This window comes from Silene latifolia, chromosome Y, assembly GCF_048544455.1.
Source record: "Silene latifolia isolate original U9 population chromosome Y, ASM4854445v1, whole genome shotgun sequence".
In the NCBI taxonomy this organism is placed as follows: domain Eukaryota; kingdom Viridiplantae; phylum Streptophyta; class Magnoliopsida; order Caryophyllales; family Caryophyllaceae; genus Silene; species Silene latifolia.
In genome coordinates, this window is record NC_133538.1 from 32,351,175 (window position 1) to 32,423,263 (window position 72,089).

General features: G+C 38.3%; 3 protein-coding genes and 1 long non-coding RNA gene across 5 annotated transcripts; 1 reads left to right on the plus strand and 3 right to left on the minus strand.

The window, feature by feature from the left end:
* Positions 1-6,360: 6,360 nt before the first annotated feature.
* LOC141626564 (UDP-N-acetylglucosamine transferase subunit ALG14-like) lies at positions 6,361-25,084 on the minus strand. Its single transcript, XM_074440299.1, has 7 exons — positions 25,006-25,084; positions 24,421-24,536; positions 23,738-23,962; positions 23,082-23,221; positions 7,446-7,583; positions 7,246-7,305; positions 6,361-6,813 (listed from the first exon to the last, which is right to left on the minus strand). The coding sequence occupies exons 2-7, from the start codon at positions 24,446-24,448 to the stop codon at positions 6,637-6,639; spliced, it is 768 nt and encodes a 255-aa protein (XP_074296400.1). The 5' UTR covers positions 24,449-24,536; positions 25,006-25,084; the 3' UTR covers positions 6,361-6,636.
* Positions 25,085-25,120: 36 nt separating this feature from the next.
* On the minus strand, positions 25,121-25,912 carry LOC141627809 (uncharacterized). Its single transcript, XM_074441027.1, has one exon. It carries the CDS (start codon positions 25,910-25,912, stop codon positions 25,121-25,123), a length of 792 nt encoding a protein of 263 aa, XP_074297128.1.
* A 24,410-nt stretch (positions 25,913-50,322) lies between these two features.
* LOC141626555 (uncharacterized) lies at positions 50,323-54,413 on the minus strand. 2 transcript variants are annotated; one of them, XR_012536143.1, is made up of 3 exons: positions 52,530-54,413; positions 51,670-51,804; positions 50,323-50,646 (listed from the first exon to the last, which is right to left on the minus strand). It is a non-coding gene; the product is annotated as an uncharacterized LOC141626555 (long non-coding RNA). The 2 variants fall into 2 exon arrangements; XR_012536144.1 differs by lacking the exon at positions 51,670-51,804.
* An 8,943-nt stretch (positions 54,414-63,356) lies between these two features.
* On the plus strand, positions 63,357-65,470 carry LOC141627810 (protein FAR-RED IMPAIRED RESPONSE 1-like). The gene is made up of 3 exons (XM_074441028.1): positions 63,357-64,185; positions 64,313-64,492; positions 65,049-65,470. The coding sequence occupies exons 1-3, from the start codon at positions 63,357-63,359 to the stop codon at positions 65,468-65,470; spliced, it is 1,431 nt and encodes a 476-aa protein (XP_074297129.1).
* The last annotated feature ends 6,619 nt before the right edge of the window (positions 65,471-72,089 follow it).

Genomic DNA, 72,089 nt, shown 5'->3' on the forward strand with positions numbered 1-72,089 from the left:
GGGATTGGGACGTCAGGGGCTGGTACTTCGGGTGGTGGTGATGATGAGGTGATGCTGGAGCAGCAGCAGCAGGGGGAGTGATACTCCTCGTTCTCATATTTGTTGATAGTAGTTGATGTTAGATGGTAACGTTGTTGTTAGACTTTGGTAGTTATTTCCTTTTATCTTTCAGACTTAATCGGATTTGTACGATTGGCCCTAAGGCCGGAATTGCTACTCTAACTTTTGCAGGATTATTGAGAGTCGGGACATCACCCCTACTCAGTTTATGTGTCAATCGTGTGTTATATGTTAGCTTATGACAGGTTTCATAAGGAATTTAACCTGTAGGTACTCGATAGAGTACCCCGTACTCTATCGAGTAGCTGCGGGAAAGTGGGATAAAAGTTTCGATTTGTAGGCCACTCGATCGAGTAGCCAGGGCACTCGATCGAGTAGCAGGGCACTCGATCGAGTACCGTTACTTACTCGATCGAGTGTCACTGTTATAGGAGGTTTTTGAAAAATAAAAGTGTTCAATTGTTTTATAATTACAAGTCCAATGTTTAAAGTTGCTACAACTGCATAGTAACGCCTTTGAGCCGTTAATTTCATACATTACAAGTCTTGATTGGAATTTTATAAACATAATTGTTATAATTGGTGATGAGGTAGTAATTTTTTTTTTTTTGTTGCGATTAGTGAAGCGGTAATCCCTTCTCGTTACTTTTATATGACATACGCCTCATTACGATCCACTTATCAGAGTTGTAACTTCGCCTATAATTGTGCATATCATTTTAACATGTGTTGTCAACGGTAACTAGTTATTCCGGTGGAGTGTGTATGATTTTAATTTGACGAGAGCACAATTAGTGAGTAATGTCCATAATAATGTGTTTCCGTTCATGTTTGGTTGCCCATAATAAGTAATACGTGTTGGTATTTCGGTGGTGAACTTCGGGGACGAAGTTCCTTTTTAGAGGGAAAGAGTAATGTCGCGAAATAAAAAGGTTGTTTTCGTATAGTGCCTTGCTTGTTTATAATATTGCTAATGGTTGTTTATAAGGCGGTTGGTGTCATGTAAAAAAAAAAAAAAAAAAAAAAAAAATAATAATAATAAATAAAAATAAAATAATAGTAGTAAATAAATTTGTTGTTGAATTATAATGACTTGTTTTCCTTGCGATTGTATCTGAATCGTGTTGCCAAGTAACGTGGTGGCATTAGTTGTACCACATGAAAGTTGATGTGAGACATGTTCTAGATGGATGGTTAAACGGTAATTAGTGTATGTCGGAAGTTCGTGAGCGGCGATTCGCACTGCGCGTCGGGTGCTTTGAGTGTATATAATATAACAAAGGACTGTGATAAACTTGCATGATAGTGACAAGGGTCGGCAGGTTTAATTGTGGACGGTGATGATGATGACATGGGGGGGGGGAACGGTGTTTACAAGGGGTGATAACCTAATCGGGAAGACGGGTGAGATGGGGTTGGTTCCGCGCCATAAGCGGGAGAGGTGAGTTGAACTTCGGGGACGAAGTTCTTTTTAAGGGGGGGAAGACTGTAATACCCGCCCTTTTAGGGACCCCTTTGACCAGCGTTGACTATCCTTGGGGGCGGGAGTAACCTTAGGGAAGTATGCCAAACCATCTTGGGGTGCGCTTTAAGAGTGGTACTCGATAGAGTAGAGGCTACTCGATCGAGTAGCTAGGGCACTCGATCGAGTAGGGGGTTACTCGATCGAGTATGTTGGGTACTCGATCGAGTGCCTGGTTTTCAGCGGGGGTTTTATATCGCGTTTTGTTAAATCCGCAAATCACTTTCATTACTTTCCTCCTATCCTTCAGCCGCCTCCTTCCCTTCCCTTCACCTCAAAACTCCATGAAAGCCCTTGTGAAGATCCTTGTGCCTTAGAAGAGCGTCCTTTGAGTCGGGTAGCGGTCTTTTGACCTTGTCTCTCCCTAATAGGTATGTCACAATCATCGTCCGTGCCTTTGTCTCGTTAGTTAGGGTTTGCCTGTTGTAATGGATGTTTGTGTGGTGCTAATAGGCTTTGCTTGTGCGCTGGATACTTTGTTTGTCGGCATGGATTGGTTGCGGATGCGTAAAGGTAGGTTCGCCTACTCAGTAGCTGTAGATCGTCTAGTGTGTCGGTCGTTGTGATAGTATTGTGGTTGTTTGACATAGTAATTGTGTTGTGTTGTGATTGTGTTTGTGATCGTTGTGATGGTTCTCGAGATGCGTTCTCGGCTGAGTGGGGTCGCTTGCGGGAGTGACTTCACGCCCTAGTTTCGCCCTTCGTGGAACCCGCCACGAAAGGGGATGTGCACATTAATGATACAGGGTTATCGCTCGTACGATGAGCGGGGCTTAGGTGGGAACGGCTGCGGTCCCCCACTGGCAGGGCTGGTCCAGTGGACAGCCAGTGACAGGTTCGGTTGGATTGTCGAGGTTGTGGTAGAGGCTAGTGTCATTGGTTGTATTGTTGTTTGTGGTTGTTATTGTCTTATCTTGTCTCGGTACTGACCTTGTGTGGTTGTTTGTTTGTTATGTGTCTGCCGTGATCCCTTATGGTGAGCAGCCGGTCTTGGCAGGTGTTGGTGTCGTTGATAGCTGAGGTCCGGGCAGGGATGAGTCTTCACGAGATACGGTGGTCATAACGAGTAGTCTTGGAGTTGTACCTTTATGTTGTATTTTGGTTTAAATCACTTGTAATCCAACTTAATAGTTCTTTTATTGACATTTGATATTTACTTACCTCGGGCAACCGAGATGGTAACGCCCTTATATGCTAGGGAAGGCCTAGCTAAGGCTCCTCTGAATATCGGGGTGTTACAGGTGGACATTCTGGAAATTTGATAGATTGAATAATTGATGATGATGATGATGTATTTTGTGTAGGTAGTACTGTAGTAGACTAGTAGTATGTCTTTGAGGGAATCAAACTAAGGGTGTTTTAGTCATTTTATAGTTTATTAGTCGGGATTTAAGTAAAATGTTGATCGGGAATGAAATACGGTGGTAGATCGGATATATACGTTTTAATGTAGATGGTAACTTGTAATAAACCGAATACAGGGTGGTACGTTGTAAAATACGATAAATACTAGGTGGTTATTGACAATTTTCACTAATAGTTATTCAACAATCAAACTCTTAACCAAATTATCTAAAGTTCAACCCAATACATGACACATGAATTGCATATTTCCACCATTCAGCTACTTCTTTGATGAAATTGCATTTGTGGGTTCGACATTCAGATACACACAACACCTATGAATCAATGATCTTCTAATTTTGAATCATAAATCAATGCTAAATCAGTCTAACATAAGATGATGTGATTTAGAACTTGTAATATCTTGGTTTTATCTTTCTATGAAATGTCATCATCAAATAGTAGTAACAATTCAATAATAAGAAATAAAATCGTGACAATCGTGAAAATAGTCTCTTTGATACCACGATGTAACACTCTCATTCGTTCAAGGTCTTAAAACGATGTTAACCAAGTGTGTTACTAAATTTGGCAAAATTGACCCGATTCGAATGACCCGACCTGAACCCTAACCGACACTCGAACTCTAACCCGAACTTGACCCTAACTTGAACTGGCCCGGCCCGAATAATGTTATTGTTGTAAAGTGATTATTATATGTCCACAAATAACTTGATAATAACAATTGACCCGAAAATAACCCGACCTGAAGTCTACAAACGCGAAACGACCCTATAAGAAATTAACCCGGCCCGAACTCGACTCGATTGACCCGTTTGCCAGGTCTACGTGTTACCCTCATTGACCATCATTTACTTATTTTGACGTTTAGCTACTCAACCCGACGTGTCTCACTTCGACTTGTTAATTAATTAAATTCCGTCGCCCTTCATTCATTTTAAATCATCTTATGTTGGACTCGGTTTCTAAGTTTCGTACTCAAGTTATGTACAACTTAATTTAATTTAATTAAACTTATTTAGTTTGGTTCAATTCAATTTAGTTAAGCTTAACATAATTCACCTTCCTTATTTAAATACCACTTGCAAAGAATAAAAAACGTAAACAAATCCTCGACATAAAGGGAGCACAAGAATACAAGATAGATTATACTTTACCAATTTTATCATCTTAATTTATAATATAACATGGTCCATAGAAATGTTTGTTTCAACCACTTAAATACGCAAATAGACATTTATATTCAAACTAAAACAATTTTTTTTTTTAAAAAAAATGTATTTATATTCAAATTCAAACTAAAACAAATTTAAAAAAAAAATAAAAAAAAACGTAGTTATGCAGGCTCGAACCAAAGAATTCCTTACCCACAAATTCTCATTATAGACGGACACTATCCGTCTATATGTATAGACGGATACCATTTTCCCTCACAAAATACCCATTTACCATAAAGTGGGAAGCATATGGGGGGTGCCCCACCTTATCTCCCTACCCATTTTATTAGAGGTCTTTACCCGTCTGTTCGCTCCACCCGTCTATACCAAGACCTATTGTTCCTTACCCACCATTAGACAAAGAAACCAACCTACCAAAGCCTTGAGTTGGTTTCTATTTGGAATCTGGAATTATTTATACTAATAACAAATCTTGGTCAATGATAAGAAAATTTGTTCCACTCAAAGCACCTATATTTATGGGATTTTTCTTATAATTATAATTATCATTATTGTTACAATTATTTAATAATGTCAAATTTCTAAACTACCCTTTATTACTATTTAGTTTGAATTTCAAATTTAAAAGGAGGGAAAGCAAAATAACTAATAAATTTACAAAAATAACCCCGGTGGCGCTCAAATTGAGCGTCACTGGGTGGCGCCATCTCATTTTCCATGTAAATAAGAGTAAATATAAGAAGTTAGATTTAGGATGATGTTAATGAGTCTTAATGTTACTAGATAAGTTAGGACTTAAAACCTATATATAAAGGTCAATAGTCATGTTGGATAAAGTGTGAGAGTGTTTGCTTAATATCCCGACTTAAGCATAGTTGAAAATCTTAGCTAGTAGCTAAGTGTTGGAGAATTGATTGTATTATTGTTAAGGTTTAAGAATAATAATACAAGTTGGATTGTGGGTTAATCCAATAACAAAATATTGTGTCTTTACATTTTATATTATTTGTACCAAAAACTCCAACAATATCCGTATCCCAAAAATTTGGACCTCTATCTTTAACTGCACCTTCGTTCTGATCAATCGACTATAATTATAAAAAATACTTAATAACATTATCAAAGCCCTTCGAGATCCAACCTTTGTAGGAGCTCAACTGTTTGCAACAATGGTATTGCGACGGTGGTGGTGGTGGTGGCGGTGGTGGTGAGACGGTGATAACTGGTGATATTTGTGGCTCGACCTCTCAAAAGCCACCCGTTAATTGATTGGACGACATGTTTAACTTATTTCGCGATTTATGGCGTGTCGTAGGTCGGTTAATAAAAGGTGGCTCGAACACTTTTGTCAACCCCTAAGTCGTCATCTACGTGCCAATACGGTTGTTTTTTTTACAGTAATTAGAGTCAAATCGTAATCCAGTTCAAAAATCGTCTCCACTTTCAGTATCCCGTCTCGTTCCAAGACGGAATATTCTGGAATTCGTAAAAGATATTTTTGTTAGTCTTAGAGTACGAGTCATATACCCGAACTATAACTAATAAGATAAAAAGTCTATCTCTTCTCCACATAATCCGCATCTACGCGCTTTCTTGTGTCAAAGAAAACTACAAACAAAGTAACTTAGTAATTTACTGATTTATGCGCCACTTAGAGAGGGGCGCAGAGAGTGGTGTGTCACTTCTAAGAGCGCCACTTCTAAGTGGTGTAGTCATTGTTTTTTTTTTCTAAGTGGTGTAGTCATTGTTGTTGCATGTTTTTGCCCGTTTCTTCCCTATTTTGTTGTAAATAGAGACATCGGGTCTACATAATTCGACACACCGGAGTTCATTTTCCTCCAGTTCTCTTCTTCCTCTTTGTATTCTAGATCTTATTACTACTCATCGACACCTACGTGCTTGATTAATCCACAACGTGAGCCCAATTTCTATCGTGGTACTAAGGAGCCATGCATGTAGGAATTTGTATTGCTTAGGAAGTCATAAAACACATGAGGAGATTGTAAACGGTTGAGATTCAACGAAGGAGTCAGGGTGGTGGGAGGGGGATAGGGAGGTAGGAGAGGGTGAGGGTGAGAGTGAAGTAGGTGAGGATTGTTTTTTTTTTTTTTTTTTAGGATGAGGAAAGGAAGGGTTGTGGGATATGGAACAAACATAGATGGCAGTATTAAAAGCAACTCGCCATCTTAATAATTTTAAAACGGAGATAACGTTTTAAAATGACGCAGGTTATTAGAATGGGTTTAAATCCTGTCTGCATAGAAAGAAATGCTCTTGTAGCTCCCTTTACACCAAAAAAAGGTAATTTCTACACAATTGGTGGTAAATGCGTTTTTTGGTACAAAATTTTTTTGGAGAAATGTTGCTTTAGTATACTTGCCAATTAGGACCGACCTTGAACAGGATCAGTTCTATAACTACATTTGTAATTTGTATAATCGGAAAACCTCGTCGATCTACTCCTGGTAAGGCTTGCAGCAACATCAAACCAAACCAGCTATTACATGCTATTTACATCAGACAACCAACATAGATGGATCTAGGATACATCCTTTGAAGTTGAGGCCATTGTACGTAAACTTGATCCGCTATCCTTGGTTTGTAAAGCAGCAACCCACTAAAAGAAAGCCGTTTTACTCTTGCTATGCTCTCCACATAAAAGATCGATGACCATCTTATCCCTAATACCTGCACAGGCAATTATAGTTTTACCCCAATGAGTCGTTAACATTTAGCATCAAATACATCAATGCAATAGGCTAAGTCACATTTTAATAAAGAGCTAAAAGACTATATTACTCGGACTTTGTTGAAAGTAGATTTGGCAAAATTGATCAACCGAATTGACCCACCCATGAAATGACTGAATAATAACATAACTGAAACATACCTAAATGATCCAGCCTAAAATGACCCAACCCAAACACACTTAATCCAGGTCTAGTTGGAAGGATAAGACACGCATATGCGTAAAATTTTCTAATATTATCTGCCTTTAAGAGTGTTGATATGTCATACTCATAATCTTACCTGAGTATCGACTGTTGAGTATCAAGTGTTCGACACGTGTATGCAAGCTAATGTGAAGAGGCAGAGTAATACAGTTGATAGGTAACTGACCTTAAAGATGAAGGCAATTCCGCATAAGGGAATGCAAGTCCCAGGGCCGTTGCAGAGGACCTGCAAGTAGTGGAATATAACATTAAGAAAACTCATCGTGAACCTAATCTTTTTGGTAATTGCAGAATTATGCGATGTCACTTCCTTTGTCACATCTTGTTTTGATCGATAGGCCAAAAGAAAGGAAAGAGAACCAATACCACTTGAGGTCTGATTTTAATCATCAGCCACACTGCATGAACTATCGCAATCAACGTTGTAAGAACAGACGTTATGTACGACTGTCCAACTTCTCGACTTCGATAAATTTGCATATATTGTGCATTACTAATTTCCATCTGCACCAAAACCAGAATACATAGAAGTCTAATGACAATGAACCAAGGAAATCAAGAAATTTTGATAGTAGTGTTTTGTGTCGGTCTAAGAGGGTGATTTCATCACCCTCATGTCTTTTAATATGGGTCTTTAGGGATGTTTATCCTAATAATTGATAATTGGTTATGATTAGGTAACTTGTCCATTTTACCTCGGTTTTATACTTGATTTTGATGCACGGAACCCGAGGGTCGAGGAGAACCTTTCCACGGTCAAGACATGGCGCAAGCACCTCGCATATGACCAAATATCTAGCTAGGAGAAGTAAAGAGTGAAGATGAGAAGAATTGAGATCACTTGAAGAGGTCAAGAAGCAAGGAATTAAGAATTACAAATGCAAGCTTAGGCGCAGCCTGCGCAAACGAGGAGCGCAGCTGCGCCCGATTGCGCAGGCAAGAGTAACTTTGGCGCAGCCTGTGCAACTCTGTTTTACGGGGCTTTCTAATCCGCATTTGGGCTTCTTAAGTGAGGATATTTTTAGGTTTCCGTGAAGCCATATATATACCTAAGATTTGAAGACCTCAGGAACATCATCTAATATCATATAATCTCATACACTCTCATCATTTAGGGTTTGGAATCTTGTAACATTTTAGAAGACTTTTTCTACAAAAGTTGTAATCTTTCTTTGTTATTTGGGTTTTATGAAGACTATGAAAGGCAAATCTTCCACTACTTGGTGTAATCCATTTCAAGCTTTCATCTTTATCATTGTATTGACTCTCTAATCTCTACTCTTTCATTTATTTCAATTTCTATGTTTGATTGTCATGATGAATGTTTTGTTGTGAGAAGTAATTACCCTTGCCTTTATAACACTCATCTATTGCTTGAATGTTGCAAAGTTTCTTACTTTTGTGATGTTTTGTTGAAGCAACTCATATTGTTGTTATCTTGGTTTAAAGTATCAACCTTTGTGAGTATAAATTGAATATGTCACTGGGTTTGTTGGCTTAGACATACTCTTGTGATATTCCATTTACTTTCCTCTTGGTTTTGTTCTTCATGCTCTTGGCTACAATTCATACATGGTTTAATGTTAGAATTCGTAGTTTAAGTAGGATTATCATTATTGGCTTAGATAGTGGTAATCATTTGCTTGAGGTTTGTTGTTGGGTAAATGAATTTAGAGAGAAAAGGTGGAACTTGTAGGATTATACCAAGTTTCCTCTCATATTATTGTTGTTTGCATACCAAGTGTTTGTTACTTTGTTTCATAAGAAAAATCATATCTTTTTCATCTTGTGACTTGTTTCCTCCATGTCAATTCTCCTCTTATGTGTTTTCAATTGTTGTCCATTGTTAATATTCATAGTTTGTGCCTAGTCTTGTGTTTTGTTCATTCATTGTCATTAGTTTAATTCAAGCTTTAGTTTTAATCCCTTCTCTTGGGTTCGACCCTTTACTTCCACTTTACTATTGTTTTAGTTTAAAGTTAGTAGAGTAAAGTTTAGGTTATAAATTGTTAATTTGGTAGGTTAATTCTAGTATTTAGCGACCTAGTCTTTTGTCTTACCAAATTTTGACGCCGTTGCCGGGGAAGGGCAACATAGCTTAAAGCTTGAGTTTTGAATTTATGTTTAATTGTTTTTATATCATTCTTGTTGTTAGAAGTAAGTGGTAGTTCTAATCCATTTTGTTTGTGTAAAGGTTTATGCCTAGTTCCCAACAAGGTGGTGAGTTCACTCCCATTGAAGAAGACGCTTTTGGAGCATATTCTTGGTTATTCACCAACCCTTGGTATCAACGACCTCCAAGGGGAGGACAAGTTGAAGAAGAAAACTTCGAACCCCTCTCGGTTGATCTAATAGAAGTAGAATACCCACAAATGGTGAATGATACTAGAACATTAGGGAGCTCCGGGCAAGGAATTATGACACCCAACCTCTTTGCATAGCCTACCCACCCATGGGGGCTAATGCAAATTTTGAATTAAAAGGCTACTTCATCCACAACCTTCCAAAGTTCCATGGACATGCGGGAGATGACCCAAATCGCCATCTTTCCGAATTTCATATGATGTGTGAAGGGGCAATTCCCAATGGTGTCACGGAGGATCAATTTAAGTTGAGAGCCTTCCCATTTTCACTACAAGATGCGGTAAAAGATTGGTTGTTTTACCTTCAACCGAGTACAATCCGTACTTGGAAGGACATGAAAGCGGCTTTTCTTGAGAAATACTACCCCGACTCAAGACATAACCATGCAAAGAAAGTCATCACTTCTCCGGAGCAAGATGCAAGATGCAAGTGAGAGCTTGTATGAGTTATTGGGAGATATTCAAGAAATTGGTTGCTCAATGTCCCTACCATGGTCTTAGTGGTGTTTGTGATGGTCTTACCCAACAATATCAAATCATGGTAAATTCCGCTACGGGTGGTGGGGTTGACAACTATTCCGTGGCGGAGGCAAATGAGATCATAGAAAGGTTGGCCGCTAGCACATGAAACTATGGAAGAAGCCGGGGATCCAAGACTATTAACTCCATTGAGACACCTTCTTCTTCCAACAACAAGCTTGAGAAAACCGTGGATGAGCTTACAAGAATGGTATCTCAACTAGTGGGAAACAATCAAGGAGGAGCACAAGGGTCTAACTTGGAGTGCAACTATTGTCAAGGTCCACACCCAATGGAGACTTGCCCCATCATGGAAGAACAAGGGATAAGCAAGGAGAATGTGAGTGCCATGATGCATGGTCAATATAACTCTAGGAACCCCAATAGGAGAGGGTATTACAAGTATGATCCGAGCGGCAATACTTACAACATTGGGTCAAGAGACAACCCCAACCTTTCTTGGGGAGGGGATACCTCAAGAAGCTTTCAAAATGGCCAATTCAATCACTCGAGGAACTCCAACTCACAAGGTCAAAGCACAAATTATCAAAGAAACAACAATCTTCAACAAGCAAAAGGAGGATCCTTCCAATTTGGTAACCAAGGTAACCACAAAAATTTTCAAGGGAGAGGCTCCTCCTCTCAAGGAGATGAAAATTTATCTACCAAGGAGATGTTAAAGATGCTTATGAAAGGGCAAACCGAGACAATCAAGAGGTTTGACAAGATGGATGCGGATAAAATCTCAAGTGATGCAAGGGTGAAGAATCTTGAGATCCAACTTGGCCAACTTGCACAAGAAATGGCCAAGAACAATCAAAGGAACTCCAACTCAATCCTATCTACAACATTCCCTCCAAAGGAAAATGCTAGTGCAATGACATTGAGGAAGGGGAGAACTCTAGAATCTCCTCCAAAGAAGAAGAGAAAAGCAAAGTCACATGAAAGGGTCATTAACATTGAAGAGCAAATTGAAAAAGAGCTTGTGATCGAAAAAGAGAAAGGGACACCCTCAAGGGCTAATGGGGAAGAAGAGGTGAATCCTTTGAGCAAGGACAAAGGAAAGAAAGAAAGCACCAACACCAAAGATCAAATTGAGGAGATCGAAAGAGAGTATGTTAAACCGGAGGTACCATTTCCTAGTGCCCTCACAAATCCCAAGAAGTAGAAGTTTGATAAAGACTCCGACCTTTATGAAACTTTTAAGAAATGTGAGGTCAACATCCCTCTTTTTACTATCATTAAATCCGTCCCTAGATATGTTTCTCAAAGAACTTTGCAACCCTAAACGGAAGCCAAGGAAAGGAATTGAAAGAGTCACGGTTAGTAGGCAGTAGGCATGTCTCGGCAATTTTCAAACGAAATCTTCCTAAAAAGTGTGATGATTCGGTCAATTGGAGGCAAAACTTTTGTTAGAGCTATGCTAGACTCGGGGTCTTCTATAAATGTTATGCCTTACTCCGTTTATGAGACCTTAGAATTGCCTCTCTTGTCTAAGACCAATGTTGTGATCCAATTAGCGGACCGTTCTACGATTCACCCCAAAGGCCTCGTAGAAGATGTGCTAGTAGAGGTTGACAAGTTCATGTTTCCGACTGACTTTTATGTTTTAGACATGGAACCGGACTCTAAGGCTACACCCCTTTTGCTAGGGAGACCTTTCATGAGAACCTCTAAAACAAAGCTTGACATGTACGATGGAAATTTAACCATGGAATTTGAAGGAAAAATCGTGAGGTACAATGTGTATGAGGCAATGAAAAAGACCGATGATTTGAGCTTTTGTTACTTTCTTGATGTAATTGAACCATTGGCAAATCGAGCTTACAAATTGTGTCATAGGGACCCACTTGAAGTGGCCCTCACTAACAATGTCGAGAAGGAAGGTTTGCGGTTTTTGTTGTCTCATGATGTGCAGGAAAGTATAGAAGCATTATAGAAGCATTGGAGGAAGAAGAACCATTAGAGGAAGCTAAGGAGGAAGAAGAAATAAAAGAAATTGAGGAGCAAATGCCGAGCAAGTGCGCAGCCTCCGCACGCAACCACAGAGCGCAGCGCCTGCGCAACTCAACTCACTAGCGCTAGCGCAGCCTGTGCAGCTTCCAGCTCCGTGGAGGCTTGTTTTTCTTCTTCTCCTTATGATTACCAATCCAAATTCCTTCCCCTAGAGGCCTCCCTTGAAAGACTGCTCCCCTCCATTATAAAACCACCCACACCCAATCTAAAACCACTTCCCGACCACTTGAAGTATATTTTTCTTGGGGAAAACAACACCCTACCCCTCATAATCTCAAACCAACTTGAGGGTGACCAAGAGAAGAGATTGGTGGACGTATTGCAAAAATACAAGGGAGTTTTTGGGTGGAGCATTGCGGATCTTAAGGGGATAAGCCCAAGTGTATGCATGCACAAGATCCGGTTGGAGGGAGAAGCAAAGCCGGTTAGGCAACCACAAAGGAGATTGAACCCGCCAATGATGGAAGTAGTGAAAGAAGAGATAATCAAGCTACTCCAAATGGGAATCATCTATCCCATTAGCGATTCTCAATGGGTAAGCCCTACTCACTGTGTACCGAAAAAGGGTGGGGTAACGGTAATCGAAGGCAAAGAAGGAGCTTTAATTCCCACTCGAATTCAAACCGGGTGGAGAGTTTGCATCGATTATCGCCGCCTAAATGCCGTGACATTTAAAGATCACTTCCCCTTGCCCTTTCTAGATCAAATGCTAGAGAGGCTAGGGGGAAAAAAATTCTATTGTTTTTTGGACGGGTACTCCGGGTATTTTCAAATCCCCATAAACCCGGAGGATCAATCCAAAACAACATTTACTTGCCCTTTTAGTACTTATGCTTACCGCCGCATGCCCTTTGGATTGTGCAATGCCCCCGGCACATTCCAACGGTGCATGATGAGCATGTTTTCGGACTATGTGGAGCGTATCTTGGAAGTCTTCATGGATGACTTCACCATCCATGGGGACTCATTTGATTCGTGTCTAGACCACCTTGCTATGGTCCTATCACGGTGCAGAGACTCTCACCTAGGGATGGCAGTGGGTCGGGGACCCGACCCAGACCCTGAGGGTCGGACCCTAATGGGTCGGGTATGGGTCTCATTTTTTCAGACCCAATGGGTATGGGTCGGGTATGGGTCTTAAGAAAATATTTCGGGTCCGGGTCCGGGTCTAAGTTATGAGACCCATACCCGACCCTTAGACCCTTTATTAAAGAAAAAAAAATCAAAATCACAACTTTTCTGAATTCATACTAGCAGACTGTAGAAACCCAACTAAAGTCTTTTTCTCTTCCCTCATCCCATAAAGTGATAAAACCCAACCAAACTCTTCTGGCAATACCACCACTCCACCACAAACACAAGAAAACCACCACCACAGCACTGATACGCGACTCTGATACGCGACTGACAACCACCTCTCTAATAGGCGGCGACCGACAACCACCATTAACGGCAGATTAATAAACTCATAATGTTAAAGTAGTATGAATTTATTTTTTTAATATTATAGACCCCATAGCTGTTAATCTTGTTACTAAAGTGTCTGAAACTCGGACCCGCGAGTAGACCCAGACCCTACCCTTACCCATAGGGTCCGGATATGGGTCCTCAAATTTAAGACCCTTGCGGGTCTAGGTCGGGTACGGGTCCAAAGGGAAAATCTCGGGTCCGGGTCCGGGTGGACCCTACCCATACCCTACCCATTGCCATCCCTACTCTCACCTCATTTTAAATTCTGAAAAGTGTCACTTAATGGTGAGTAGCGGGATCGTGTTAGGACATATAGTGTCGCGAAGAGGGATTGAGGTGGATACGGCTAAGGTGGATGTGATTAAAACCTTGTCGTATCCATCTAATACTCGAGACGTGAGGTCGTTCTTGGGACACGCGGGCTTTTAGCGAAGATTTATTAAAGACTTTTCCAAGATTGCTTACCCCTTGTTCATCAAATCCCACCATGGTACCTTGGCAACAACAAATGTTTCAATATTGTGAGGATACCCGGGGGACGTTGGAAACAATTAGTGGGAGGGTTGAGAGCTCCCATACTTGGCAACAACAATATGGGCCAAGGTTGGAGAGCTTGGAACAATTTCAAAATGCCTTTAAGGAGCACAAGAGGTTGGGGGATGAGGCCGAATTGGCCCAAATGCGAATGCTAGAGGGGATAGTAAGGCAAGAGGAGTCTTTCACTTGGCAACAACAACAAGCCAAGCTTTGGGCGGATAACCAAGCTATGTGGCAACTCTGGCAAGCTCAAAATGAGTGGAGGGAACAAGCAAGTCGACAATTTGGGGTGCAAAATGAAAGGCACCACCAATACATTGAAAATTCCTACCACGACGCCCGAGCACAAGAGGATTCCTTTGGCCTTATTCGAGGCCTTTTTGACATGTCCCTACATCAAAATGAACCCCAATACCAACCCACATAAATGAACAAGAAGTGAATGAAGCCTATGAGAGGGCAAAGAAAGAAAGAGAGAAGAGAAAGAAGAAGAGGAAACCGAGGGGCATATGAGCAAGGTGAAGGCTCGGGTCCCTCCAACAACAATTTTTGAAGAAGTTTGGCACTCCTCCACATTGAGGACAATGTGTGATTTAAGTGTGGGGGAGTGAGTTGATTGTAAATTATGTACAAGTGTTTCTTTTCAATGCAAGTTTCAAAAAAAAAAAAAAAAAAATAATAATAATAATTGAAAATCCCGGCTAGGTGAAAACCGACAAGGGTGGGCACCTAAGGCAAGATTGGGAAGGTGGTCGAGGACGGATTGAAAACCCGAAAGGGCATTCCGGGTAAAATGAAGAAACGAATTGCGAACCACCATGAGAGGAAAGGAAAGCTAAAGTGAAAACCCGAAAGGGCACCTTAGGCAAAATGAGGGATTTTCAAACAAAAAAATTGAAAAATGCAACACCAAAAAGATGGAGGTATAAGAAGGGAGAAATAAAGAGGATTTAGGAAGGAGGCTAGATTTAGGATTTAATTTCTTTTTGAGTCAAAGAAAATTGCTTCAAATTGGTGGTTTTTCATGTTGGCTACTAGGTTGTTGATCTTTATTGGTGTTTGGCCAACTTAGTAGCATAACTTGCATTGCTTGGAGTGATAAGGGGGTGGTATAAGGGGAGTATGAATGATTTGGAGGATTGTGTAGGTCACTTTGCTATTGCCTTGGGATAAGGCAAAAGTGACCATCTTTGCTATGGAGTGATAAGTAGGGTGGTTGTGAAGTTGATGAGTCGAAGTTGGAGGTGTGTTGTGTCTCGTTTAGAGGGATGATATAAGGAGGGCGAGAGAGAGAAGAGTGTGTGTCAACTTTTGAGTCTAGATTTTCTTATTGTAATCGGTGGATCTATTGAGAGGGAGTTATAAGAAGGTTGTAACGAGGGAAGAGAGATCAATACTCCTACACTCACTTGTAGACTTACACAATTGCTTATTTCGGGTTTTGCTCGGGACTAGCAAAAGTCTAAGTGAGGTGGTGTTTGATAGTAGTGTTTTGTGTCGGTCTAAGAGGGTGATTTTATCACCCTCATGTCTTTTAATAAGGGTCTTTAGGTATGTTTATCCTAATAATTGATAATTGGTTATGATTGGGTAATTTGTCCATTTTACCTCGGTTTTATACTTAATTTTGATGCACGGAACCCGAGGGTCGAGGAGAACCTTTCCACAGTCAAGACATGACGCAAGCACCTCGCATATGGCCAAATATCTAGCTAGGAGAAGTAAAGAGTGAAGATGAGAAGAACTGAGATTACTTGAAGAGGTCAAGAAGCAAGGAAATAAGAATTCCAAATGCGAGCTTAGGAGCAGGCGCAAACGAGGAGGGCAGCTGCGCCCGATTGCGTAGGCAAGAGTAACTTTGGGGCAGCCTGAGCAGCCTGCGAAGCTCTGTTTTACGGGGCTTTCTAATCCGCATTTGGGCTTCTTAAGTGAGGATATTTTTAGGTTTCCGTAAAGCCATATATATACCCAAGATTTGAAGAAGGTCAGGAACATCATCTAATCTCATATAATCTCATACACTCTCATCATTAGGGTTTGGAATCTTGTAACATTTTAGAAGACTTTTTCTACAAAAGTTGTAATCGTTCTTTGTTATTTGGGTTTTATGAAGACTATGAAAGGCAAATCTTCCACTACTTGGTGTAATTCATTTCAAGCTTTCATCTTTATGTTACAGTTTGTAACAGATTCAACAGAATCAGGTTTTTGGCGCCAAAAGTTGTTAGGCGACAGCTGGCAGTTAGCTAGTTATGAGCTGGAATTAGTTAGAGATTAGTAAATATAAATAGCTAATTTCTTGTTATTGTAAATCATTCATCATTTTTACACAATTCTAATACAATCTCAATCTTCCTCAATTCTCTCTAATTGATCAGTTGTATAGAAAACTCGAGATATCCTTTGTTAATAGGACTATTTCCTGCATTCTATAACATTGGTATCAGCCTTGATCCTTTGTTGTTCGCTTCCGCCATTGTTGAAACACCACAAAACCTTCACAAATTTTCTGAAAGCTGGCACCTGGAACTCGTAAAAAGGCCATGGAAGGTAGAATTGCAACTTTGGAGCAATCATTGGAGCAGCAATCAGCTGTTTTGGGGGAAATTATGAAGTTGCTTAAGGACCAGGAGAGAACTAAGGGTCATGATGATCAGATTAATCCGAATAATCATGATGTTGATGGGCAGCAAGGTATGAGAAATTCACTGAAATTTACACCTAAAATTGAATTTCCCTCTTTTGATGGTACAAACCCTAGACTTTGGATGAAGAAATGCCTAAAATACTTTACCTTGTGCAAAATCCCTGATACTCAACGAGTTGATTTAGCCAGTATGTACATGATAGGAAGAGCTGAAATGTGGTTCAATAGTTATCTTGTTGTTCGACCACATGTTCAATGGGATGATTTCATTGTGGATTTATGTGCTCGCTTTAAGGAGGAAATTGCAGGAAATGTTGTTGAAGAATTTAACAAATTACATCAGATTACTTCAATTGATGATTATTTAGATTCTTTTGAAAATCTGAGAGGGTTAATGTTGCAGCGTAATCCCTTATTACCAGATCAGTACTTTCTTGACAGTTTCATTGGAGGGTTAAAACCTTCTGTTAAACCATTTGTCCGAGCATTTAAACCCCAGGACCCTTGCATCTCTTTGTTGAATATGCTAGATTGCAGGAGGAATCATTATCTGTTACTAGGACTCATGTTAAAAATTACCCCCAAAATGCATCTGTTCCTTCAGGACCACCAAGATTTCAATCTAAGTTCCCTTCTAAAGGCATTTTACCCACTCCAAATCCTATAAATTCACAGCCTTTTGCTTCCACAACTAACTCTAGACCCACAAGATTCATTAGTGCGGCGAGAGAGGGCGGAAAAACGAGAAGAAAGGGGAGTGTTATTTCTGTAATGAACCCTTTTCTAGGGAGCATAATTGCAAATTTAAGGGTACTCAGTTGTTTGCAGTAGAAATTGTGGGAGGTGAGGAGGAGGAAATCTTGGATATCAGTCCAGAAGAGGAGGAACCTGTTGCAGGGTATGATGTGGTTGGTTCAGACCCTTGCATATCAGTCAATGCTTTATCTGGTAGTACTGGATTTCAAACAATGAGAGTAACAGGGTATGTGGGTAAGAAACCTATCCACATTTTGATAGATTCAGGAAGCACACATAACTTCTTGGATCAAGAGATGGCTGTCAAATTGGGTTGTAAATTAGAGACTATTGAACCTCAAGTTCACGGTGGCGGATGGGAGTCGCTTCCCCCGTCAACTCATGAGTAGAAAATTACATTTGGCGATTCTGAGAACACCCACTTTGACACTGATGTATTCATTATACCATTAGGGGGGTGTGACATGGTGCTAGGCATCCAATGGTTGAGTACATTAGGGACTGTAAGCTGGGACTTTAAACAGTTGAAGATGGAGTTCTCTTATAACAAAAGAAAGCATGTGTTAAGAGGCTTGGCCCCTCAGAAAATCAAAACTCTTACAGGAGGGCCATCTTGCAAGATGTTGAACACTGCTGCCCAATTGTGTTTTCTGCAGATTAACAACACCAGGGGTGATATTCTTTGTTGTTCTAATGAAATTAAGAACAACAATGACCATCCTATAGAATTGCAGCAGCTGTTGAGGCAATATTCTGACCTTTTTGAAGAACCTACTGTTTTGCCACCTCAAAGGGGGTCTATGACCATCGAATTCCCTTAATGTCGAGGCTCAACCAACAATATCGGGCCTTATAGGTATCCATTGAAACAGAGGATATTATTGACAAGTTGGTTCAAGAAATGCTAGACAAGGTATCATTCGGGCAGTGTAGTCCTTTTGCTTCTCCAGTGGTGTTAGTAGGGAAAAAGGATGGTTCATGGAGACTTTGTGTGGACTATAGGGAATTAAACAAGAGGACAGTAAAGAATAAGTTCCCTATTCCTGTTGTGGATGAACTTATTGATGAATTGGCTGGCTCTCAAGTGTTCACTAAGCTGGATTTAAGAGCAGGATACCATCAATTAAGGGTTTATGAAGGTGATGTGTTTAAGACAGCTTTCAAAACTCATGTGGGGCATTATGAATTTCTTGTTATGCCCTTTGGTTTGACAAATGCACCCGCATCTTTTCGAATGGATGAATTCAATTTTTAAACCACTTTTAAGGAAGTGTGTCCTGGTTTTCTTTGATGACATACTCATCTATAGCCCTTCTCCGACCGACCATTGGTCTCATTTGGAGGCGATGTTTGATTTAATGAGACAACACCAGCTATATGTCAAGAGTAGTAAATGTGCATTTGCTATTCCTAAAGTTGAGTATTTGGGTCACTTCATAAGTGGAAAGGGAGTGAAACCGACCCGACCAAGATAGTAGTCAGGGCAAATTGGCCCGAGCCTCGGAATGTCAAGGAATTAAGGAGTTTTCTCAGGGTTAGCAGGATACTACGAAAAAATTTGTCAAGGGATATGCACATATTAGCTATCCATTGACACAATTGTTGAGGAAAGGGGAATTTAAATGGAATTCTAATGCTTTGGGAAGCCTTTCGGACTCTCAAATCCGCATTAACAAGTGCTCCTGTCCTAGCTCTTCCCGATTTCAACATAACATTTGAAGTTGAAACCGATGCATCTAATGGGGAATTGAGCCGTACTTATGCAAGCAGGGGCATCCCTTGGCTTTCATAAGCAAAACTCTCGATCCTAAATGGCGAAGTTGTGCAGTATATGAAAAGGAGCTATTGGCAATTGTCTTTCTTGGCCGTGCAAAAATGGGAACAATACCTTCATGCCGGTCGAAGTTTATGATTAAAACGATCGTAAAAGCTTAAAATGGCTCTTACAACAAAAGATTTCAACCCCTTCCAACAATTCAGTTATCTAAACTCATGGGATTTGATTATGAGATTCAATATAGAGTCAAAAGAAAACCTAGTCATGCGATGCCTTGTCTAGGTTAAATGGAAGTGAATTGATGTGCCTAGCCTTATCTCGGAGCTCGATCGATCTCTCTCGAATTAATTCAAGAAAGTTATGAGTCGATCCTTTTTTACATCAAAGTTAAAACTCGGCTCCTAGCGAGATCCTGCTTTGCTATCCCGCTTACCGCTAGTTGATGGCCTTCTTAGGAAGAAAGGGAAGATTGTGGTGGGTCCCGATGCATCGATCGGGAGAAAATACTTAGATGGCTTCATGGTGCACCACAGAGTGGGCATTCAGCGAGATGCCACTACTAGAAGGGTCAAATCCTTGTTTATTTGGAGGGGCATGACTAAGGATATCGACTACTTTGTCGGAATTGCACAACCCGCCAGGCCAATAAGTATGATCATGCAGCCTATCCAGGGTTACTTCAACCTTTACCAATCCCTTCTGAGGTTTGGTTGGACATATCAATGGATTTTATTACAGGATTACCTAAATCCCAAGGTAGGGAAGTCATCTTTGTTGTAGTTGATAGGATGAGCAAGTATGCTCATTTTATGGCCCGACTCATCCTTTTACAAAGACTAGAAGTTGCCCAAGCCTACCTGGATAATGTTTTTAAACTTCATGGATGGCCAAGGAGTATAGTCGATGATAGAGATGTTATCTTTACCGATCAATTTTGGCGGGCTCTTTTTCGATTCAAGGTTCTGAGTTGATGCTATCTTCTGCCTATCACCCTCAGACTCATGGTCAGACAGAGGTAGTTAATAGGTGCATTGAGTCTTACTTAAGATGTATGTGTGGAGAAAGACCCAAAGATTGGCTTATGTGGTTACCTCTGGCTGAATGGTGGTACAATACCACTTATCATTCTGCTACTCATTTAACTCCCTATGAGGCAGTGTACAATCAACCACCACCAATCCATTTGCCATATTTGCCTGGAGAATCATCAGTGGAGGCTGTGGATAGGACTATGCAACGGAGGGAGGCTATGATAACTGCACTCAAACAAAGAATAGCCAAAGCCCAAAGAGAGGATGAAGGTGCAGGCAGATAAAGGGAGGTCAGAAAGGGTGTTTCAAATAGGGGACTGGGTATGGTTGAAACTGCAACCTTACAGACAGAGTTCAGTTCAACTAAGGGGGAATGAGAAGCTCTCACCCAAATATTATGGACCCTTTCAAGTCAAGGATACTGTGGGCAAGGTTGCATATAAATTGGATTTGCACAAACCGTTAAAATCCACAAAGTCTTTCATGTATCCCAAATCAAAAAATTCAGAGGTGTCTTGCCTAATGCAATTCATATTCCAGAATGGATGAGAGGGTTGTCAACAGAGCAAGATCTACAACCTGCAGCAATACTGGAGAGGAGGGTAGTGAAAAGGCGAGAATCGGTGTCAGACAAAAGACTTAGTCCATTGGTCGGGATTCCCTATTCATGATGCTACTTGGGAGTATGGACAATTTTGAGCAACAATACCTTAATTCAATCTTGATGAAACTTGAGACTTGTGGACAAGTCTCTTTTGAAGGAGGAAGATATGTTACAGTTTGTAACAGATTCAACAGAATCAGGTTTTTGGCGCCAAAAGTTGTTAGGCGACAGCTGGCAGTTAGCTAGTTATGAGCTGGAATTAGTTAGAGATTAGTAAATATAAATAGCTAATTTCTTGTTATTGTAAATCATTCATCATTTTTACACAATTCTAATACAATCTCAATCTTCCTCAATTCTCTCTAATTGATCAGTTGTATAGAAAACTCGAGATATCCTTTGTTAATAGGACTATTTCCTGCATTCTATAACACTTTATCATTGTATTGACTCTCTAATCTCTACTCTTTCATTTATTTCAATTTCTATGTTTGATTGTCATGATGAATGTTTTGTTGCGAGAAGTAATTACCCTTGCCTCTATAATACTCATCTATTGCTTGAATGTTGCAAAGTTTCTTACTTATGTGATGTTTTGTTGAAGCAACTCATATTGTTGTTATCTTGGTTTAAAGTATCAACCTTTGTGAGTAGAAATTGAATATGTCATTGGGTTTGTTGGCTTGGACATACTCTTGTGATATTCCATTTACTTTCCTCTTGGTTTTGCTCTTCATGCTCTTGGCTACAATTCATACATGGTTTAATGTTAGAATTCGTAGTTTAAGTAGGATTATCATTATTGGCTTAGATAGTGGTAATCATTTGCTTGAGGTTTGTTGTTGGGTAAATGAATTTAAAGAGAAAAGAGTCATACTTTGAGAAAAGGTGGAACTTGTAGGATTATACCAAGTTTCCTCTCATATTATTGTTGTTTGCATACCAAGTGTTTGTTACTTTGTTTCATAAGAAAAATCATATCTTTTTCATCTTGTGACTTGTTTCCTCCATGCCAATTCTCCTCTTATGTGTTTTCAATTGTTGTCCATTGTTAATATTCATAGTTTGTGCCTAGTCTTGTGTTTTGTTCATTGTCATTAGTTTAATTCAAGCTTTAGTTTTAATCCCTTCTCTTGGGTTCGACCCTTTACTTCCACTTTACTATTGTTTTAGTTTAAAGTTAGTAGAGTAAAGTTTAGGTTATAAATTGTTAATTTGGTAGGTTAATTCTAGTATTTAGCGGCCGGCCTAGTCTTTTGTCTTACCAAATTTTATTCTCAATGAAGTTGGACCAAAAAACGAATAAAGAATATTTAAGGGTATCATGGCTTTATGGCGAAGAGACATCGACAACTTTAACCCACTACCTCAGGGATCCCACTAGTTACGGGGCAAAGGGGGTTGGATGTTCACAGATGTAGCACCACAGCAGAAAGTTATTTCCGGATGTCTCAAAGTGAAAATTGAGTAGAGTAGTGCGACAAGAATTGCTGATTTACAACAAAAACAATTGTGGTCAATTTAGTGGGTCATTTTGCTTTAGTTGATCATAATCCAGAATAAGATAATGAGTCTTTGGTTCACTTGAATGGAAAAAGCTTTTACAGGTGAGAAAAATTAAGCAAAAATCAGTCATCTGAGAGAAACAAATGCAGTGACGACATTATAAACGTCGGGTATTATAGTTCTTCCCTTTTCGAGGTGGCATATCTATTATGCGTTTGCCAGCAATCAACTCTGCTAGGTGGGCTTCTTTATTCCCTCAAGTCTCCTTTTGGCCGGTGTTAGGAGTTCTGAGTGTCGAGTGTTTCGTTGTTAGAAAATTGTGTTTCAGTGAGTCTTGCTTGTTGTAGACTGCTTTGCATTTGTGCCATTATTTAATCCCAAATTTAGGGGAAACAGCTTATTCCAGTAAGTATAGTCTTAGACTCTCAGGCAAGTGTAGTTAAAACGCATGGATAAAACTTTTCACCATAAAAGTATTAGCAAGTGAAAATTTTAACTGGAAAAAAGTTTAGCTTCCTTATAACTGATGTAAGAGGCTAAGAAAAAAACAAATGTTTGAAGTGTTCTATGATAGCGAGTATAACCTAGATCCAGGAGGAAAAAAGTGAAAACTTCAAGTAAGCTCAACTAGCCAAGTGACAATAAGATAGGGAAAATATCTTCTCAGTATGTATATTGCATCCAAAAGGTCTTTCACAAGACAAACTCACTGTAATTCGAACATAAGTTGACTTAAGACTTCCAAAAACCAGACAGAGTGCCATTTGGAAACATACCGCATTATTAGATGAGCTCTCAAATGTCTGAGCTTTCTGTAGGCTCATATTATCAGTGGCTGCTGCAACATAATATCTGGGCATGAACCTGTCCTTTTCCAGCACAGACAAGAGATTAAGCATCTCGGCTGTGTGACCCCCTACACGAATCATAACCAATGACAATAAATAATGTATTCCTCCTGAATTAATTCTAATAGTTTCAAAAGCTCTGCTTAACAAAAGACATCGATTACATTATGTGGCTATTAGCAGTTACCGCAACAACATTACTTCTCAATGCCTCAAAGACTCCAAACTTTGGCAATATAAGGAGATACGAAGTGATGTTCAACTGAAATCAACATAAATTGAGAGATGCCCAACAAACTCCACGATCCGTTGAATGACATGTGATTTACAGGTTTAGGTTTATGAACAAAGAAGACAATATAAAATAATATTCCCAAAATCCAATATTTCAATCAAGAACCCAAAAGGAGAGCTTGAAAGTTTCAAAAAGACTCCTAAAAAGCATTTTGATCTATACACCATCAAATACTAACTCAGCTTGGAACAAACCTCATTACTATGAGTCTATGACTTACCAGCTTGGACCAAATCTCATTACTATGTGTGAAAAGAACTACAAAACAAAGGGTAGAACAAAGACTTACCAGAACCCAGAACAATGAGGGTACTACGAGGTTTCATACACGTGGATCTCAATGCTTTCCCGGCATTATAAAAGACGTGTAATAACCGCACTAGAAACAACGCGAGAAGTGTGAAAGCAAACATTAGAATCCCGTTCGATTCTGCCATCGGAGCCAACCATTCATTTCCACTAATCATTTTTTTAGATCCTTCCACTAGATAACGAATTGCAATTGACCCACAACCTGTAAAGATGTAGATAAAGATGAAGCAAACAATAAACTAAAATGATTAGCAATTAGTAACTCAACTTCTATAATCTCAAGTAAAGTTTCATAAGACGCTTATCCCATTGATTCGAGGAAACAGTCATTTGGATTTATAACTAGGCCAAATTCTTGGTTTGACAATCCATAGAATTTGGTTTTGGATTTGATTCAAATTCCTCAAATTCTGATCATTTAGATATCACATTCAAACAAAATCCCACCTCCACCCGTCTTTCTGAAATTACTAGCTGACTAGCCCCTGTTCACATTCACATCCCCACTGTGCACATCTTTACTCTCTCCTTTTTTTCTCACTATTAGATTCAATGTCCGTTTCACTGATCCTGAATTTATGAGGCTATTAAATTATCGATTCTTCTCTCTCACTTGCTCAAAGAGGTGGATTTAGAATATGCTTTTGTAACATTACTTACTTGGCCTAAAGATCTGTTGTTTACACATTCGCTTTGAGACGTCTATTCTTCCATTGATACTTTTGTCAAAATGAAATGTTGGAATTCTGGAATTCTCAAATTCTGCAATAGAAATCCTGCGTTTTTCCGGAAGAGTGGATATGAGTGTAAAAATCATAAGTTTCATACTCAAATCCAATGCTAGTCTGAAATCGTAACTAGTCTGAAATCCGTTGGAATGCCAGAATGCAATTCCGAGCAAGATGGATTTTCAAAGTAACTATTGTTAACATGTGATAGCTACATAAACTACGAGTCGAATCGAGATTCGACCTCATATACCACTCTAATTAACCCAAATTTGCTAGTATAAAACTAATAACCCAATTAAACATCAACACCAGATCCTTTATGTAGCCATGTTCATTAACAAGGAGATCAAATTTTCAATTCGTGATCAACCAGCAAGTTGAACCATCTCCCAAATTGTAGCCTCTATAAAAAAATACAGTAATTAAAACTAAAATGCGAAGTTAAGATATTGATTAATTAAAATAAATTAGGAAAAGTAAAGACAATTGATGATAATGAGATTGAGATACTTACTTGATTGATTGATTGATTGATTGAATTAGAGAGGTTGAAGGGGCGAATCGACAGAGAATAACGCTGATCTTTTTTTTTTTTTTTTTTTGGCAGCCGTAAAGAAAGGTAAACCTAACTAAAGATACGCCATGGCGCTATGAGCCAAGCTATTAAGACTCCTAGGTAAGTATCTAAAAGCAAGACAGTGAAAGGAAGGAGCAAGCGCCTCAATATCTCGTAGAATATCCGCTAAGTTCTGCTGCGGCTTCTGAAACCCATCAATAAAAAGGAGAAGCTGAAGACAATCCGAAGAGACCTCCAGGTGATGGAAACCCCGCTTCACCGCCCACAACAGGACCTCCAAGAGCCCAATCCCTTCCGCCTGTAATGCAGACTCCGCTCTAATGCATCTCCTCTCCTCATACAGAATATTTCCTACCTCCGAAAAAACAACCCACCCTATACCCGCCTTGTCCAAAGATTTCCATCCTGCATCCACCATAATTCGCATAGTATTACACGCTCTTACGGTTCCAATGACAAGAACCGGATTGCTATTCTTAATCCAGCTGACGCGATCCCCCCTCCTTTCCGACTCATCATGCTCATCAATCACCCGACCTTTCTTCTGTCCATTCAACGCATTAATCGCCACCCCCACTAGCTGATTATATCGTCGAAAAAACATCAGCAGATGAAAATTAGTGCCCTGAAACAACACATGATTCCTAGCACTCCATATACACCATACAACTGCTAGGAACCGAATTAACCTGTTATCTCGATCATCCAGTTTATCTAAGTAAGTCACCCATGCCATAACCCATTGTTTGATATTTAGATGCACGCCATTTTCAGCCCGGATACCAATATCAGACGACATCCATAATCGTCGTGACACAGGACAGTCACGAAAGAGATGTTCCATTGTTTCAGTAGTAGTATCAGTAGAAATACATAGGTTACATCTTGGATCAATGTCTATATTGCGACGTTCAAACTTTTACCCACCGAAAGTGTATCTGTAATGATGCGCCACACAAGAATTTTCCAAACATGTGGTCCTGGAAGTTTCCATAATTTCCTTTTACAAAATAGCCGCTCCTCATCATTGATCCTCAACTTATCCTTCCTCGATCCTTTTATTTCCATAAACTCCTTAAACAAAATGCCATAACCACTCTTAACACTATAATCACCATCACTAGTATGAATCCAGTAAAGTTCATCCTTCCTCCTTGTGCGAGCAATCGGAGTGGCCAAAATACGTGTGGCACTATCAGTTGAAAAAGTGGATCGGATTAGGTATTCATCCCACACAAGAGAGTCATCATGTCTTTGCCGACACCTGAGATCCTTTACCCTTAGATTTCGTAGAGCAGCATATTCAAGCTCCAAGCATGCGTCATTCGGTTCTGGACATTGATTATCAACCCATCTATTTAACCAAACATTCATATCCGACATTAGTCCTGGCTTCCATCCCACATGCTGACGGATGAAGTTTAAACCATGTAAGACACTCTTAGCACCCCATGATAAATTCCCCACCCCATTGTGAAGCAATCCACCATCCTTAATTCCCCCCTGAACCAATTTAGCTCGAAACACGCGGGTAAAATAAGAATCAGAACCACCTAGGATCCGCCAAGCATGCTTAGCAAGCATCGCCTTGTTAACGCATTCAATATTGCGTATCCCTAGTCCCCCTTCACTTTTTGGTAAACTCAAGAATTTCTGACTACACCAATGAATCGGTTTCCCTTTTCTACAACCCGCCCACCAAAAATGTGACAAAATAGAATTAATTCTATTAGCCACACTTACCGGTATTTTAAATACCGATAAAAAGTAGTTTGCAAGATTTGATAGAACGGAAGAGATCAAGGTTAACCTGCCCGCTGATGAAAGAAAAATTTCATTCCATGAAGAGATCCGCTTCATCACACACTCAATTATTCCTTTAAATAATTCCTTTTTTGAGCCTTGTAACTCCGTTGGTAATCCCAAATATTTCCCCAGACCATTGTTCTTCCGAATACGTAGGCGTTTTAATCCTTGTTGTGCACTACATAACGTGGTACTTGGACTAAACAAAGTCCCAGATTTATCTTCATTCATGATCTGTCCCGACGCTTGACAATAACTATCCAATGTACTCCTTAAGGTCTCAAAAGAATTCCCCTTGTCCTGAAGAAAAAATATCGCATCATCCGCAAAGAACAAATGGGTCAAAGCCTGTTCTCCATAACAAAGTCTAATCCCTGTTAAGGAGCCATTCAACTGAGCCCTCTCCAAACTACACGAAAGAGCCTCCATACAAAGGACGAACAAATAAGGGGATAATGGATCACCCTGCCGTAATCCACATTTTGGTGTAAAAAGCTGCAATGGCGATCCATTAAACAAAACCTGATATGACACAGTCGTGACACAATTCATAATCAAGTTGATGATTCTTACTGGGAACCCCACCTTAACAAGAACAGCATGTAAGAAATCCCATCGCACCCGATCATACGCCTTACTCATGTCAGCTTTAAAAGCATAGCGGCCACATATCCCCTTCTTATGTGAGTTTGTTTTATGTAAAGCTTCATGTGCGAGAAGAATATTATCCGAGATCGCCCTGCCCGGGATAAAAGCATTTTGGAATTCTCCCACCAAATAACCCATCACTTTTGACAATCGATTCGTGATACATTTGGAGACAATCCTCATGAACACATTACACAAACTAATAGGCCTATAATCCCCAACTTCCTCAGGATTGTCAATCTTCGGAACCAGCGTAATAAAAGTTCGATTTAACTCCCTAAGGACCATCCCCGAATTCAGCACTGAGAGAATCGCCTCAGTCATGTCCTTCTTAATAAAATGCCAACATTTTTGGTAGAAAATTGTTGGAATACCATCAGGACCCGGAGCCTTAAGAGCTCCCATTTGAAACACTGCACACCTAACCTCCTTTGCCGTGAACCGTCGATTTAGCCAATCTCCATCATCCCCAGTAACCTCCCTCGTCAAATTAGCTAGGATGGCATTTAAATTCGTCAGCCTTGAGTCACCATCCAGCGTTATATTCGGATTATAAAGATTAAAGAAAGACTCATGAAATAAATTTCCAACCACCGCAGCATCATAAACCCACTCCCCACAAGTATCCTTTATACCCAGAATGAAGTTCCTACCAGCCCGTCCTTTAACCCAATTAAAGAAATACTTAGTACACGTATCTCCTTCCACCATCCATTTTAACTTCGCCCGTTGCCGCCAAAACACCGCAGCAGATTTTGCAAACTCACAAACCTCCCCATTTATTTTCGTATAATACTCATCATTCCCATCATTTATTGCCATATGCATACCCTTCTCCAGCTCAAAATCGAAATCATCCCACTTTTTATTCCATGCCAAACGTTTATCAAGAGCCCACTTCCTAACGTGTTGTCGTACTCTTGACAACTTCCTTGCTACTCTAAAACTTGGGTTGCCCCAAATCCGACACCGCCATAAATCCTTGATAAGAGTCAGACAATCCTCATGAAGGAGCACCCACGCATCCAGTTTATATGGTTTCCTACTTGTATTCCGAGTGAGATTCAAGTCAATCTCAATTGGTGCATGGTCCGAAATTTGGATTGGGTAGTGTTTTATGCCCGTATTTGGAAACAACGCAAACCAATCCTTTGAACCAAGAGCGCGATCTATTCTCTCATAAACCCGTTTTGCTCCTTTCCTATTGTTACACCAAGTAAAGCGCGGCCCCTTGAAAGGTATATCCACTAATTCATTGCTAATTCTCCATTCATTAAAATCATAGGCTCCACTAATAGTTCTTGTATTCATACTTAATTTATCACTTCCATACTCAACTTGATTAAAATCCCCCACTATAAGATACGGATGATTAAAGCTTTCCAAATGAACTTCTAGATCTTCTAAAATTGATTTACGTTGAAGATGACAAGGCGCGCCATAAAAGAGCACAAGATACCATAAGAGACCATTATATTTTTCCACAAGCAAAATGATGAAGTTACTACAACTGAAAACATGGCACATCTTTGCCTCCTTCTTCCATCCTACCCATAGTCCCCCCGAGCTCCCATTAGCATCCATACCCGCATTATTTATGTAACCAAAGGATCTAAAGATAGGATGAATACAACTAACATTACATTTGGTCTCCATAAGAAAAACAAAATCATAAAACTTATTGCTTACTAACGCTCTAGCTTTAGGAATTGTAGGGGCGAGCGTATTATTTAGACCCCTACAATTCCAAATTAATCCATTCATGTTTGAGGAGGGAGTTGATCAGGTCCAACACCCGCAAAACCAGTTGTTGAGTTTGCACTTGATGAATCAGAGGAGACTTCGATCTCCATATCAGCCACCGACACCCTAAAAGTTCCAGCTCCCCCTGTTTCCTGCTCCTCTTCATTCCTCTGTCGGACACACCTTTTTTTAGCAAGTTGAGTAAGATAACCTTTAGCCTTCTCAATCGAAACAACAGCATCACTTGGAACACGATCCTCACAAACCTCTGACCTGCACTTCCTCTTCCTCGCAGACCAAATAGCCTCCTTATTTTCTTCAGCAAACAGTGGTTGGCTGTAACAGTCCGCTAAACCCAGGAAACCATCAGAAATACTTTGATAAGGTTTGACCCCATCAATTTTCCCAATCAGCTTTGAAGATGGTGTCCCATAAGAAGGAAAGTGAAAGATAGCAGCCAATCCCACATCAGAATTCTTGTCACCTCCAGAATCAGACCTTACCCCAGCTTCAGTCTTCTGTGCAACTTTCTGCTCTCTCCCCCCAGTCCCAAGAACCTCATGAAGTGGTCTTAGACTAGAGGTACCAGCTTTTAATTCCAAATCTTTACGAATGATTGCAGCAGGAGTAATTGAGAGATCAAGCTTGCACTGCGAAACCACTTCATCCCCCTCATTTTGTTGTCCAGTAAGGGCATTCCCTCCCACATTCAGACATAAATCAGTGTTAATCTCCCTGTTGATATCAGCAGCATTGACCTCTGAAATATTTTCAGAAGTGGAAATCAAGTTGATTGCAGAGCTATGATGAAAGGGTGAAGATTCATTTGATGGTGTATCCACATTATCATGATGAACCATCCAACTACTAGGATAGGAATCAGTGTCATTAGCAGCAGCTTCTTCAAACGGCTCCTCCTCAGAATCTGAACTAATAACTATGACCATATCATGATCAGCAACAACAGCACCCCCACCCATCCCAGCCTCCATAACATCTCCATCAGCAGCCACTCCTTGGTTTCCCACAGTTGGATAGTGGTAAGTAATAGGAAAACCCCCTGGTGGTGGATCAAAGGTTTGATTAAATCCCCTTTGATCATCCTCCATCCTAGCCCACTCCACTTCACTTTCAACACGGTATGAAATTGCCCCTTGGATCCCTAAATCACGATCCAGGACTCCTCTATTAGTACCAAGCCCAGCATAGACCACATAAGGATCACCTGGATGAACATGATGCAGATTACCTTGTACCTCCATATTAGTTGGAGCAGCTTCATCAAAATCCTCCCCCATGCACCGTAGAACAATTCCCGATTCATAGCATTACTCCCTTCCCCCTGGGCAGCCAACCCCACTCAACAGGAATCCCTTGTTGATTCTGCATCACCCCAGTACCTTCCCTCATCACAAAGATCATTTGTACTATTTCCACCCATACCTGACCGATTACATCCGGAATACCTCCCTGAACCTCTCCCATAGGTACATCCTGCCCAGGAGATGCTTGTCCCATTCCTCCTTGTACACTCACTCCTGGCTCATTTCCCATATGAACAGCACCTGGACCCACTTGAAAAAGGACAGGCCCTGCAAAAGGTTGCGCAGTGACCGCAAAACTCATCCCAGGAAGAACCCTGCCCCCTGGTGTTGTACCCAGATCAAAGTTCACAACTCTTTCTCTTACCCTTCTCCTTAAACTCTCACTATCAGGTCTTGCATCCCCCAAATGAACCCTTGAGGAGATATACCTAGTAGTACACGGTGTTGCACGCAGATCTAAATTGAACATAGTATGATTGCTGTTGGCTTGGAAAACCACGAAGCCCCTTTCAACTGAACGATCTAACATACCCCCAATACTTGACGTCACATTCATCAAACTTTCCCGACACTGAGAACCCTTATGACCCACCTTTCCACATTTAATGCAATATTTAAACACCTCCTCATACTTAAACTGAATCCACAATAAATGACCCATATCCATAGCTAGGAAAAAACCGGGCATAAGAGGTTCATTCAGTTTTAAACATACCCTAATCCTAAGATAATCATTTCTTGGTAAAACAGCAAAAGGTTCAACCTGATAATGATGACTGAGTAGCTTACCAGCCACATGTGCCACATGCATGTTAAGACACTCAAAAGGCAAGCCACACACTCTCACCCAAAGTTCTGCATATGGAAAACGAACAGTTCTAGGAACTGTATCCGGATACCACTTCGCCAAAACCATCACAGCTCCATCAAAAGTCACAGTACTTCTTGCTAGCAGCCCCTCCAGATCATCTATATCCTCACAATGGAAAACATAAATTTCTCCCATCCGAAAAACCTCAATCTCACCATTGGTACTCCACTTCTTTTTGATCAGATCATTGATCAAATTATCCTCAAACAACCTATAATCCACCAAAAAACCCAAGCAACAATTACCCCAGAATTCCCTAGACCGACCTAGCTCAGCCGGATCCACATTAATGACAGCTCCTGACCTTGGGAACCTCCAAATGTTTGCATGCAAAGGGTTAGATGGATTAAACTCCACATTTTGATGTGGTTGATGATAGTTTTGATGATTATAGATATTTTGATGCACATCTTGGAAACCCCCATTCCCTTCACCCCCAAAACGACCAAACTGATCTTTAAAATCCATAACCGTCGATTCTGATTCTTGATCAGAAAATTTTTGGTATTTATGAGTAGAACAATTGTTTAGAAAAGATGAGTTCTTGTAGCTGGATGGTTTAAACCGTCCCATACTTGTTCCTTTAAATAGACTAGTTAAAACCCTAATAGACGCCACCCAGTAGACTAGCCTACCCAGAACCCCCAATCTGTGAAGAAAGAGAAGGACGTTTGGTTGGGTAAGAGATTTTGATCAGAGCAAAAGTTTAAAGGCCAATACAGATGAATTAAATGCAATGATTGCAAATTTAATAGATGGATTTTTAATAGTAAATCAGGGGAAAATGATGCGATTGTCAGAAGGAGATTTAGGGTTTCTCATCTGACCAATCACACCCAAGCAGATGAAAGGTTTTTGTTTTAAAAGATTTTTTAAAAGTGGTTTAAAGAAAGATTGGCGAATAAAGCGCACTCATTAAAGATACATTTGTCAGAAGAGATTTAGGGTTCTTCAACTGACCATTCCCTATCAAGGAGATGAAGGGTTTTTGTTTTTTTATTTTGAAGAAAGGAATTCTGGAAGAAGCTCTCAAAAGAGAGAAAAGCTCTCTCTAAAACGTAGAGAGAGAAAAAACCAAAAAAAATCTCATGGAAAAAAAATGAAATGACGATGATTTAGTTAAATGTTTGGGATATTCTAGGCGGTCCTATGTTTTTTCGTTTTCCACGTGGTAACCTCATTTTCACCAAAAATGTCTTTGACGGGTCATAACTCACAATCACGATTTCTGGAAGCCGCGATTTCTTTTTTCAAATTGACCGGCTTTGCGAGATCTTTGATCTAGAAAAAAAATTGTTAGTTTTTGAACTCGTGGCAAGAATTACGGTCAGTCAAACTTTAAAATTTGACTGACTGTACCTCTTTGTGGCGAGTTCCGAAAACGACATTTTTTTTTTCAAATTGAGCGCTTTTATGATATCTTTGATTTGAAAAAAAAAACGTCGCTTTCGGAACTCGTAGTTGTGAGTTATGGCCAGTCAAAGGCGTTTTTAGTGAAAATGGGGTTACCATGTAGAAAACGAAAAAACATAGGGTTACCATGTAGAACTAGTTTTAAACCCGTGCAAAAAATACACGGATCGTAATAATAGACGCTATCATGGATACCGGAGCATATAAATGAGCGTAATTAAATCTTCAATATCATGACAATAAAAATAAGTTTATAATTGAAGACTTGATGTGCATATAATTTTAGTTACTAATTACTGTTATCCGATGCAAAGTATGCTACAGATGTATAAGTAATCTAAAACGTTAAAAATACTCGAAAATGCACAGGTTGATATTTAAATTAAATTAATTACAATACTCAAAATATAATAATAATAATAATAATAATAATAATAATAATAATAATAATAATAATAATAATAATAATAATAATAATAATAGGGAGTGCGATTAGGGCAGCGATTTTCTGATCTTGTCTCCTGCCGTCGACTGCCGCAGGGGGCCTGACCACCGCCTCACGCCGACATTAGACCTCACGTCGCCGTCGTGTTAGGTGGTGTCGCTGGTTGTGTTCGTTGTTTTTCGTTGGTGTTTCGATCCGTTCTCTTCTGCCCTCCGTTAATCCTAATAACATCGACCACCTTTGTCCTCGCCGTTCTTTTACGCTGGACATTTGGTTGTTGTTGGTGTTCGCCGGTCTGAGGTTGCTCTTTGTTGGTTTCTGCGATTAGGGCATCCTTCTGTGATTAGTATCGCACGACTGCAGCAGCACCTCCACGACGATTCTGGGTGTTTGCACGATGGTTACCAGTTATGGTGGTGATCCTTTGCCGTCCTAGGTTGTCGTCTGCTGCTTGATTCCGGCGGGTTTAGCAGTTTTTCTTCTCCTCTCTTTCACCTTTTTTTTTCCGTTTTTGTTTTTCTTTTACTGTTTTTCTCCTGCCGTTGCTGCTGCCTTTGGCTGCCTCCTGCCGCCGTTTGGTTGGGTGTGGGCTGGTGTCGTGGTGTTGGCGGGTTTTTGGTGGGTTCAGTCCGCTAGGCTGCTGCTCTACTCTTCTTTTTGTGCCTATTGCTCCTTGTGTGTGGCCCGTTTTGTGGTTATCATCCGGGTGGGTTGTTTTGTGGCTATATTGTTTACCGCACAGGTAGGAGGAGGGGTTTTTTCTTCCTTCATGCCCGAGCTTGTGAGGTACCACTGTCCTTTTTTGGGTCTTCATGGGTGTCGGGATGGTTTTGGTAAGGGCCTAACTAAGGCAGCTTGGCAGAAACATTTACAGGTCCGACATTGGCATGATGGTGCGTTGGACCTTACGCGTCAGACTCTTACTGATAGTTTGACTGTTTATTCCAATGCCGAGAGTTCTTTGAGACGGATGAGGCTCTGGTTGTGTGGGGTGTGTTTTATGACCCGTACAGTTAGAGCAAGATGTGCGGGGTGATTTTGTGGACCATCCGGGGGTGTGTTGATGGCATTTACACCTTCCATATTCATGGTATTCCGAGACCTTTGGCTCCTTCTACTTCGGTTTCTTCTGATGATAGTGTAGAGCTCGTTCAGTGGTCTATATCTTCGCTGGATCGTTTGCTGTCTTTAGGCCTTCGCACCGTGAAATCTATTCCTCCTAAGTGCCGTCTTGGGTTTGCTCGGGCTTTAAAAGGGGCCTTGGATGCGGTGTTTGATGCCCCTTGTGATCTCTCCCGCTGAGTTCGTTTGCTTGTTCTACCACTTTGTTTGCCCAGGACTTTCGCTCCTCGGAGTAATCATGAGTGTCGGACTGCTATTCGGCGTCAGCATCAGGAGGAGAGTATTTCCAGGGCTATACTAGCTTGGGGGCGCCTGGGGGGGTGCGGTTATTCTGAGGAGTGCTTTGATGAGGGTCCTTCTTCATTTTCTGTTGATGAGGATCTGGATTTGAGTAGCTTAACCTCCGCCAATGCCGGCGGAAGATTTCGATGGCCATTATACTTTCTTTGTTGTACGGGTGCTTTCTTCCTGCTCGGGGTCGCCCCCTACTCCGATGCCACTCTCGTGGCCCTGCGTGAGAAGCATCCTGTCGCCCCGCCTCCTTCATTGCCTCCTCTGTCTGGGGATCATCATCCTCTGGTTGCCTCTTCGGCGGTGGTCTTGAATATGATTCGGAGCTTCCCTCGTGGTACTTCCTGTGGGAGGGATGGTTTTCGTGCCCAGCACCTTATGGACTGTTTGAGTGGCGCTGCTGTGGCTATCTCCGATGATTTGATCAATTCTATTACTAGGGTGGTTAATCTTTTTCTTGAGGGCCAGTGTCCTCTTCCTCTGGGTGAGTACATTGCCAGCGCCCCTCTCACACCACTCGTTAAACCGGGTGGTGGAGTTCGTCCTATTGCTGTTGGTACGGTCTGGAGACGGCTTGTCTCTAAGGTTGGTGCTTCTATGGTTGACCCTTCTTTATCTTCTTATTTTGATGGGCTACAGTTCGGGGTGGGTGTGTCCGGTGGAGGAGAGGCTATCTTGCATGCCTTGAACCGGCTCATTGAGGCTCGGGGGGCTCGGGTGGGGCTTTCTATGCTGCTAGTTGATTTCCAGAATGCGTTCAACCTTGTTGACCGTTCGACCATGCTCCAGGAGGTTCGCCGTCGTTGCCCGGCTCTCTCCCGTTGGGTGGAGTTTTGTTATTCCAGCCCCGCCCGCCTTTTTTATGGGGAGCACTGCTTGTGGTCTTGTCAGGGTGTTCAGCACGGTGATCCGTTAGGGCCTTTGCTTTTCGCGTTGGTTTTGCATCCCTTGGTTTGCAAGATTCGGGACACATTTGACCTCACTTTGCAGGCATGGTACTTAGATGATGGCACCATTGTGGGTGATACTTTGGAGGTGGGGAAGGTTTTGGACTTGATTAGGTTGGATGGCCCTCGTTTTGGTTTACACCTTAATGTCTCCAAGACGGAGGTCTTTTGGCTGTTGAGGACCCACGAGCCGGCTACAGGGGTCTTCCCCACTTCTATCTCTCGGCCATTGCGCGGTGTTACTGATTTGGGAGGACACAGTTAGTACTTGTCCCGGGTTTAGCAGTGAGATTGTGGCGATGAGAGTAACTAAGACCATTGAGCTAATGGACTTGGTTGCGAGGATTGAGGACCCGCAATGTGAGTTGTTTCTTCTTCGAGCTTGTACTGGTATTTCTAAGCTCTACTTCTCCCTTCGTACTTGCTCCTCTAGTGTTTTTGGGCCTGTCCATCTTCCTTTTGATACCGCTCTGCGTTCTAGCTTGGAACGTATTGTCACCGCGTCAGGGCCGGGATTTAGGGATTGGCAGTGGCGCCTTGCTACATTCCCTTTTCATCTTGGTGGACTTGGTGTCTATGCGGCGGGAGATGTTTTATTTTATGCTTTTATTGCGTCCCGCTTGCAGTCTGCTGGTTTGCAGGCTAAGCTCCTCGGCCCTTCTGGTGTTGTAGCTGTTGGCCTTGCTTTTGATGATGTCGCAGTGTTTTACTGCGACTACGAGTTCTCGATATTTTAGGTCACCCTAGTGAAATTGCGCCCCCCAAACTTATGAAGAAATTGGCGGACATTTATTTCACGACGGTTCTTTCTTTGCCTCGTAGTCCGTTTTCTCTTTGACACCGCGCCAGCTTGCTTTATGGCGATCTCGGCGGGTTCTCACTCCTCCGATTGGTTACGCGCGTTCCTATCTCGGGGTTGGGGCAGACTATGAACGGGAGGACTTACCGTAGTGTTTTGGGGTATCGTCTGGGTGTTCCGTTATTCACGGTATCTAGGCCCCGTCCCGCTTGCTCTCGGGTTTTTCTTTGGGGATGTTTTTGGGGACCACGCTGTTTTTCTTGTCTTTTGATCGTGGGCGTTAAACATCGGCATAACCTTGTCCGGGACACTCTTTTCGACATCTGCTATAGATCCGTATTTCGCGGGGAAGGAGGTTGATATCTGTTTGGTTGATGGGCATGGTGGCTCTCTTCGTCCTGCGGATTTATTGCTTTATTCTTGGGACGGGCGTGATGTGTGTGTCGACCGACAGGTTCTTCACCTTTGACTCGGATCGGGTTGGCGATTTTGTGCGGGCCGGGTTGTCGTTGATCTTTGCTCAAAAAGTGTGCTAAGTATGGGGATTTGTGCGCGGTAGCGGGTTATGGTTTCCTACCTTTCTCTTTCTCTTCACTGGAGGAGCTGAGTTCGGATGTTGTTGCCTTGCTAAAGCGGATCCAGAAATTCTCGGTATCTCAGGATGCTGGGGCTCGGGTAGCCGCTTACATTTTTACTCGTCTTAGCTTTACTATTGCTAAGGGTGTGGGAGCCCAGATTGTCTCTCGGCTCCCCACCAATTTCATGTAAACCTTTTATTTTTATTTTAATGAAAGCTGCGCGCATAATATAATATAAAATAATAATAATAATAATAATAATAATAATAATAGCATTACAAATTAAGGTCGTCGTCCGTTTATAATTGCACGAGATTTAATATACAACAACTTAAGTAACATAAAAATATAATATAGTAATAAATGTATCATATGTAATAATTTAGATACTCTATAATTTAGATAGTTCCATAACTCGGACATTAAAACTCCACATACGTTATATAGTTTCATCGCTTAGACAACATAATACTCCGTAATTTAAGTAAGTTTGATCTAATTTTTTATAAAATGAATTCAATCAAATTGAAAAAATTTAAAAACCAATTTAAAGATGAATATATTTAATAATCCTAACATGATTTTAATACTACACTTTAGACTTATACAAAGAACCCAGAGAAATCTTCTACATTTAACTTACATCAGTTACATGGACGGGAATGAAAATGACACAGTAAAAAAAGGTATGGCGGTATGTATAGCTGCAAAAGGGGTCAGTCGGGTCGGGTCATTTTGGGTTTCTTTCAAGTATTTTAGTCGCATTAAGCGGGTAAGGTTATTTCGGGTCGGCCGATTTTCGGGTCAATGATTAGGGGAAAAAATGTACAATTTTGAATTACCCATTTATGATTTATTATTTATTTTAACATAAGTAATACTCCGTATGAAATGTGATTTCGTATAAGTCATTTCAAGTCTATTTAGGTAAATTAGAGTTAGGTTTTGTTTGATCATTTTCAGGTTGGGTAGTTTTGAATCGGGTGGGGTCAGTTATGACCTATGTTAAAGTAGGATCGGGTCGGGTTGGGTTTCGGGCCAGATTTGAGTATTGTAGATGAGGTCAATTTCAGATCTCGGGTTGGCCTTTTCGAGTTGGATTGATTTTATCAAGTCTAATTTAAGACGGTACTACATAATAATAATAATAATAATAATAATAATAATAATAATAATAATAATAATAATAATAATAATAATAATAATAATAATAATAATAATAATAATAATAATAATAATAATAATAATAATAATAAATTAGACGAAGTAGAAGCGTGCGCTAGGTGAATGAATAAGTAGGTTGTTATGTCATTAACCTAATAAATCCATCTCTAGTTCTCTACATCTCCTTCTCAACACATTAACTCAGCCGTCATTACTCTACTACTCTCCCACATATTCTCGGCCTGCCTCTATTTCCTCATCTCACCCCATTCTCATTTAATTTGTACATTTAGCCTCCCTCTTCCTCTGCATCCTATCCTATTAATCTTATTTGTAATTTGTAATCCCTCGTCTAACCCCCTCATCTACAATTTTATATCGAAATAACGTTTCATTAGTACCTATTACATGCAAATTTAATGGATATGAAGTCACTATTGAAATTAATTGAAGAGCATAATCAAAAGAACTTCATTTAAATATGATCCGTAACTTATATTTGGGTTTTTTATATTCCCTTGCATTTATTTTGAAACTTCATAATTTTTAAATTTTATAAAAATCTCATCTCAATAATTTCTTACGAAAGCTTTCAGATTTTTTTTGTTTGTTCTAATACATTTTTTACTTTTAATTTTTTTTTAAGCATTGATTTTCCAAAAAAAAAAATTATATATATTTTAATTTTAATTTACATTATTCTCTAACAATATTTTACAGATTTTTTTCTTTTCCAAAGATTTTTTTTTTTAAAATAAGAACGACATTTTAGGTGATAGAGGCTAAACTTGAAGTTTGGACCTACTTCATGTAAATAAGGCAACTTGATTAACATTTTATTTTATATTTTTAATTTAGATTCCGATTTTAATTATAGTCCAGTTTTTTCTAATTATTAGTTTAGTGTTTTTTATTTGCTTTTTCTTTATTTAACTTATTTTCTTTTTAAGTATTCATTTTTCCAGTTTTTTATTTATATTTTTATATGCGTAAAATAAATTGCTAAGGCTTTCAATTAATAAAATTGTTTCCACATTTAAGTTTCATTGTTACTTAGCAAAATAAAAGAAACAGAAAAATTGAAGAAATAAATGCTCCTAAAACTGTGTAGCCCCACCACTAAGTAGAAAACTATTTTTCTCTTCTGAAATTAAGGGACCAATAAGAGAGTTTTAAAAAACCTAGCTTTTATACTAGGTAGATATTTTTTTTTAATTTCTATTTTCGCCACCAAACTCCCACCGTCAAACTTGTTTATTTCTATTTTCGCCAATGTAAATTTATTTTTTCAGTTATTGTCATTGTAAAAGTGAAATAATATGTTTATTGTCAATTTGTGGCTTGCTTTACCTGCTATAGTAGGTTACTACTCCCTTCATTCAACTCCACTTTGCAAGTTTGCTTTATCACGTTTGCCAACACAGCTTTTACGCGATAAATATCTTTAGCTACGTATTTGCAAAAATTATAAAAGTTAGATATTTTTAATGTACTCTTAAAGAAGAATCAAATAAGGTCCCACATGAATATATTTCCGCTTATGTATCGAGAGAAAATTGAAGTTGGATGTCCGCTTGTAAATAGTGTGCAAAAGAGAAACTTGCAAAGTGGAGTTGAATGGAGGGAGTATTACTTCATTTTTTTTTTTGGTAACGAGGAACATCTCTCATTAGCAGCCTAGGGCAATACACCTTTAAGAGACCAAACCCCGAGAGATATGCAACACCACGGTAAGCCGGCGACACTCTCTTTTAACAGACCCCGAAGGTCCCCATGCAATAACCGCATACTGCTCATGCAGTGAGTCGAACCCGGGACCTCGCAATTCATGCCATTGCATGCTTTGAGGGTGACCCGCGCTCCACTGTACTCAGAGCACTTGGTTATTACTTCATTTTTTCCTCAATAAATTCAATTTTATTTTTCACGAACTTTTTATTAGATAATTAAGATTCATTTATTAAACCAAAATCAAACCATATTATTTGCTTTTTTATTTCCTCAAATATTCATCAAGTCATTCAATTTCCCAAAGGTCATGAAAATGCAAGGTTTCGATTTTTTTTTTACGAAAATCTTCATAATATAATGGTTTACCTAAAAGTAAAATTTTTTCTCTGCATAGTTAACTAAAACCGAAACGTTTGCATGTTTATAACCTAATGGGTTGTATTTAAGGAACTAAATATGGAAAGAAATTTTTAATATATGCATTAATTGCATTGGATTGTGTATAATTTAGTCTTGAATTCCTAACTTAATACCAAATATGGAAGATCTTAAATGCTTAAATACAACCCAATAGGTTGTATATATCAAAACTCTTAAATAATTTGTAGGCTAAATTTTTATATAAAATATATCTTTCTTACTAGTGATAAAAAAGAAGGGATCAAATTGTTTGGTTCAACGTGAGAAGATGGAATTTCCGTAAAATTTAAAATTCACGTGGTGTTTCAATTCATGTGTCGGTTAAATGATGTTGAAGATTTTCGTAAATAAATCTTTATGTTATGCAGGGATTGTTTGCTAAAACTTTATGTTATGAAGATTTTCTTAAAAAAAAAAAGTTTCGAAATCTTTAAATTTTCCGACGTTTGATTAGATAAATGACTTGACCTAGAACATTTGAGAAACAAAAAATTGTTTGATATTCTGTTTACTATAAACGAATCCCTAAGTTCGGAAAAAAAAGATTGTTGGAGAAAAAATTGAGGTAATAGTAACCTGCTATAGCAAGTAAAACAAATTATAAAAGGGCAATAAACATATTAATCCACTTTTACAATGGCAGTTATAGGAAAAATAAATTTACAACGGCGAAAATAGAAATGAATAACTTTTACAGGGGGAGTGAAAGTTTTTAACTCGATGATGATTATTACTGTATTATTTACGCAAGGTCAGCTACTCGGGTCAAATGAATGGGTTTTAATTTTGATAGAGGTAAAAAGTCAAGTATTTATGAATGATTTTTTAAAATAACTAGATTAATGGTTGGGTAATATTAAAATATAATTTCTGATATTTATCTTGAAATTGTTGCTTTGAAAGCATTTTATAACGAATATCTACCTATAATTTGGTCAATCTGTGTAAGAATTGTTACTCTCCAAAGAACTATATAGTGTTCATTACTCTTTTGAGTAGAGTATAGACCATTTTGCATACTGTAATGTTTGGCGTCGGACACCTAGGATCGTGATCAGTACAGATTTTTTTACATATATGATTCATATCAAAACTGTAATGATATTATATTCAACCTCTTGTATGTATCCGGTCCAGATTCTCTCCATTACTTGAAAAGAAATGGACCTCCATTACTTTCGAACTGTCCGGATTAAATCTTAGGACGATCTAGTGGTTGTAATTATTTTATCAAAGTAATGTTTTAATGAGTGGAGAGAGAAAATATATTAGAATAAGAGTGTGTTAGAGAGTACATGAAGAGAAAGTTGTAACACCCCCATATTCAGAGGAGCCTTAACTAGGCCTTCCTTAGCATATAAGGGCGTTACCATCTCGGTTGCCCGAGGAAAGTAATTATCAAACGCCAATAAAAGAACTATTAAGTTATATTACAAGTGATTCAAACCAAAATACAATATAAAGGTACAACTCAAAGACTACTCGCTATGACCATCATATCTCGTGAAGACTCATCCCTGCCCGGACCTCAGCTATCAACAACATCAACACCTGCTAAGACCGACTGCTCACCATAAGGGATCACGGCAGACACATAACAAACAAACAACCACACAAGGTCAGTACTGAGACAAGATAAGACAATGACAACTACAATCAACAATACAAACAACACTACCAACTCCAACCGCAATCACCACAATCCAATCAACTCTGTCACTGACTGTCCACTGGACCAGCCCTGCCAGTGGGGGACCGCAGCCGTTCCCACCTAAGCCCCGCTCATCATACTGAGTGATAACCCTGTCCCATTAATGTGCACATCCCCTTCCGTGGCGGGTTCCACGAAGGGCGAAACTAGGGCGTGAAGCCACTCCCGCAAGTGACCCCACTCAGCCGAGAACGCATCTCGAGAACCATCAACAGCCATCACAACCACAATCACAACACACACAAATACTATATCAAACAAGCACAACACTACCACAACGACCGACACACTAGACCGTCAACAGAAACTGAGTAGGCGAACCTACCTTTAAGCAACCGCAACCAATCCACGCTGATAGATAACATATCCAGCGACCAAGCAAAGCCTATTACCATCATACAAACATCTATTACTAACAAGCAAACCCTAGCCATAGAGACAAAGGCACGGATGATGATTGTGACATACCTATTAGGGGGAAACTCAGCAAAAGACCGCTACCCGACTCAAGAGGCGCTCTCCTAGGCACAAGAATCTTCCAAAAGACATCCATGGAGGTTTTGAGGTGAAGGGAAGGGAAAGGGGCGACTGAAGGATAGGAGGAAAGTGGCGGAAGTGATTTGCGGATTTGACAAAACGCGATATAAAACCCTCGCTGAAAACCCGGTACTCGATCGAGTACCCAACCTACTCGATCGAGTGGCCCCCTACTCGATCGAGTACCATAGCTACTCGATCGAGTAGCCTCTACTCTATCGAGTACCACCCTTAACACGCAGCTCAAACCGGTTTTTGGCATACTTTCTTAAGACTACCTCCGCTCCCAAGGTCGGTCAACGACGGTCAAAGGGTCCCTAAAAGGGCGGGTATTACAAAAGTAATGGAGAGGATCTAAATTGGTATCATAGACATTGTGTAAATATTAGAAAATTGTTTTTTTTTTTGCTTAAATATATACGCCTTTTGTCTCAATCATTTGTTTGTCTTTTTTATTCACTGTGAGGAGTATTTTAATCAAAGGCAAACAATTGTCTCAATCATTTGTTTGTCTTTTTTATTTTTTGTGATAAGTATTTTAATCAAAGGCAAACAATTGTTTCAATCATTTATTTATCTTTTTTATTCTTTGTGAGAAGTATTTTAATGAAAGGCAAACAAATGAATGGAACAGGAGTAGTAACAATATAATAACAAATCAAAGGCAAACAAATGAATGAGAGTGGAGTAGTAATAATATAATAACAAACCAATATTGAGTAATGGGGAATCTATCGTGGGTCATAATATAAAAAGTGTTTACATATACAAATAGACCTTGTATTCTACTCAAATAAATATTGTGTAGTTGTGTAGATAGAATTCTCTTATGTTCAAAATTATATAACCTATTATATTGTTGATAAAATTCTTGCAGAAGTTAATTGTCAATTTGTGATAAACATTCTTTCTTTTTCTACAATTATGTACGAATATGACAATATAAAGATTGTAAATGAAGTAAAATTGATATGTTGTCCTCTCTCCCTCTATATATAAAAATGGTTAAATTTACATTGAATATTCATCTCAATACACTTTAAACATGTGATAGTCCTTTTTTCTACTATCTCCGTCTCAATCATTTATTTAATTTTGATCAAAAACCCTTATAAAAAATGAAAAAGGGAAACAAATTATTAATGATTTAATTTTGATTAAAATACCCTTTATAGAGAATAAAAAATAAAAAAAGGTAAATAAATAATTAATGATTAAGACAGAGGGAGTAATAAGATACTCCGTAGTAAGAACATCACATGGTAACATAGGCATTCACCCGATAAATTTGTAAGATATGTAACAGTTACGCTATTAAATACATTATTATAAACGTTATAAGACAAAACTTGCGTGAGTATGAATTCGAAGACGATGATCAAGTTAAGCTTGGTGTTTACGTCTTACTCTCTTACTTTAATACGGAGTATATGAAAATAAATAATCCATATAGACTTGTTTTCTAGTTTCTACAACGAGAAAACCATCTTATCCCAATGACCCCATACAAGCAAGTAACCTTTTTTTTGTCTGTCTCGTATACATTAAACTATGTAAACTATGTAGCATTTCTAATTACAAAATGCAAGGAGCAAATTCGCTCAATCAAAAAATCGTAGACTGGAGTTTGAGGTTCACACCACTGCTATTGCTGGCAACAAATCAAGAAACATGGTTCAATGTAAAGGTAATACATACACATTCGACTTAACAATAAAATCTACAAACTCGGCAAAAATTCTTATTCCTCGACATTATATAAGAAGCAAGTGAAAATGACGAAACCGAGAAATAAAACAAATGCATCCTTCTTTTTGAGTCGGGTAGTATCTTAGTACTCAATATACACTATGCCATGTTTGATCTGGGAATAAAATTACAAAGTACATAACAAAACAATACATACATTAGGGTAATAGGAGTATAACGGCTAAACTAATAAGAAACATTTAAAAGGGAAATGATAAACAATTAAAATTAAAAAGGTGTTAACAATACATAGAAAGTTGAATGGTGAATGAAGAGCGTTGAATTTAATTATATGTATATATAGCATTGGAGGTAGCTCTTATCAGTTTGTTTATAATATGATGAATTTGAGTCAAACTTTGCTTTTTTAGTTGCTAGATAGAATTCTAACTAAGGCCTTGTTTGGTTGCCTATCTAATTCATGAGAAAATTAAAATTCCATGAATTGTAAAAAAGAGAGAGTGTTTGGTTGCCATTTTTTGGCAAAATATAGGCATTTAACTTTTATAGGAGTTTTGAATGCCTACATGATAGAGGAGTTTGATTACCTACCCCCCTAGGTAGTTGGTGTTGGGGATAAAAATTACACCTTTTTATCATTAGTGACGTGGCAAGCATCTATTGGTGGAAAGCAATTGAGAGGGATCAATGACGTGGTGGACTAAGGACCATTGGATTAAAGCAACTAACAAACACACTTGTGTTTGTTTTCTCACGCAAAAGGGGATGGAAAAGTCAAATAACAATACCCTATTGTCAAGCAACTATCCCCTATTTTACAGGAACAGACACAGGAATCCAGCAGTAGAGGCAGGAAGAAGTTGTAAAGTCCAACCTTAGCAAGGTAGAGGCTATATAAGCCAAGCAGAGGCAGAGAAAATCATCTCATTCGACACACTAACACTCATACACTCACAATTCCATCGATCATTTAGTAATATTCCATAGCAAATTAGTCCTTATATTTCCTTACTTGCATAATTTCGTCTCGATTATAGTGCCAAATTGGTGGGATTCCCACTCCCTCCGCGGTTGTTCCAACATCGGGTTTTCCGCGTCCCCAAAACTCCGCGTGCCAATCTTTTATTTCGTCGTTCATTCGTTCGTTGAATTCGTTGCACTCATACCGCCGTTGGCCATAGATCGATTATTATCACTCACTAATTAAATTAACAACTCGATAAATTTTTACCAAAACAATTGGCAATTCCTGTGGAATTCAATTCATACATCCGCAACCAAACGAGTTTTCTGAATTCATGTGAATTTTTATATAGGAAAATAATTCACATAAATTGCATTTTCCGGTATTAATCTAATTCCTAGATGAATCAAACAACCTAAATTAACATAAATATACTATTAAATATTTATCTTTTTATTATTATTAGGGTTATTTAATAGAAATACTCCAAACTATTAGCATCCTTCTCAAATTACTCCAAAATACATTTTAACTCGTATTATACTCATCTATTCCACTTATCATCTTCTAATAGAATTGGTTTTTTTAACCTGGAACAACAGGTTAATCCTGTCCCACTCATCATCTCCTTTCCCTCTACCCCTGCAATTTCTCTCTCTCTCTCTCTCTCTCTCTCTCTCTCTCTCTCTCTCTCTCTCTCTCTCTCTCTCTCTCTCTCTCTCTCTCTCTCTCTCCCCCCAGTCGTCTGTCCAACCATCCTCTATTTTCATCTTATCAACTTCAACCTTAATTTATATCTCCTCCATTTTACTTCTAATCATCTTTTCCATAAATGAACTTGACTGTACTACTACAGTACTACCCCTCTTTCCATTAATCCCAACCTTTATAAAATCTGTACACAAAAAAAACGTAAAAATTAAATCAAAATTTTCCCCTAATTCTTAGATAACCCAATAAAAATCATCACTAGGGAATTCACTCACTAGCAACTCACAATAAAATACGGACACTATGCACTATGCGATATGAATGAATGATCCTCCCTTAATTGGTGTTACTGATTTATATATTGTTTGCTTTTCAAATCTTGTGCCATTTGACGTTAGAGTAATTTGGGCATTGTATCTTCATCTTCTGCAACCTTGTCTTCATTCTCCTCTTCTCTTTTACTGTTGTGCTTTAGATCTCTAGATCTGCCATTTTTATTTAAAAGAGGAGAGCCAAAATAATTGGAAAAGTTCACTTTAATAATTTGGGAGAAGAGCCTTAATGACGTTTTTAGGAGGTAGAGAGTAAATGAGAGGAGGAAGAGATTGAGTGAATTCCGACGCTTTTTCTGACTTTGGTATATGTAGCATTATGAAAATTTGTAATCGAAATCAACGCCGAAAATTGGTAGCGGGTTTAATCATCAATGGCGAAGCTCCAAACCTTGCAAAAGCTTTTTTTAATGGTGAGTACCTCCAGATTTGAAAAGCCTTTAATGGTGTATTTGAGAAGTAGAGCAAATGAGAAGATGGAATTTACATAGTTCGGAGTAAGAAAAAACAAGGGTTATAAGAAGGGTAACCTGCTAAATAGGTAGCCCTTCCTTCCGTTCTACTCAATGACAATGGGTGTAGTAGTTAAGTGTAATGCTAGTTAATTTAAAGGTTGTAGTAATTTGAGAAGGACACTAATAGTTGAGAGTATTTATATTAAATAACCCTTATTATTATATATATATATACATATATATATATATGTGTGTGTGTGTGTGTGTGTGTGTGTGTGTGTGTGTGTGTGTGTGTGTGACACCCATAGGAAATTTTTAAAACTTTTAAAATTTAAAGCGCGAGTTCGTTAAAATCCAAAACACAATTAAAGATTGCGGAAATAAAGATTAAATTATACAAACGTAATAGTCAAGGTGAGGGAAAATATATCCCTCAAATGACAATACAATAAAAGGTAAGTCTAAACAATCCTAATAAACCGACTATAAGGCCAAAGTGCTCGCTAGCTCACACATGTCTTCACTGCTAGCTCACACTTGTCTTCACCCCATGAATGCACCAACTAGTAACTCAAGGTTCTCCCAGCCACAAAATGTCAAAACAAACATAACAAGGAACTAAAACAGGTAAGTCATATAAGATACATACAAAAGATAAGAATATCACGTTTATATGTAAACATGACAAACAAATGAGATGGAACAAGATGGATCAACATTAGCATAATAAAGGTTCAACTAATCATGTGAGATAATTAAATAATATGAAAAACAAGAATACGGTCATTTATACCAAAACACGCATCTCAAGGAAATCCAACATAGATATGAGATTAGAATCCAAATCATGTGAAACAATTAAGTAAGGGATCAATGCAAATTACAAGAATAGAAACTGTAGCCATTATTTGGAAAACCGCTTAGCAAACATTGTATGGGACGTGGCTACTAATGTCACATTCATACTTATGGCTTGCATCTCACCATAAGAACGGATGGGAACATCAATCCCGACGATCATATCGCAACTAGAGGACTTATAGCTCACCCCTAGTATCCGATAGGACCAAGACAAACAACACAAGGCATAACTTTTGCCTTGAAAGACAAATACCAATATCTATAACCAAGCAAGACCTTTACTACTCATATATAGATATATAATTCCCCTGGTAGGACGACAATGGTACTCCCAAGACTCAGTCCTAGTCTAAATCTGGCCAGACTCTCGGGACAAGATGCGGTTCCCGATTCGACATGCGGCAGAACGGTCCGCATCCAAGACTCGAAGACAGATCGAAAATCGAGAACCCACAATCGGCAGGACAGTCCGAAAGAGGCGGAAGATATGAGCTAAACCCACGATCGGCAGGACAGTCCGAAAGAGGCATAAAGACAAGTCAAGCAAAAAGGTGAAGCATAAAGCCATTATCAATAGAATACGACTCAACCAAGCGATACGAATCAACTCGGAAAGAGACTACTACATGTAATGAACCGATGATAATCCGAGCGAGACATTTCATGCCAAATCATAATCATGAATATGAATAAGTAACCCATTTCCTCAATATTTGCCAATTGAATAAGAAATGTAAACAAACGGAAATGAACCATTTATAATAAGCAAAACAAGCATCCAATCATAAATGACTCAATTTAATTAAATAAGTAGAATAATTCACTCATATCTGAGACACGATAAATAAATGAGAATGAACGGATTAAAAATTCATATTATAGGCAAGTAAGACATTTCATCAAATTTTGACTTGAATAAATAATAAATTCCACATTTATAATTAATGTGAGAAAAATATATAGATAAACGATATTTAACGAATTAAGTTACATAAAGCATGAGACGGAAAATCAATATCTTACACACAATTATGTTTCTCAACAGATAATATCGGGTCTAACTCAATGATGCTATAGAAATCAGATAGAAAGTGGATTATCTTTATTCCTATCTTCTTTTTAGCCGATCCTTCCTAATGTCCATTCTATAATTGGTTTTTTTTCATTTTATTTGTTCTCAGCATATATCATATCACTTGTAATTACTAACAGGCTGTAAATTCCAATTTCCCACACAACTATGTTACCTTATAAGGTATGAGCTTTCTCGCTAGACAAGAGGGCTAACCAAACCAAAAACATGATAAGATTACTAACTTAGAAGGTCTTAGCGTTCTGGTATTGGCATTCTCTAGATAGTAATGTATCAATACTTATGCTTCTCTTAATAAAAGGGAAAGAAGGAATGATGATCTTAGTGTACAATCACACGACACTCAACATAATCCAAAATGACGTCTACCCTGTCCAAAAACAGTCCATACGATCCCTTATTCCGACTACCCAAAACAGCCCCATAAGACTACTTAAAACCGTGCCCATAACCAACATTTCGAGGCGACAAATACGTTGACATTACGACTCAAGGTACCTATAATCTACACCACAGTGGCCACCACACCAGCCCATAGACAGGCCATAAAATAGTCCCTCATCAGTCACTTTTACGCCCTAGAAAGAGTCCCATAAAGCACCATTTTATCCGTCCCAAAACTGAGCCCAACTCAGCCTGTTACGGCTTCAAAACCGAGGCCGAAATAGTCCACACGGCCTCCATTTCGACTGTCCCAAAACAGTCTGAAGGCTGCACAAAACTGGTACCAAAACAGAGTTCAATCAATCCTAAACCAGTCCTAAACCGAGTCAAAACAGTCCCATTTCAGCACAATTTTCAGACGGAATTTAGGACAGGAAAGAAACAAAAGTAAGACGCAACTAAGCCCGAATAATAACCTGTTAAATCATCCTAAGTATACTCGAGAACCGTCATGTAAAACAGGTCACTGAAGCCGTATAAAGCCAACCCGTTTCAACCACCATTTGAGACGGAAACCATCACACAACAGAGAAAAACAAAAAGGGGCAAACTTTATCAAACAAAAGCACATAAAACAACATCAAAGACGGAAATTTCGACAATTTGTCGAGTAACCTATCACCGTTACCTTTTTGCCCTTCAATGAACACGATTCCGTCACCAAGCTGCTCTGGGTTGTCCAGTTTTACATCTACACACGCAAAACAAGGAGACTTAGCGAAACCCGAACCCTAAGGAGGGACGGCAGTCACGAAATTGGAGGAAAGCTCGGACCTTTCTTACCTAGAAAGATGAAGAACGGAAAGGGGAAGCCAATGCCCACTACTACACATACCTTACTTTCTCGACGCTTTTTTAGGCTAATTTCAATGCTTAACAGCGTCGGCATTTTATTTCTCGACGCTTTAGGAAGCGTGGTTTTTTGGGCCGTCAGGAGTTTTTGACAGTTTTTGGCATCAGCCTTGCCGACGCCTTATTGCGTCAGTGACCATTTCAAGTAGCGACGCTTTTTAGTGTCACTGGAAGCTTCTTGACACTTTTTCCATCCTTCTGATTTTTTCCGCTACATACTAATGCTTTCGTCACTATCAACGACTAAATTTTACTAGTAGTACCAATGCAACCTCTACAAATATTGATAATATGGAACTCTCATATAATGAAAAAGGGAAATTCCCAAATTTATCAAGTTTACAAATACAGAATTTACTACTGGCAGAAAAAACTTAGGGTACAAATACATAGCTCCTCATACGGAGTACATCATTCCTAAATGTCAAGTGAAGTATCACTAAACCAAGACAATCTGATTTCCATTAATAAAGTTCAAGTGTACATTTTGATTTGCTTGATTTGTTGATCATTCTGCTGAAATACTCATCAATCATCAGATAAGTGCTGGTCTCTCAGCGCTTTCACCTCATCCATCCAGATGACACCATGTTCAGAGTAAAAGGCTGAAGTACAGAAAAAAAAACAATAATAACAGTGGTAAGCATAACCAGGTAATACTAAATATCATTAATAAACACAATACTAAGTAACAAGAATAATAATCATAATAGCAACAATTAGTTAGTACAATAATAATTCATGTAGCCAATTAGTTATGCATTCCAAGCCCCAACGTATTCCTATTAACACAGAGAAAAGCCACTTCAGTTCTGAATGATGTTTTTAATTCACAATTAAATGGAAGTGTAAACGAAATTTAGCAGAACTGAAATTAAAAAAGAACCTTAAAGTCACATCCAACACAGTTACACAAGCAAACTATATACAACCTGCATTCTCAATCAACTGATACACCCCTATCTACAGAATTCATCTATCTTACTACATCAAGAATCGGTTCACAACCTAAGCAGGTAACTACATCTCAAAAGCCGTTCATTCTCCTGAGCTTTCACATGACTTACCCAGATTACACAATATATCTTGAACCAACTGTCTAAGCATTTCACTTCAAGAATCGGTTGACTTGATCTGAATTAGCTTAATTTTAATTAAAAAGCATACTTTGATTCGACCTCGAAATAACTTAAGCCTGCTCAATTTAAAATAACTCCATATGACTGATTTGGAGTAAAATTAGGAAAGCAATATTACTAAGATTCAGGAAAAACATCATTTTCAATCTACTTTTTTAAATCACATTGGCAGCTAATCACTTTTCCAATGAAAAAAATGTAAACTGAGCAAATTACCCTTTGTTACTAATCCACCTGATTCACTGTACTTTCATATTCCACCACTAATATAGAACAATTCACTACTTTTATCCTCTTTAGAAATTGGTTGATTAATCGTCTCCTTCAAAAGCAGTCATCAAATCACAAAAAACCATCAGCTCGTGATTACTTAATTACTTGATGTGAGTGCGGTAAGTGTTTCAATCAGGTTCAGAATTTCATGGGGTGTTCAGACTCGAAATAATTGGAAGTGAAATCAAGCAATCAACCAAAAAGAAAGATTGTTACCTCAAAGAGTAGGTCCCATTACGCTCCACGGTCCATGCTGACTCCAGACTAAATTTTGGATTTTTTCTCTCACCTTGGAGTATTGAGTGACGTCTATGGATACATCATCACATGGATTAGATACAACCTTATGTCCTGCAGTAGACGGTAGATTAAGAATCATGCAAATAAATTATAAGGTTATTTAACAACAATAGTCCCAACACAGGTAGAAATCTTATAATCATTCGAAGTACGGTAACAGGATGAAAGGAGGGGGCACCTTAGAAGCAACAGAGAAATTAACTATTGGGCACAATCTCATCCCAGATCATATGCCTCAATTACATATGGTTGAACACATATTATGATGGTCAGTTGGGTTTCGCCGATAGAAGTTCTACATGATAAACAAATAACTACAGAATATACTACGAACTTATGAGCAATGAGTTTTTCCATGCAAGGCTTATTGTCATCTGCCTCAATCTCATCTTGGCAGCTAATAAAATTGTTTTATAACCCCACCAGAGGCCTCCCTAGCAATAATAAACTAACTGTCACTGAGCTAAGTGACATCACCGGTAAACACCTCATCTCCCAATCTAGTTGATCGACATTACGGATTAAACGGTGAAGTTGTAAACTCTCACATAACCATCAGGAACGTTAGATATAATATTTATAAGATTGGGAAGAGAAAGAGGAAAAACACTAAACAAAAGCAAACCATAGCTCTAGACTCGCAAGAGTGCTCATCTTACAATTGAGCGCAATGGTAAGCAACATCTAACCGAGTGACGGAGTTAGGATTATAAGCTGGATTATAAAAAAGACTGAAAATTAAAGGATGTGAATTGTCAGTGTAACAGAATAAATACCAGATCTCAGCAGGTTGTTTCTCATCACGAACAACATTCATCGAGAATGCTATGATCTATAACCTGAACTTTATACTGATCTCCGCCATCCTCAACCACAACTGTAACAATAAATGGAAAAAGTAAACGAAAACTGCAATGAAAGGTGAATAGAATTTTACTGACATGGAATGTCTTCACCACAAATGTGACAACAATGGTAACTCGAAATCGTAAAACCACTTGTGTTCTCCTCCTCTTCATGGCGGTGTCAAAATTGAAGAAAGCCTAATTGCACCCCTACCTCATGACTTCCCTTGCGTTACATTGCCACCAGCTAGCACTCAGCAACGGATTGCCAATATAACTAAACATTGGGGATCACTACTAAGTCTCCTAACAAGACCAAGTTATGTTAGTCGTACCTGAGAACCAACACTAAACACAATAAAAAGCACATGTACAATAAAGCACTCCATTTGGTTGTACACTTCCCTATAAAACAAACTAACATAAACCTTCTTAAATTAGGCATTGAGATGACCACCAGCAACCTACTTCATTTGCTTGTACACTGATGTCCGCCATCTTCAATTAAGACTCAAACAATAAACAAACTGAATCTACTTTATAGCATCATATATCATAAGATTCAAATTGAAAATAGTCTACAAAAGAAGAAAAGTGATAAAGCTAAAGTTTGATTGACGAAGTTTACAGCGGATATAAATCCCTAAAATTTTAAAAAACTAACATTTAACAATCACCCATCAACTTGTTGCCGCAATCTTCGGAGCAAACAAGTGGTGTACAACATGAATAAATGAATGTGAAAGGAGGAAGGACCTTCATCGCAAGGAAAGTACTTCTAACTAGCTAACATGGTAACCGATTTAATCGCTGGTCAAACACCTTCAGAAAATATTGAACAAAAGAACTAATATGAAAAAGATAACCCTATATATTACTCCTATGATATCACGAATACACAAAGACTTGCGACGATGAAACAACTATAGAAATCAATAAATTAAACACAAGCGTTTTTTTGGTTTTGATTAATGACCTTTTTAGCTGATGACGATTTACATAGGGCTAGAAACCATTTTAATAATTTGTAAACTCTTCTATTCCATTACTCATTATTTTAATGACTTCGTCTAAATCATTTGTTTTTTATTCATCGTCAACGGAATATTAAGTAAAGGTAAACTAATGATCGAAACGGAGGAGAAATCGGTCTCAATCTCACTAACCGTAATACTAACATAAACTACAAATAACAGCATGAATTTCTGAAGCCTACTACCCATTAATCTTATAACCAAATCAAAATCATTCAATTTAAAAAATGATCTAATTAAAATAGTTCTGAATTCAAGCACGAACAACGAACAACATAAAATGAACAAAATAGAATTAAAAAAACATGTGATAAATTCAATGAAAGTGTGTTGAAAGAAGGGATAACCCCCCTTAATAAAATTGAGGTAATGTGTATGAAACTGCGGCTGTTGAGGTTGCGGAGACCTCCGTAGTCCGTACAACGATAGGAGTGAGGCACATCGATTAAAACCTTCAATCAGATGTCAAGGCGATTAACGAGAGGCGCGATTGATGAGTGCGATTTTTGAGAGACGATGAACAGTGCGGTGAATGAATTAGGTTTTGAATAGTTAATTAATTAGGATGGAAATGGAAGGGCGGTTTTATTTTTTTGGGGGAAGCGCGAGAAATGAATATTTTTAGGTTAGCAATAAAACAAGAGCGAGGGAGACGAGTTCTAGCGGTTTTTTTATGTAAAATTCAATTATTATATTATTAAAATGGGTATGGGGTGAAAAAATGGGTCGACGCCTATAAAAGCGTCGACAAAAAAGCGTCGGGACTGGAAGGGGATTGTAGTAGTGGGCGTAAAGATTAGCGAAAATAGTTGAGAAACGGAGACGGGATCTGAGTTTGAAGATGGGATGATTAATGGAGTTTATGTCTGTTTGCTTCTTTTTTTGTTGTTGTTGTTGACTGCTGAGTTGCTCGAAAAGGAAGAAGGAAGTAGGAAGGGAAAGTGCGGGGGTGGTGTACGGGTATAATAATAATAATAATAATAATAATAATAATAATAATAATAATAATAATAATAATAATAATAATAATAATTAAGTTAAGGGTAAGGTGAGTGTGAGTATGTGTAGTAGGAATCGGATTGGTTCGAATAAATTTAGCTTCATATATGAAAATGTGACGGTCTTAAGCTAGACGGGAATTCGCTTTAAACCTACTATAATTTAAGACGAAGCTTTATTATTGTCGCTATTAATATTATCCGACAAAAATATTTATTTTATATAAACAAGCTTGTGAAAATGTAACTTTTGTAAAATTTATGTTCAAAAGGAGATCAATTTAATTAAATAATTTAAAAATATAAAATAAAGTAATCGAACGGTCAAATAAATTTTAAATGTGAGAATGAGGAATTCGCGGGTGTTACAATCACCCCATCTTTTAAAAAGTTTCGTCCTCGAAATTTGAAGGTAGAAATAAAGGTTATATATAAAAAATAAAACCGGACCTTCGAAATTCGTAACTAAAATATTAAAAGGGTTACTTTTTGAGAGACTTAAAATCCTTTCAGCAGTTTCAAATAAAATTTTCCGACAGAACAAGATAAGGTCAAAATCAAGTTATTTGTATAAATCAAAATCAAAATACTTTCAAAAACATTAATGGAAAGTTTTCAAAAGTATAAGCCTCATTCATGGAACGAAATTGCTCTTGTCGTGCACACAAGAACGCTAACTTTCCAAGTCAAAGACAAAGTTAAAACAAAAATCTCTCGCCGACAAGCGTAGAACAAGTTATCAAACGTCTCCAATAACGAGTTCTAACATCCGATCAGCGTTAAAATCAAAAGAAAAAGGTAATTCACTCAAATTTTCTTTTGCAAAAGCCTAAATAAAGATAAAGGTTTCACTTTTAAGTTCAAAAGGGAATCAGATTCTTGAAAATATAACATTGTACTTTGACAAAGAAATCATAAACAGATCAAAGTCAACAGAAATTGGATAAAAATTTAAAGAAATCTCGGGTTTAGCAATTAAAATCATGATGAAGAAGTCTATACTCAAGGAACAAATATTGAATTAAATCAAACCTTTTTTTTTTCAAGATTTTTATAATAGGTAAGGTTTTGTAAAAGTAACATAAACTTTTAACAACAAATCAAAAGGATAGCTTGAAATGTTTAGCAATTGTACGAAAAGAAAAGAACTTAGATATTATAAAAACAAAGTATGCTAAGAGGATCCAAACTTAACCAACAAAAGAGTTATGATGAATTTCCTAGAGGTAAGGTTCAAAGTAAGGTCAACAAGGAGGTCAAAGGTAGAGTTTCACAAGTTACGAGTGTCAAACTTATCAGAGAAGCATGATGGAGCGAGGAAGAGAGGTACGAACGGTAACGCTTATGGTCAAAGAAGAAAGGAGATTAGACAACAAGGAAAAGCTATGTACTCAAATCTCAAACAACATCATAATAAACGGTTCTGAAAACTTCCTAACAACAAAACTTATAACCAGAACACTCTCAAGGATCTCCTCAAAACACTTATGTTATTTCATCTTAAGTCACCCCATGAAACAAGATACTTCAATATAAGTGTGTTTTCACCACTCCAAATCCTCACACATCTATTAACCACCTCCACGAGGTCAAGGTCAAAACTCCTAACAACGCTATACCCATATCCAACTAGTGACAACTATGAGTTTCTCAAAATGGTAAACCATCAATCAAAAATCCAAGTTCAAAAGTTCTTTTGTACAATCTAACATCCCAAAGAGATCTTGTTATACTCTCAAAACCTAAAGCATAGATGGTGACATTCTCCAAATCACGAGACAACCACCCAAAACATCTAACTCATCTCAACCTCTACCGATCCCAACTTATAATCGCATCTCAAGAACTCTGGCTACTAAACCTCATTACCGCAAAGTGGATACCTAACATGGTTCTCATGTAATCATCACAACACTCACAAAAGTATACCGGCTATTCTAACCTTGAGTTCAACTCAAATTTCCAAGTAACACTTTCATCACCAATGGCCAACAATGTCCTAGAGGTGTTTCCTTCCAAGCTCTCATCATAAACTCTACTCCATGTCAAAACCCAAGCAACAAAACTCAAGTTACCAAATCCTCAAATTCCAAGTATACACAACAAGGCCAAGTTCCATAGTCTTAGTATCATAGGCAACTCACACTTAACACACATAATTCCACCGATCAATTATACTCAATTTACCAAATAACTAGGTATAAGAATCACTAAGTATGTCTCACCACACTACCTAACTCCTTCCAACATCACAACTTCTCAAAATCAAGAGTTATGGGTCAACCACAAACAAACTCCACAATGCCAAATTATCCAACCAAAACTAACATCCTATAGAAGAAGGAGAAGTATCAAAAGGCGTTCAGGGAGGACAAGCAAGGATTAAAGGACAAGTTAGGGGGTACATGAGTAGCTTTCAAGAAAAACAGAAGAGAGTTTAGATGAAGGATAAGTACCAAGAGATAAAGAATAAGGCAAGATACACAAAGAATGAGAAACATCTTCGAGGAAGTAGAAGCATTCTTCAAAGGTTGGAAACACCTTCAATTTCTGGCAATAGGCACCAAGTCTTGATCTCCACATAGGTAAGCTCACGGTTATTGATCCGAGGGTACAAAAATAATTGACAGTCAACAAACATGTTAGAACCTACCACGAAACATACACAAAGAGACTACCAATTTAGGTCCTTATTTCTACCCATCTCTCATTCATTATTCAAGGTCAAGTTCAAATTTAAATTTGTGGTACACATGTGTGCGTCGGGAGCAACATAGGCTCTGATACCAACTGTGACACTCCGCGATAACGCGGAAAATATAAGTTATAAGTTCAAGCGGAAAAATAGGAAATTTTTGAAACTTTTAAAATTTAAAGCGCGAGTTCGTTAAAATCCAAAACACAATTAAAGATTGCGGAAATAAAGATTAAATTATACAAATGTAATAGTCAAGGTGAGGGAAAATATATCCCTCGAATAACAATACAATAAAAGGTAAGTCTAAACAATCCTAATAAACCGACTATAAGGCCAAAGTGCTCGCTAGCTCACACATGTCTTCACCCCATGAATGCACCAACTAATACCTGTCATTCATGTAAACATGAACGCCACAGTCAGTGGGGAGTAACTCAAGGTTCTCACAGCCACAAAATGTCAAAACAAACATAACAAGGAACTAAAACAGGTAAGTCATATAAGATACATACAAAAGATAAGAATATCACGTTTATATGTAAACATGAAAAATAAATGAGATGGAACAAGATGGATCAACATTAGCATAATAAAGGTTCAACTAATCTTATGAGATAATTAAATAATATGAAAAACAAGAATACGGTCATTTATACCAAAACACGCATCTCAAGGAAATCCAACATAGATATGAGATTAGAATCCGAATCATGTGAAGCAATTAAGTAAGGGATCAATGCAAATTACAAGAATAGAAACTGTAGCCATTATTTGGAAAACCGCTTAGCAAACATTGTACGGGACGTGGCTACTAATGTCACATTCATACTTATGGCTTGCATCTCACCATAAGAACGGATGGGAACATCAATCCCGACGATCATATCGCAACTAGAGGGCTTATAGCTCACCCCTAGTATCCGATAGGACCAAGACAAACAACACAAGGCATAACTCTTGCCTTGAAAGACAAATACCAATATCTATAACCAAGCAAGACCTTTACTACTCATATATAGATATATAATTTTCCTGGTAGGACGACAATGGTACTCCCAAGACTCAGTCCTAATCTAAATCTGGCCAGACTCTCGGAACGATCTTTCCCGATTCGACATGCGTGCGAACGGTCCGCATCCAAGACTCAAGACAGATCGGAAATGAGAACCCACAATCGGCGGGACGATCAAAGAGGCGGAAGATATGAGCTAAACCCACGATCGGCAGGACAGTCCGAAAGAGGCGTAAAGACAAGTCAAGCAAAAAGGTGAAGCATAAAGGCATTATCAAAAGAATACGACTCAACCAAGCGATACGAATCAACTCGGAAAGAGACTACTACGTGTAATGAACCGATGATAATCCGAGCGAGACATTTCATGCCAAATCATAATCATGAATATGAATAAGTAACCCATTTCCTCAATATTTGCCAATTGAATAAGAAATGTAAACAAACGGAAATGAACCATTTATAATAAGCAAAACAAGCATCCAATCATAAATGACTCAATTTAATTAAATAAGTAGAATAATTCACTCATATTTGAGACACGATAAATAAATGAGAATGAACGGATTAAAAATTCATATTATAGGCAAGTGAGACATTTCATCAAATTTTGACTTGAATAAATAATAAATTCCACATTTATAATTAATGTGAGAAAAATATATAAATAAACTATATTTTACGAATTAAGTTACATAAAGCATGAGACGGAAAATCAATATCTTACACACAATTATGTTTCGGAACAGATAATATCGGGTCTAACTCAATGATGCTATAGAAATCAGATAGAAAGTGGATTATCTTTATTCCTATCTTCTTTTTAGCCGATCCTTCCTAATGTCCATTCTATAATTGGTTTTTTTTTTCATTTTATTTGTTCTCAGCATATATCATATCACTTGTAACTACCAACAGGCTGTAAATTCCAATTTCCCACACAACTATGTTACCTTATAAGGTCTGAGCTTTCTCGCTAGACAAGAGGGCTAACCAAACCAAAAACATGATAAGATTACTAACTTAGAAGGTCTTAGCGTTCTGGTATTGGCATTCTCTAGATAGTAATGTATCAATACTTATGCTTCTCTTAATAAAAGGGAAAGAAGGAATGATGATCTTACTGTACAATCACACGACACTCAACATAATCCAAAATGACGTCTAGACCCTGTCCAAAAACAGTCCATACGATCCCTTATTCCGACTACCCAAAACAACCCCATAAGACTACTTAAAACCGTGCCCATAACCAACATTTCGAGGCGACAAATACGTTGACATTACGACTCAAGGTACCTATAATCTACACCACAGTGGCCACCACACCAGCCCATAGACAGGCCATAAAATAGTCCCTCATCAGTCACTTTTACGCCCTAGAAACAGTCCCATAAAGCACCATTTTATCCGTCCCAAAACTGAGCCCAACTCAGCCTGTTACGACTCCAAAACCGAGGCCAAAACAGTCCACACGGCCTCCATTTCGACTGTCCCAAAACAGTCTGAAGGCTGCACAAAACTGGTACCAAAACAGAGTTCAATCAATCCTAAACCAGTCCTAAACCGAGTCAAAACAGTCCCATATCAGCACAATTTTCAGACGGAATTTAGGACAGGAAAGAAACGAAAGTAAGACGCAACTAAGCCCGAATAATAACCTGTTAAATCATCCTAACTATACTCGAGAACCGTCATGTAAAACAGGTCACTGAAGCCGCATAAAGCCAGCCCGTTTCAACCACCATTTGAGACAGAAACCATCACGCAACAGAGAAAAACAAAAAGGGGCAAACTTTATCAAACAAAAGCACATAAAACAACACCAAAGACGGAAATTTCGACAATTTGTCGAGTAACCTATCACCGTTACCTTTTTGCCCTTCAATGAACACGATTCCGTCACCAAGCTGCTCTGGGTTGTCCTGTATTACATCTACACACGCAAAACAAGGATACTTAGCGAAACCCGAACCCTAAGTATGGACGGTAGTCACGAAATTGGATGAAAGTTAGGACCTTTCTTACCTAGAAAGATGAAGAACGGAAAGGGGAAGCCAATGTCGTAAAGATTAGCGAAAATAGTTGAGAAACGGAGACGGGATCTGAGCTTGAAGATGGGATAATTAATGGAGTTTATGTCTGTTTACTTCTATTTTTTTTTTGTTGACTGTTGAGTTGCTCGAAAAGGAAGAAGGAAGGGAAAGTGCGGGGGTGGGGTACGGGTATAATAATAATAATAATAATAATAATAATAATAATAATAATAATAATAATAATAATAATAATAATAATAATTAAGTTAAGGGTAAGGTGAGTGTGAGTATGTGTATAGGAATCGGATTGGTCCGAATAAATTTACCCTCATATATGAAAATGTGACGGTCTTAAGCTAGACGGGAATTCGCCTTAAACCTACTATAATTTAAGACGAAGCTTTATTATTGTCGCTATTAATATTATCCGACAAAAATATTTATTTTATATAAACAAGCTTGTGAAAATGTAACTTTTGTAAAATTTATGTTCAAAAGGAGATCAATTAAATTAAATAATTTAAAAATATAAAATATAGTAATCGAACGGTCAAATAAATTTTAAATGTGAGAATGAGGAATTCGCGGGTGTTATATATATATATATATATATATATATATATATATATATATATATATATATATATATATATATATATATATATATATATATATATATATATATATATATAGTGTCAAGTTCTCCTAAGTCCTTAATATCTTTTGAGTCCCTAAGTCTTTATTAGGGCCCTTGGATTAGGAAAATGGAGAGTGGAGATTTTCCTACTTTAATCACAATATAGGCGTGAAAAAAAAAAGGAAATAGGTTGAGGAGGAGAGAGGGTGAGTGTGTCAGTACTATTGCCTATTACCCACTGTGCACACACAAACACATGCATAATCATCCAACAACCTTCCTCAACACAATTCTAAGGAAACTCCACCAAAACACAATTTGAAAAAACTCATATTCCTGGCGATAATTTTGGCGATAATTTAGAGCAAAATTTACATTCTTCATTTATCATCTTCCTTTATCACCTTCCTTTATCATCTTCCTTTATTATCCTCCATTCTCACAAACAAACAACAAGACCAACGTCCAACGTCAAAAATGCCGGATTTGCAAATGATTCCATTTGGCCATGGTAATTTTTGGATTGTTTTTTTATTTTCTTCATTCAAAGTTAGGTTATATATCTTTTTTTTTTATCAAAACATTAGCTTAAATATGAACAGTTGCTTAGATATGAGAAGGAAGTGTATTTTAGGTTATTTTTGAAGCTTGTTTTTCATTATTTGAAATCTATAAATCCACTCTTTCAACATGAACTCCAGCATTATAGAGTTCAACATCAACTCTGTGAATAAGAAGTTAAACTTTAAATGTAGTATCTGGTAGAGTTCAACATCATATTTCAGTTTCTTATTTGTAAGAGTGAATGTAGTATCTGCAACGTGACAGTAAAAAGACGAATAAAGTGTAACTGTAACATTCAAAAGTGTAATTCTGACGGATGAAAGAGTAATTTCATGATTAACAAAACTGTAATTATAATGGCCGTAAATGTAATTTTAACTATAAATGGTGTGATTTTAAGCAACAAAAGTATTATTGTAATTATTATGGTAGATAAGTACAATTGTAATTGTAGTCGTACAAAGTGTTATTTTAACAGCTAAAATTGTTATTATAACAGAGAAAGGTTCTAAATTTGTAAACAGTAATTCTAATAGGAGAAAGTATAATTATAACAGAGAAAAGTGTAATTTTGACTAGTAAAGGTGTGATTGTAACAGACAAAATCTGTAAGTTTCTAAACTGTAATTCTAATAGTAACAAGTATAATTGTAACAGACAAAAGTGTAATTTTAACAACCAAAAGGGTTATTGCAACAGAAAAGCTGTAAGTTTTTAAATTGTAATTGTAATACTAAAAAGTATAATTCTAACAGACAAAAGTGTAGTGATAACAACAAAAAGTGTAATTTCAAGGAAGATATAATTTTAACAAATATATGGGTTACTTTAATATTGTTATGAAAACAATTGATAACAATGACACTATTGACAGATAATATTGAGCATAATGGAAAACGAAAGCCGAACGAGGAAGAATTTTGCAGGGACGTTGAAGCTAAGTTCACCCCCTATGTTGGTCGGAATTTACGAAATAGAGGAAGCAATGACATTTTATAGAATTTATGTTGTTGCTTGTGGTTTTGATGTGCGTAAGTACACGACTAAGAGATGGCGTGGCGGGAAATAAAATCTAAAATGCGTTGGTTTGCAACCGGGAGGGGTTCAAACATAAGGGACAATTGGAGTGTAGTGGCCGCCAGGACTCAGGTAGGAGACGCAAAGTCAGGCGCGTTGGCTGCAAAGCGAGGATTAGGCTATTCATGAGGAATGGGGAATTAAGAATTGACAGATTCCACAGTGGCCACAACCATGAACTCGTATCAGCCAGAGATAGAGAGTTTCAAAAGTTGGCATGCAACATAATAGACTATCACAAAATGATAATCCCTTATAATTCAAGGGTGAGTATTCCAAGTTTTCTGAAGTTAGCCTTCGCCTTCTTGAACTTACAGTTTTGTTGGTTAGAATTACACTTTGTTTGAGTCATTGGAATTCTACATTTGTCTGTTAAAATTACACTTTTGTATATTACAATTATCCATATATCCGTCAAAGTTACAATTTATTTTGTCAAAATTAAAGTTTTGTTGATTACAATTACACTTTTCTTGATTAAAATTACACTTGTTTATGGTATAATTTCACTTTATTTTGTTAGAATTACACTTTTGTCTGCTAAAATTACACTTTTTGCTACTACAATTACACTTATTCTTGTTAAAACAACACCTTTGTTTTTTGAATTTATACTTTTGTATCTGTTTTAATTACGTTTTTGTTGATTAAAATACATACATCTAAAAGATTGTCAATAATCAACAGCTGAAAATAGGAGCAATGAAGACTTACAAAATTTTGAAGGAACATGTTAATGGGTTTGAAAACATCGGAGCTAGTTTGAATGATTTTAAGAAATTTCACAGAGATGTGAAATGCTACATTCATGAACGGGACGGTCAGATATTTATGGACCACTTTAAGGAATTGGCTGTTAATAGGCCAGGATTCTTCTTTGACTATGATGTTGATTCTGACGGTAGCCTTAGTAAAGCTATATGGGCCGACGGAATCGCTAGATGGAACTACTCAGTTTTTGGGGATGCAGTGTCGTTCGATCCGACGTATTCCACCAATAAGTATGACATGTCCTTCACACCTTTCACCGGGGTTGATAACCATAAACGATCAGTCACTTTCTGTGGAGCGCTTGTTGCTCATGAAGATGCAGACTCGTTTAAATGGGTTTTTACCCGTTTTCTGGCTGCGATGGGTGGGAAAGAGCCTAAGTATATTATCACCGATCAGGATCCTGGTATTCTTAAAGCGGTGCCATTGGTGTTCAAGACAGCGCGACACCGATATTGTATGTGGCATATCATGAACAAGGTGCCAAGCAAGTATGGAATGACGAGAGACGATTATTCAGTCTTTGTAAAGAAATTGAATGCCATAATATGGGATGAAGACATTGAAGCGGCAGAGTTCGATGCAAAATGGGAAGAAATTGGTAGGGAACACAATGTTAATAACATTGACTGGTTCCAAGAAATGTACGCTAAAAGGAAACAGTGGGTTATGGCTTATTGTAGGGACCTAGATATGGGGGGTGTTATGAGGACAACCCAAAGATCAGAGAGCGAAAATATTTTTTTTAAGAGATTTGAGAGTAAGTCAGGAACATTAGTTGAGTTTTCGATGCGTTTTGACAGCGCGATGGACCAAAGAAAGACACACACAAAACAGATTGACAACTCGTAATGCACACACTTTCCCTGTAATATCAACGCATCTAGCTATCGAAGTGCACGGGGCGCAAGTGTACAGTCATAAAGTATTCGAGGAATTTCAAGAAGAGGCCAAGTGCTCAATCGGCACTTGTAAAAGTAGAGGATTTACTGAGTGTGGCTCTTTAGAGGTGACCACTGTAAGAGATGCAAACAGGGACATAAATTATGAGCTCACATACTGCCCAGGTATCATTCTGTAGCATTTGTTTGTTAAAATTATACTCTTATCCATTAAAATTACACTTTTGTTGAATACAATTACACTTTGGGTTGTTAAAATTATACTTTGGGTTGTTAAAATTATACTTTTATTTGTTAAAATTACACTTTCGTTGATTAAAATTACACTTTGGGTTGTTAAAATTACACATTGGGTTGTTAAAATTGTACTTTGGGTTGTTAAAATTATACTTTTATCCGTTAAAATCACACTTTTGTTGATTAAAATTACACTTCTGCCGGTTAGAATTACACTTTTGTGTATTACAGTCACACTTTCTTCTGACTGATTTAACTAACATATTACTCTATATTGTTGAACTAGATACATTGAAAGCCACTTGTAGCTGCAGAATGCTTGAGAGGAAAGGCATTCTTTGCCGGCATGTCATATGGTTTTACTCATCAAACGGAGTGAAGATTATTCCAGAACAATGTGTTGTTAAAAGATGGTGTAAAGATGCAAGGTTGTCTAAAATGTTCGATTGTAATGGTGAAGCAACTGAGGACGTTGATATAATAGATGGAAAACAGATTGCTATGTCAGTAATGTGGTCAGAGATTCATCAGACAGTTGCTATGCTCATAGGCAAATTGAAGAATGATGTCGACAACTTTTCTAGTCTAATTAGACAGTTTAAGGAGAAACTTTCACCATTAGCATCACCATTGAATAAACAACAACAGTTGGAGAAAATTCTTGGTTGTTCTCCTAGTCAGGAGATAACCATTTTGCCGCCGAATAAATCCAAGAACAAGGGAAGCGGAAAGAGAATGTTGTCGATGAAGGAAAAAGCAGTTACTTTGGCAAGGAAGCCAAAACGTATGTGTAAAAATTGCAAGCGATTAGCTAACCATGACAAAAGGAACTGCCCTAATCCTTTCGCAGAGCACCCACCGTTGTCGCAATCGTCAGAACCCTCGTCGGAAGAAGAAGAAGAATAAGAAGAAAAAGAAGAAGAAGACGAAGAAGAAGAAGGCATCTTAGAATAATCAATATAATACCTAATAAGCAGTACATTTTTTTGGGGATGTCTACGAAAAATACGAGGTACAACATGATGTTTCGTATTTTGTTTAGACATCAAACTGCCAGGAAGGCAACTGGTCGCCGTTGGTATTACAATGTATTTTGTTGAAGTATTTTGAATAGGACGAAACAGTTATAATGTGCAACACCAGAACGTTGAATTTTTCACTCTTGACTATTATGACAATTTATGTTCTTACAATTACAGATATCTAGGAAATAAAATTGCAATGGCCTCATATCTGCTTAGGGTAGGATTGTTATGATCAGAATTACACTTAAACTCATTATAATTACAGATTATGCGATTAAAGTTACACTTCATCTATAGTAAAGCCTTATAACATAGTTTGGTATAACTATATTTTCATAAAACACCTAAAATTACACTTTTGCCTTTTAAAATTACATTTATGTTTTGTGTTATGTAAGGTCTATCTGTCACTGCTATGGCCGGTTAGAATTACACTTCTACCTGTTAGAATTACACTTTTGTGTATTACAGTCACACTTTCTTCTGACTGATTTAACTAACATATTACTCTATATTGTTGAACTAGATACATTGAAAGCCACTTGTAGCTGCAGAATGCTTAAGAGGAAAGGCATTCTTTGCCGGCATGTCATATGGATTTACATAAAACATCTTGTCTTATAGAATGTTAAAAGATAACAATAAGCATCTGCTAACATTGTTTACACAAAAACTAACTGTCTAGGTTAAGGTTGCTAAGATCTGATAATAATACAAAGTATGAAATAAATGTTTACATAGCCAAGGCAATATTCCCACAAAAACTTAACTACTAGAATAAGGTTGTTATTTTTTCACATTGGCACGGGGCAGTCTACGCTTCTGTTGTAATACCTTCCACAGTTTGTCCTTCGTGCTAACAAAAGCTTTGACCTTCTCGAGCACACCTTCGCACAAGACGTTCATGTTTGCTAGAACGAGGGTATATAAGCTGGATCACCAAATAGCGCCTTGATTTCTTCTTCTCGAGGTCTTCATGCTGAAAAGGAAGACCCTCGTATAAGAGCATTGCCATCATGGTGAACAGACCCGACTCTGGTTGGTTGAGAGTAGGTGACATCCCGCTGAAAGGTATTTGGTGTAACGCATAATTAGGAAATTCCCGTGCTCTAGTGTTCTTCTTTTCCTTATCCCGTGATTCTAAATAATCACTCACTGCACTAGCCTTCATATGTACATAATTACCTCAAAAAACTGATTGAAAAAAAAAAGATAGCATTTGGAAGAAAGGGATGGACAATAACTTACAATTAAACGCGCTGCTTTTCCAAACTGCGACTTTTGCAAATCAGAATGCCTTTGCCCGTCCAAATAAGTCGATCAATTTGATTTGTGATTGATACATACGCATGCGAAATGGTCGTCAATGCAGAACGGGACAAATAACAAGTCTGTTTTCAAGTTGACGGTTTGCTCACTTTGTCGACGATGAAGGTGTCCCGGAGCTGGTACAGGTTGTCATAGTTCTTTGTCGATTGTGTGCCTGGTTGTTCAAACGTCCCAAGCAATCCCAACAGTATATCCTTTAAAAGGCAATAGTGAACATGATTAATGTGGTTACTTTGTCCCCTAAAATTACACTATTGTCCCTTAAAATTACACTTCACACGGTTAGAATGACACTTTTGTTGATTAAAAGAACTAAAGTGAAACATTCACATAATATAACTGTAATTTAGAAAAGTGTCATTCTGACTAACAAAGGTGTAATAGAAGTGGGTATAAATATTATGCAATAGTTAATGGAAGTACCATGTGACGTATACTAAAGAATGACATCCTCATTTGGTTGCCATATTCCTCCTTCTCCAAATGGTTCATCAAAATTGACCAGCACTCGATGACATTCAACGACATAAGGTTTTCAGGCACCAAGGACATAATGTCAGCTCTCCGAAGCGTTGCGTGACGGGTGTACCAGACCAGCTGTTCACTGCACTCCGTAATATTAAAGAAGTCGTTAATTAAAATAGAATAAATGTGAAAAATAATGTGAGTATGAGCCATTATTAATTCAGATTAACCGACGTTCATCATAATTGTGGTCATCTAACAAGCAATAGTCGGCAACATGCTTCCTCCTCTGTTTAATATCCTTGATTAATGCTTGGTTGCTCCGGAGCATCTTCGACACCACATTTGTGTTGAGACCACCTCTACCACAGTCGAGAGAGCAGCCCAACCCGTCCCCCTTTCCACGAGGATGGCTCTTAACAGAGGAAAGGGCTTTACCAGACGGAATGTGCATGGTAACAGGTGTCGCCTTCATAATGGGCTCTTCAGATTCAGTTACGCGAGCACGTTTTGTGGATTGCGGCCCTATGTCACCATCTGTTTTCCTCTTAACAACATTCAACTTTCTTGTCAACGGATGTCCAGCAGTTGCTTTGAAATAACCAACCCGCATCAAGATCTCTTCTCTGATACTGTTAATGTCAAAGAGGACGAGTGTTGCAGCAATCTCAGCACGGTACAAACTCATAGCATCCTCTTTCCCGAGGTCACATTGAAAAGGACTCCCGCGGTAAAACATCATATGTAGCATCATGAAAACACCACAGTCATTTCTCGAATACCCTTGACCTTGCCAACTGAACTCAATGTTCACGATCTTAAACCCGCTGACTTTTGCCCCCTTAGACAGCCCTTTAGACACCAAATACTTCCCCATTATATTTGCCTGAACATGAATACACGTCAATGTGTTAACGTAGTATGGCACATATAAATTGGTTGACTTTTGGATATCGGACACTTACAGAAATACGTGCTATCCCTCCGTAAGGGAGCGTTTCTATTGGGTCATCGTATGTGCGGTTGTCGAGGTAGTCAATCTGCTCGGTGAGAAAGTTGATGCACACGCAGCTGTAATGATCACCGTCACCAGATAACACGGGCAGAAAGATCTGCATCGTGTGTCACTAAGATCAGTAAAAGGAATCCTTAATAATCATGATTTAGATTACATGTTTTGTTACCTACCATGTCCGTGTCAAGCTGGAATGGTGCACGACAGTTTTTGACCAGGCATCCCAAACCACCAAAAATGTCTTCGTCTTTGTTCAATACTTTCCCAAGCTTTTGAGCCTTCCAAATATACCTTGCGGGGTCCTTTAATTTGAAAAGTGTTAAATGCGTGATCAGATAATTAAAAGAGCTATTTTATAAAAATAAAGTGAAACTTTAACGAAAAAAAAAAAGTAATTGTAACACGCAATGCTGTAATCTTTAGCACAGAAGGGTAATGTTAAAAGTATAATTTAAATAATAAAAAATGTAATTCTGACGGCCAAAAGTATCATTTTAACGGACAAATGTGTAATTTTAACATACAAAAGTAACATTTTAACTTTAAAAAGTATAATTCTAACGGACAAATGTGTAATTTTAACACACAAAAGTAACATTTTAACTTACAAAGTGACTTAGGCCAAAGAAACAACGGGATATGTCCGACGGTTTCATGATGTGGTTGAGTAGCAAGCACCAACCATCAATAACACTTGTCATGATTTGTCGCCCAGGTTCAAAGTTCCAATATCTTCCCGGGTAATGAAATAAAACTCGCTAAATTGGACCAATCGTTCACTACAACAAAAACATTTACTTAGTCAACAAATATATATATAATTAGGAATGTTAAGGGCCTTTTGTAAAAAATAATACACTTACAACTCGGAAAAAGCGTCTGACTGATTGAACGCATAGTCAATCAAGTATTTCCTGTCACTAAACATTGGCACTAGGAGCTCCCGATGAATGCTAGGTTTCTCGTCGCGAAGCACAATTCGGAGCGGTGCCCCACAATCAATAGAAAACCCAAGGTTCTCAATGACGTGATCCATGCACGGTAAGGGCTCGCTCGAGTGAAGTAAAAAAGGATGGTAGCTCAGATCACTGTGAGGGACGTACGGTACCGGGTTAGGAATGTCAGCGTTCTCTGCCTCTGGTACTACATCAGCTGTTACCTCTCCGTGGTCGATAGTCCCTTCCAAAGACTTCACGACATCATCCTCCACTGCCGCATCTGTAATAAAAATAGTGTAATTTCATCATCAGAAAGTAAGTGTAACTGTGGCAGAGAACAAAATAAAATTTAGTAGACAAAATTATAATTCTAGTACAATAAAGTGTTATTTTAACAAAAAAAAGTGTAATTTTAACCAAAAAAAGTGTAATTCTAGCAGACAAAAGTGTAATTCTAACAAAAAAAAGTGTTATTGTAACTAAAAAAAGTGTAATTTTAGCAGAAAAAAAATGTAATTCTAACAAAATAAAGTGTTATTTTAACTAAAAATTGTCTAATGGCAGCAGACAAAAGTGTAATTCTAACAAAATAAAGTGTTATTTCAATAAAGTGTCACTTTAACTATAAAAAGTGTAATTTTAACTGTCAAAGTAGTATTTTTAGTGCAAAAAAATATAACTTCATCCAATCCACTTCTAAACTCTAAAGGTCAATGGATTACCTCCGTGATCCTCTTTTGCAGCCCCATCCACCACCTTCTCTACCACCTGTCGAGGACTTGCATCCAAATTTGGCTCATCATTATTCCACACCGATCGATTTTCAAAGATGCACGATGTTGGGTCCTCCTGAACAATGCGTTTACGTCCGTAGTAGAATAGACAAGACTTGTCCATTCCACGTCCATAAATTCCTTTGCACTGCAACGCAAATACATATTCCGGCCAAAGCTCGTTACCCTTTAACGACCGCTCATCGGCCGGTGCGCATCCGCCGTTTCCGGCCCCTCTTCATAATGTTGAGTTTCTTCTCAAGCTGTTAGTTCGCGCGCTCTCGCTTCACATATCTCATCAGTCGAGAAAAGGAACTGAGTGGCAGGGGGGACAACTTCTTTGTTCTGAATTTCCACCAAGGCATTTTCCGCCTTCTCAGACTCCCCAGCATCAGGCCCACCAAATTCCAAAGATTTAGTATCCACTTGTACAGCATTGTCTAATGTTGCAGTAACCACTGTTGTACTTGCACATTGGAGACCACGCTCAGCATTACCCTTCCCAATCTTGTCATCATCCTTGTCTGTCTCGGCATTCACAACTTCACTCACATGCACAGCCGTTCCCTTAGCGTCAGAGGCCACTTCCGACAATTCTGGTACCTCTCCAATTCCTTGGTCTTCTCTGGCCGGCATTTCAGCTCGGCGCTCTGCTTCAATAATCTCCACAGTCGAAAATAGGAATTGAGTGACAGTTGGATCAGCGTCGGTGGGCCTATCCTCCTCATTCTTCTTATCAGCTATCTGAGGTTCCCCAGCAACAGGCACCCCCATGTCCATAGTCTGCTCTTGTTCCTTTGCAGCAGCAGCATTCGCATAGAACTTCTTCTCAGCCTCATCAACCTCTTCTTTTGAATAATACTCTTCAAGAACTCCCCGGTCAAATTTAGGTGGTTCGTCAACAGCCACCTCCTTCCCAACTACCTTCCTCCTTTTGTAAATAACGGAAATATCACGAGTAATACCAATGTCCACGTTGGTGTCCTTACTGTCATCCTCTTTGTTAGCAGCGTCCTTAAATTCAGCCGTGTTGTAAAATTGCACCGCCTCCATTATCTGTTGTGTAGACACCTCCCGTGCTTTGTCACTGGCTAGTTCATCCCGAACATCTACAGTGCCTTCGAGGTCTGTACCAACATCTATAGTCACCTCTTTCTCATTATCGTATCCATCATCCTCCATATTATCACCATCCTCCTCATCCTCAACATCATCACCATCCTCGTCATCTCCCTCGTCCTCATCACCATTGTCCTCCTCTTCATCATTATCACCACCCTGCTGCTCGTATCCCTCGCCATCTACCTCATCATTCTGATACTGAACACCTGGACTTTGTTGCAGCACAGGCGCTGATTTCACAGAATGATTTATTCGTTTAGCTATCTCCTGCATTTCCACAGCATAATCCTTCATCCTTTGGCTTTGAAAGAATGATTGCGTGCATTGTGTAACGACAGGGTCACTAGAATAGTTCAGACCTCCTGTTAACCTTTTCAGCGTCATGGCTGCATCTGCATACCATGAATAGAAGACAGTAGCATTCCTTTGCATCTTCAAGTAAAGCTCATGCACATCCTACATTAAAAAACAGATAATTGGACAAGTGTTCAGTCAAAAGTGTTCATTCAAAAGTATAATTTTAACTTTGACAAGTGTAATTCTAAGGGCCAAAAGTATAATTCTAACGGACAAAAGTGTAATTGTAACATACAAAAGTATAATTTTAACTTTAAAAAGTATAATTTTAACGGACAAAAGTGTAATTGTAACATACAAAAGTATAATTTTAACTTTAAAAAGAATAATTTTAACGGACAAAAGTGTAATTTAAGAAAACAAAAGTGTAAATTTAACAGTTTTTTATTGTAATTTTAACTTTAATAAGTGTACTTCTATCTGATAAAAGTGTAATTTTAACTGACAACCTTGTAATTTAAGCAATTACTGATTAATATCGCAATTACAATTGTAGTGTAA

Coding starts and splice junctions, on each gene's coding strand:
- LOC141626564 (XM_074440299.1), bottom strand. CDS start 24,448: ATGTGTAAACAACAGATCTTTAGGCCAA. Junction 23,963..24,420: donor ACAACAGATCTTTAGGCCAA/GTAAGTAATGTT, acceptor ACATCTTTACAG/GTTGTGGGTCAATTGCAATT. Junction 6,814..7,245: donor GAATTGCCTTCATCTTTAAG/GTCAGTTACCTA, acceptor TTGCCTGTGCAG/GTATTAGGGATAAGATGGTC.
- LOC141627809 (XM_074441027.1), bottom strand. CDS start 25,912: ATGGAACATCTCTTTCGTGACTGTCCTGTGTCACGACGATTATGGATG.
- LOC141627810 (XM_074441028.1), top strand. CDS start 63,357: ATGAAGACTTACAAAATTTTGAAGGAACATGTTAATGGGTTTGAAAAC. Junction 64,186..64,312: donor TTTTTTTAAGAGATTTGAGA/GTAAGTCAGGAA, acceptor CAACGCATCTAG/CTATCGAAGTGCACGGGGCG. Junction 64,493..65,048: donor TGAGCTCACATACTGCCCAG/GTATCATTCTGT, acceptor TTGATATAATAG/ATGGAAAACAGATTGCTATG.